Raw genomic sequence first — 64295 nt, forward strand, 5'->3', positions numbered from 1 at the left:
CGGGTCCTGCGTCCCAGCCCGTGCTGCCAGCGCACACGGCCGTCAGCTCACTGCTTCTGTCTCCCTCCCGAGGGTCTCTGCTCCTGGGGTTTCTCCCGGCCTTTCCCACTATGCCGGCACCTGTGTTTCTGTGGTCTTGTCCCACCCTTCAGCAAAGGTCCCTGGGCAATATGTCAGGTGCGGGTCCCCCAGCAGCACAGCCAAGGGGCACTGTGGGGGGCAGGAGACAGCACCATGAAACATGCAGAGTGGTCACGAAAATGCAAACGCAGACACCAGGCTGTTTGCGGGCACTTAGTCAGGGCGATTTCCTCCTAAACTCGGATTTTGTCCTGCTTCCTTGGGGCAAAGCCTGGGAGAAGGGAGAGGACAGTGGGCAAAAGCCGGTGCAACCCGAGTGGCTGCGGGCACAAGGGTGTGAGAGCACAGGTTGCATCCTCTGCCCTGCATCTCCGGCTGCGCAGGGCGGCAGCCGCTGCGGTGGCAGGGAGCGGGACGCTCATCTTTTCATCTGCCGGTGAGTCATTTGGCAGTGGAGGAAGCCGCTGACAGCATCGGGGGTGTGGAGGTGTTTGCTGCACCCCATGCCTCGTGCTCAAGGCGCCTTGACAACTGCGGTGTGTGAGGCACAGCCAGCTCCCTCCCCAGGGAGGGCTGTCAGAGGTGGTGCCCGGTGCTTGGCGTGCTCGGCACGGTGCCTGGCACGGTGCAGGTTTGTCGGCTGCGCACCCACCCCCCCGGGGCTCTGCCCCTGCCCAGCTCACGCCGCTGTGCGTCCTCCCCGGTGCTAATCCCCAGATTAGCTGCCTGCCCCGACTTCTTTGTGGGGGCCAGCCAGCGCGTCTGCATTGCCCAAATTCCCCAACCCCTGCTCTCAGATGGCTGTTTCAGCCCCCCCCCCCCGCCCCCGCCTCAGCCCTGCTGCCTGCACCCAGCCCGGCAGCATGGAGGAGTGGGACAGGGCCCTGAAACGTGCCATGTGCCCACGATGCGCCCAAGGCAGGCATGATGCCCGGGGACAGAGAGATGGCAGGGAGCACGAGGGGGACACTGCTGCTGCTGCTGCTGCCAGTGGACTTGAGGTGCCACAGGCCTCCGTTGGCCTGGGGAAGAGGAGAGTGATGATGGTGACGGGGGTTTGCCAGGACTGTGGCGGCTCAGGTACTGCCCGAGGGAGGCAGGGTGCAGGCAGAAAGCTGGGGTGCAAGCAGGGAGCCGGGGTGCAGGCAGGGAGCCGGGTGCGTCACCATCTTGGGGCAGAGCCCTGAGCCTGGGTGACTTTGTGGTGCTATGGCCGTGCCAAAGCCAGCCCAAGCCCTGGCAGGGCTGGCAGTTCCCCAGCAGGACAATTAGCTGATTAGCTAATTACCTGTGCTTTGGCAGGGCCCCACAGCCCAGGGGCTGCCAGGGTGCTGTGTGCCCGTGCAGGGTGGGCAGGAGGCGTGGGGCAGGCGTGGAGCAGGCGGGTGCCAGGGCCACCCACGGACCTCCACGGGGAGCCCTGCCTGGGGGTGTCCACAGCCCATCCCGCCGGCCCCACGGGCAGCGTCCCCGCTGCTGCGCTGCCGCCCCCTGCCCTTGGGACTCGCCCCACGGGGGACCTGCCCCACGGAGCCCACCCCAGCTGAGCTCCCCCGGGATCCGCTCCGCCCCTCTGCCCGGCCCCGCGGGTCCCGGTCCCCGCACGGCGGCCCCAGCCGTGCCCGGGCGCCCCGCTCCCCCCTCCCGGTGCCGGGCGGGTTCCCGCGCGGGTGCCCGCGGCTCGGGGCGGCGCGTGACCGGCTGCCGCCGCCGCCGCCGCCGCCCGCTCCGGCGCAGAGCCCGGCGCGCCCGCACCGGCACCGGCACCGCCACCGGCAGGTCAGCGGGGGGGCTGCGGCCGGCTCCGGCACCGGGGCCTCCCGGGCTGCGGCGGGCGGCGGGAGGGGGCTGTGGCTGCACCGCGGCCCGGGCACCGGGCGCCGAGCGCCGAGCCCCGAGCGGCGGGGCCGGCCCGGCGCACTCCAGGCGGGGTCGGCGGGATGCGGCGGCCGCATCGAGCTCCGCTCTGGTCCCGCATCGGCCGCGGCTCGGCCCCGCAGTGCCGCCCCGCCGGGTCCCGCACACGCAGCAGCGCAGGGCCGCCGCCGCAGTCGGGCGGTCCCGGCCCCGTTCCCGTTCCCGGCCCCGGCGGGAGCCGCGCGTGTGGCGGCGGCGGGGCGCAGCGGGCCGGGCATCCCCGCCGGGATGCAGCCGGGGACGCGCCAAGGTGAACAGAGCGCGCCAGAGCAGGACCGGCGGCAGCGGGGACACCGGGGAGGGGACACCGGGGATGGAGCACCGGGGAGGGGACACTGGGGAAGCTGGGGATAGGGACCGCCAGCACCGGGGGCACTGGGATGGGGACTGACAGCACTGGGCACAGCAGGAAGGGGAAGACGGAGAGCGGGGCCACTGGCAGCGGGGACTCCAGGGATAGGAACAGCCCGGCCATGGGTCTCTGGTTGCCCTGGGCACAGCAGCCCCATGGCCGGTGGTTTGAGACACCCTCCTCCCCGGGAGGCCACCACGGGTCCTGGTTCACGGAGATCCCTGTTCCCGCAGGGCCGGCAAGGTGCTCACCATGGCTGTGGCACGGCTCGTCACCTGGGGGCTGCTCCTGGCTACCGGGGTCCCCACCGGGGCCCAGGGGACGCTGCCGGTCAGGCTGTCCCCAGGTGGGACTCTGCAGCAGGGCCGGGACCCCTTGCACAGACCTGCCTGGGGACAGCAGTGGCTGGACCTGTCCCCCACCTGGGAAGCGTCGGGGGAGCCAAGTGGTGCTGGGCCCCCTGGGAGTGAGTCCTGGGAGGACAGCAGCCCCGTGCTCTGGTCCCCACCGCTGCAGGCAGGAGATGCCACTGGGGCAGCCCTGAAGACAGAAACCACCATGGCGGGCACTGGCACTGGGGCCTGGCGGGACAACGGCGCAGCCCTGGCAGTGGTGAAGGAGCCAATCATCACCTGGCAAGGACATAAGGCTGAAGACCAGAACAGCCCCTGGGGAGGGACCTGGCTGCCCCATGGCTCTGCTCTGGGGACGCCAGGCCCCAGGGTGCCCACGGACACAAGGCCGGGCTCCCCAGGGCTGCCCTGGGTAGGGCAGAGTGCTGCCAGGCCAGCCAGCACCCCTGCCCCACAGCCGACTGTGTCCACCATCGCCCTGACACCCACGCCAGCAGCTGGAACTGGGATGGGGACAACAGATGCCCACGCAGAGGAACATCCAGTGGCAGGGGAACCCACGGTGGCCCCGGATCTCCCTCGGGGTGCACAGATCACCAGCAAACAGCCGGTCCTGCTAGACACTGTCCCTGTTCCCCATCCCATGGGTACGGCACCAGCCAAGGGTCCCCACGCCAGCCCTGGGTCCACACAGCAAGTTGGCAGACAGGGGGATCTGGGGGGGCCCCACAGCCCCTCCCCATCTGGGTCCAGTACTGCCCCACGGCTGCCCCCTGCAGCCCCTTCCTGGGGGCTGGCTGAGCCCTGGACCCAAGTGCTCCCAGCCCACCAGCGCAGCACCCGGAGGGCCCCGCTCAGCCACACCACCACCAGCCTCGGGGACGCAGCCCCTCGCACAGACCACAGGCCGACGGGGCAGCGGGGACCCCAGCCTGCCACAGAGGTTGCCCTCAGCACTGGCCCAGCACTGCCACCTGCCTCCAGCACGGCTCCCCCCGGGACCCCCAGCACAGGTAGGAGCTGGCACAGTGTGGATGACCCCCTCGGCGATAACTGAGCACCTGCTGGTGCCAGCACCTGGCTCTGCCCTTTCTCACAGGGTTGCTGCCTGAGGAGGATGTCGGCTCCCCGCAGCGGGTCCGCGGCGCTGTGGGCCCTGCAAGCACCCCGAATGCCACCGAGGCCACCCCACAGCCAACAGCACATCCCACCGCAGGGACACCCGAGACCAGGCGCTCAGGTGATACGGGGCTGCAGCCAAGCCTGTCTGTTCTGCAGATGCTGTGGGAGCCCATCCACAGGGTGTCTGGGCTGGCAGCTATCTTGGGCCATCCAGCTGGGGCACAGTGACACCTTCAATCAGGATTGCGCCTGGCGACGGCCCTAATCTACTGCTGCCCACAGGGATTAGCGCTAAGTGCCCGGCGGGGCGGGGGCTTCCCCAGGGGGTCGGGGATGTGACCAGGGCTGTGTCTCCCCACACACACATTGCGGGTCATGCTGGAGACCCCTGGAGAGCCCCCAGCATGTGCCAGTGGGTGCAGCCCCGGCCAGTACAGGAGGTACTTCCCTGCCACAGGTGATGTGTCCCAGTGGAGGGTGCGGGGTCGGGGGGCAGGTGCTGCTGGGCCCCCTGCTCCCTACTGACCATCTGTCTCTTTCCACCCCACAGACACCCCAGGGACGCAGCCCCCCACCCACGGCACCACAACCCCCTCAGCCACGTGGCGGCGGGCAGGGGTGACGCCACATCCAGCACCCCGGCATCCATCCACACTGCAGCCTCAGCCACAGCCCAGCCAACCACCCCTGGCACCGGGACCCAATGGGACGGGGCTGCGCTGGGCTGAGCTGCGGCGCCGACTGGGCTTCGCCTGGGAGGCCCACGTCTACGGAGTGGCTGCCATCTTCCTGCTGCTGGCACTGGGCTGCCTTGCCGGGCTGCTGGGGGCGGCCACTCTGCGTCCTACCCACCTGCCCCATGTTTTGGGGGCCCATGGGATTCTGCTGGCTGCCTGCCTGCTGCGGGCCACCTTCCTGCTGCTGGATCCTTATGGGGCACGGGGCCGCCTGCCCCCCCGGGCGCTGCTGCTGCTTAGCACAGCCCCCTTCCCTCTGCTGCTCTGCACCTTTGCCCTGCTGCTCCAGCGGCTCCAGCGCCTGGCCCAGCTCCGGCTACTGCCAGCCCAGCTGCGGGGGCTGCCAGCACTCGGGGTTGCTGCCATCTTGCAGAGCGTGGTGCTGGGAGCTGCCGACCTGCTCCCACCCCGGCTGGGCCCCACTGCCGGGCTGGGGCTGCAGGCGGTCGGCTGCGGGGCTGGGGCTCTGCTGCTGCTGGGGGGGCTCTGGGGGTGCTGGCGGGTGCTGCGGGTGCCCCAGGAGGGGCTGGGACCACGGCGGGGTGCCTGGGCGTTGCTGGCGGCAGCAACAGTGGGGCTGCCGGTCTGCGGGCTGCAGCTCTACAGTGCCCTGTGGCTGCGGGGGGTCCTGGGTCCCCCTGGGCGCTTCTCCAGGCCTGGCTGGGTGGCACAGCTCTGGCTGCGGGTCAGCGAGCTGGGCATGGTGCTGGCACTGCTGGTGGCTGCCACCGAGCCACTGTGCCGCCAGTGCCACCGCCGGAGCCCCAACGGCCACTCCTGCTGGGCCAAGGCCCTGCGCTACTTCTGTGCCGGCCACAAAGCTGAGGCACCCGAGTACCCCAACAACTGCTACGACTGGGCCAGCGGCAGCACTGGCAGCACCGGCGGCACCGGCCTGGAGCGGGCACCTGCCAGCGACATCTCCAAGAGCCTCATTCGCAACCCGGCCGAGCAGCTGCCCCTGCGGGCGCTCAAGGACAGCAACGAGGCCTGGGCAGCCGCTGCTGGCACCGCTGCGATGCCAGGGCTCAGCCCCAAGTGCCCCAACATTGTGGCCGCCCGCTCCTGCGCCGCCTTCGAGCAGGGCTCGTCGTCCTCACTGGGGGAGCTGGCTTTCCGCCCGCCGTCCCCCATCGACCTGCGCCGCAGCATCGACCAGGCGCTCTGCCGCCGGCACCTCCTGCGCGACGGCCTCTTCGGTTGGCCCCGGCGCGGCTCCGGCGCCTCGCTGCATGGTTCCCTGGCACCCGCCGAGACCCCCGCCTTGGGGCGCATGGTGCGGTGCAGCTCGCTGACAGAGCTGCCGGGACCCCGCCAGCCCCCCGGTACCGTCACGGTCACCGTCACCGCCTCGGCCAGTTCCCTGGAGAGCAGCTCGCTGAAGATCAGCTGGAATCCCTGGCGTCACGGGCTGTCCTCACCTGACAGCCTGCCTCTGGATGAGGCGCCCAGCCGGGCCCCCCTCCTGGTGCCCGCCGCGCCCCCGCCGTGGGAGCACGAGAGCCCCCGCAGCTTCCCAGCCCTCAAAGCGGTGGATGCCCGTAGCCTCTCCAGCGACACCATCGAGCTCTGAGCTGGGGAGACTGACACACGGATGAGCAGAGACTGGGGTGGGGGGAAAGGGTGCAGGGGGGTGAACCCAGCGTGGGGGTCTGGGGGTTTGATCCTGCACCCCTGCAGGGCCAGATTGGGGGGGGAAAGGGGAGGGTGGGGGGTTGGGCTGGGCTGGGCCAGCTCCCTTTGTGCCAAACCAGAAAAATAAAAGGTTTCTGTTGGGAGGAGGTGGCCCTGTTGGCGTACGGAGGCGATGGTGGGCAGCAGCACCCCCAGTACCCCTGGTACCCACCCCCTCCCCAAAGCAGCCGAGCTGGGTGTGCAGAGCTTTATTTCCTGAGATATGGACACACGGACAGATGGGCACACCTGGAAGGACAAACCACGGACAAATGCAATGGCCACGCTCATGCATCTGGCAGGGCCCCCCCACTGGCACAGCACCCCCTTGGAGCCCCCCAGCCTGGGAGGGGAAGAGATGGGCTCTGCCCAGGGATGTGGGGAGGGGTTGGGGGGCCCCCGCTGCCCCATGGGGAATGGTCTTATGGGGGACACACACACAACACAAGGTCCCGTGGGGCTGGCAGCCCACAGGCCGAGGAACACTCACTGGGAAGGCAGTGGGGCCGACCCTGACCGCATCGCCAGTGCCAGAGCACCCACCAACCTGCCCCCACAGCCTGCCACGGTGCCAGGCCTCTCCTCCAGAGCATGAGGGGCTGGGGGCAGCATGCTGTGCCCCCCCCCGTCTCAGTGCTGCACTGCCTGGCATCACCACTGCAGCCGGAGGCAACTCTTTGGGAGCCCCTGGAGATCAGGTACCCCCATCTCATTTTGCGGGGAAGGGGTGAGACCCTACACTAACGGGGGCTGAGGAACACATGCAGGGCACAGCACCGTGCACAGGACCCAGCCTCAGAGGCCAGCTCCTGCAGGGAGGGGGTACCCCGCACCCCAGGCTAAGCCTGCCCCCCTGGCCTGCACCCGGCAGCCCCCGAGCTATCTGCCCTTCATGAAGCCATCAAGGACGCGGTCGCTGCGATCAGAGAGCCAGTAGCCGGCCATGGCAGCCACAGCACCGATGAAGATGGCGGTGAAGACCATGTCGCCTTTGGCAGCCAGCGTGGCGAGGGCACAGATCATCACGCCGAAGAACATCTGCTGCAGCACCACCACCTCATCGTCCGTCACGTCGTCAAAGAAGCCCTTCTCTGGAGCGTCTGCAAGGACAGGGCTTGTGGGGGGCCCTGATGAGCAGGCAGAGCCCCGCCACTGGCCCCCCCCACCCCTTCACAGACGGCCCACATCCCCGTCACCGCATCAGGCTGTACCAGGGGGCTTGTCCTCCACACAGTGCCCGTCCCGGCGGACGTAGCCACGGGCGCACACGCAGCGGTAGCTGCCCTCTGTGTTCTCACAGACCTCCTGCACCCCCGTGCACACTGGCTCCTCGGTGTTGGCACACTCATCTACGTCTGGGGGGCAGAAGGAGAGCTTGGGCAGGGCTCAGGCGGCATGGAGGGGGCAGAGGTGCCCCCAGCGCGCAGCAGGCACTCACCCAGGCACTTGGCTCCATCCCGCCAGTAGCCCTTGTTGCATTTCTTGCAGCGAGCTGGCCCGGCGCCCATGCAGCCGATGCACGCCGTGGAGCAGTCTGCCGCAGGGAGAAGAGCCAGGGTCTCCACCAGAGCCCTCTCCCAGCCCAGCCAGCAGCAGCCAGGGCCAGGGAGAGTGGCTCTGAGCAGGCCACGGGGGCCACCCACAGGGAAACTCCCTGCGCCTGACCTCGGCACTCGTAGGAGCCCTCCGTGTTGACACAGAACTGGTTGGCTCGGCAGTGCGCCATCTCCGTGCCGCACTCATCAATATCTATGGGAAAGCAGGGGGGGGGCACATGACCTCGCTGAGCCCTGGCTCCCTGGACACGGCCCCAGGGTGCCCACTCCCCCCACTGAGACCCTCACCGATGCAGCGGTGCTCGTGCAGCACCCAGCCCCTCTTGCAGCGAAGGCAGCTGGAGTCCTCCGGCCCCGTGCAGCGCCCGCACGCCCGGTAGCACTCTGTGGGCATGGAGGAGGGGGTATGGGTGTGGGGAGGGGAGAGCTGCCCACTCCCAGTGGCCAGGGCAGCAGCCCCCCCAGGCACACGGCCCCTCTCCCCACCAGGCCAGACCCCTACCTACCGGCACATACCAGGTGGCTCTTGTTCCGCGAGGCCTCGTAGTAGCCGTCACCACACTCAGCGCAGAAGGGGCCACCATAGCCCGGGCTGCAGACACACAGGCCAGTGCCACGGCGGGTGCCGTCACCATCACATCGCCCGTTGCCACTGCAGGGCTGCTGGGGCCCTCCAGCACAGGCTGCAAGGAGAGAGACCAGACTGCTGGCAGCCAGGGTAGGGGGTGGTATGCTGGGGGGGCCCCTCCAGCCTGGGTGGCATGGCCAGCAACCCACTGGCACCCCGTTCATGGCACAGCTACTCACGCCGGCAATCAGGGCCATAGGTGCCAGGCAGGCAGCAGAGCGCCAGCCGGTCCACGCACAGCCATCGGAAGAAGTCAGGGTGCTGCTGCTGCCTGAGGGAAGTGGGGACACGTGGTGCTCAGCCCCTTGCAGGGATTCCCCTGTCCCCCGTGTCCCCATCCCCAGACTCACTCGTGGAACCACCACTGCTCCACGTGCTCCTCACTCTGCTCCAGCAGCTGGTGGCAGGCAAAGTCCGAGGGGGCGCAGACGCCCTCCAGCACCTCCAGCAGACGGGTCTCACTGCAGGGACAGGGGTGTCAGTGTGGGGGTGCATCCCCCCATGGAAGCTGGGCCCCCCCAGACACCCCCTGCTGAGGGGCACCCACCTGTGCCGGTACTTAGCCAGCTTCTCTTCCTCCCATGCCGTGTTGCCCCCACCGAACCCCTCGTGCTCTGTTCGCTCCAGGCCCTGGGTGCATGACAGGGGGACAGTGCAGGTGTGGGGGCCCCAAGAACCCCCTTCCTTCCCCCAGGGACGAGTCAGCCCAGGGATGCACCACCCTCCGCCCTCCCTTGACCTCAGATGCCTTACCCCGCCCTCAGACCCTCTACACTCCTTAGGGATGCCCCCCACCTCACCAATGTGTCCCCCCCTCCCTGGGACCCTGTCACCTCCTCATCCCACCCCTGCCCAGCCCACGTTCCCCCTGGGACCCGGTCCATGTCCCCCCCAATCCACACCCTGCCTTGTCCCTTCTCTCCCGCATCACCCCCTCCCCGGCCCCGCAAGCCGTGTCCCCACGTCTGTCACCCGCGGGCCCCCCACGTCACTGCCCTCCTCCCCACCGCTCCCCCCGCAGCATGGGCCGTGTCACCCCCTCCCCATCCCCCCCGCCCCATCACCCCCGTGCCGCGTGCCCCCTCCCGCTCGGCCCCGCACCCTGCTGAAGCTGTCGGCGAGGCCGCGGCACGCTCGGCAGGGCTCGGCCCCGGTCCCGTCCCCGTCCCGGTCCGGGTGGGCGCGGGCGGCCCCCAGCAGGACCCCCCCGAGGAGGGCGGCCCCCAGCAGGGCCCCCCCCAGCCCTGCGCCCCCTCCCCGGGCCGGCAGCGAGTCCGCCCGGCGCCGCCGCGGCCCCATCCTCCGCCCCGCCCGCCCCGCGTGGGCCGCACCCGCTGACTCAGCGCCCGCCACCCCCGCCAATGGCTGCGCGGCCGCTGCCGCCGGACCCCCGCTCGCAGCCAACCCGCGCCGCCCGCCGGGCACCGCCTCCCCGCGCCTTAAAGGGGCCGCGCCCAAAAACAGCCGCCCCGGGGGAGCACGGCCGGGCCCGGCTGGGCCGGGCAGTGCAGGGCCGCTGACCCCGAGCGGCAACCCGTCCGGCCTGGCCGAGCCCTTCACGCCCCATCACCCAAACCGATCCGGTTCCCCCTCGTACCCCAAACTGGCCCAGCCTCCCCCTCAGCATCCCTGAACTGGTCCAGTTCTCCTTACCCCTCCTGCATTGGTCCTGTCCCGCCTCATCCCCTCGAACTGGTCCTGTTCCTCGTTCCTCATCCTCCCTCCAACCAAACCAGCACAGTGCCCGTTCGCTCCCCCAACCAGCCCAGATCCCCCCTCCTGCCCCACCACCCCCATCACCCCTCACCCATCCATCTCAGTCCCTACTCCCCCCTGACCCAACCTCCCCCCGAATCCAACCTCCCCCCCGCACACCACAGCAGCCAGACACAGGACACGTGGGTGGCAACGCCGCCATCGCTGCTTTATTCCCCCACTGCCCGCCGCAGCCCCTCAGCCACCGCAGTTGCATACGGCTCCAGCCGCTGGCAGTGCTGCCGCCCACCCGGCCCCGCCAGTGCCCGTAGGAAACCCCCCATCTCGCTGGGCAGCGCGAAGGCCGGGGCTGCCCGCAGGGCTGGTGGCACCGCCGGCACCAAGGCCTCAAGCCGGGCCACCACGTAGCGCCCGTTGCCTGCTGCCAGCGCCGGCACGGCACAGGACAGAGCTGCTGCGAACACCTCGCAGGGGGGTACAGCGGGGACGTCATTGGGGCAGGGGCTGTGCTGGGCGCCAGGACTGCTTTTGGGAGCCCCAGTGCCTGGCATGGCCCCGGCGTCCCATTGACGTGCGGCAGCCACAGCCGCCGGGGAGAGGAGGAAGATGACGGTGTCACCGTCACAGAGTGCCCGCCGGTGCTGGGCGTGCAGCCAGGGCAGTGGCCCCCACGCCGCTACCCCGCTGCCGCCTCCCGGCGCTGCCGTCACCACCAGCCCCAGTGAGCGCAGGGCTGCCATCAAGGCGCACGCTACCCGTTCTGCTGCCGGCTCCGACGCGTGCACCAGCAGTGCCCGACGACCTCGCAGCGGGCCTGGGTGGGGACACACACAATCAGTGCCTGCACACCCCCACCCCATGCACCCCATAACCACCCTGTGGGAAAGGCACGGTGGGAAGCAGGTGGGGACTACCACTGATGGGGTGGGACCCATGTGGGAAGGGGATGGGCATCCCTCTCCACACCACCCTCCCCAAACCCCAGGCTCACCCCACACTCACCCTTGGAGCCACAGTCAGCCCTCAGAGACTTCAGCCAGCCTGTGGAGAGGAGAGGGGGTGAGGCAGGGCCCTGGGGGGGTGTCCCCGAGCTGGGTGCAGGACTCAGGGGGGTTGCTCACCTTTCACATCCTCCTTCTTCAGCAGGAGCAGGAGCAGGAGGCAGGCGGCCCCCAGCAGCACCCCCATCCATGCCAGCGCCCAGCGGGCACGCAGGTCTGCAGGCAGGAGATCAGTGCCAGCCAAGGGCCCCCAGCACCCACTGAGAGCCCCTGGCACCCACCTGGTGCCCCCACAGGATGGGAGCCCACCCTCAGCCTCACACCAGACCCCACCCTCTGCCGTGGTGCAGCCAGGGACACTCACATTTGTGCAGGGGACAGGCCCAGAGCGTGACCCCGGTGCCGTTCTCAGAGTGCCAGACCTGCAGGGATGGGGACACGTCACACGCTGCCGGATCCGTGCCCACCGCCTGCCGCCTGCCCACACTGACCTGCCTGCACTGCCCCGACACCACATCCTGCCGCAGCTCCTGCTCCAGCAGCCCGGGCTGCCCGGCTCCCTGCAACGGCACCAAGGGGTGAGTGGGCTGCACCGCCAGTACCGCGGCTGCGGGACATGGGGGTCCCTGCCCTTACTGTGCTGGTGAAGCTGGCGAGGGGGGTGCAGGCTCCCCGCTCCAGGGCACACAGTGAGGCGTTCCCCCAGTGCTCCAGCAGCAGCAGGTCACTGGTGCGGCCCGGCAGCACTCCTAGGGATGTGCCAGAGGCTGAAGGGGGGGCAGCAAGGGGAGGTCGGGGTGGGGGGGTGTCACTCCCCAGCCTGACCCCCCCACATTGCCCCTACCCTCCCACCCTGACAGTACTCACGGCCCTGTAGGCACTGGGTCAGCCGGACCTGCCCACCACTCCACACCTGCCCCAGAGAGAAGGTTAGCAAGGCCTGGGGTTGCCCGTGGGGCAGCCATGGGGCAGCTGTGGGGCAGAAGAGTGACCTACCTGCACACAGAGGTTGGGGTGTGGCTGCAGCCCCCCAAACTCCTGGGGTCCCTGTGGGCAGAAGGGATGCTCCATCAGTGCCTCCCACATCCCCACCGTGCCCCTGGCACCTCGCAGAGCCCCACTCACCTGCCCCACAGCGGGCTGCTGCAGGCCGGGCAGGGCTTGGCAGGGCCCGGTGGGTGCCGACTGCCAGCAGGGCACCAGCTCGGCCAGGACATCGCAGGGGGTTGACAAGGACCAGCTCAGCGCCCTCTCTGTGGCATGCAGGACCAGCCGGCTGCGCGCCCACAGCCGCTCCCAGGCCTCGGTGTCTGCAGGGGCATCAGGAGAGGGGTGTCACCCTGTGTGGGATGACACCTCCTTGGGTCCCTCTGTGTCCCAGCCCCTGCCTGCCCCAGCCCATCCCAGCCCCGTGGCACAGGTACCGTGGGAGAAGGGGCACAGGGTGGCCCGCGGTGGGTCCTGGGTCTCTGGCCAGACCTGGAGTGAGGATGGAAAAGAAGAAATAAAATATTTGGGGTTCCCAGGCTGTGAGCGTGACTTGTCTGAACCCCTTGGGATGCCAGAGGGGGTTACAAGGTGCCTGGAGCCCCTCTGTTTTGGCAGTAACCCTGCCACCCCGGTGCCTGTCAGGCACCCACCTGCAGGCAGAGGCAGGGCAGGACCTCATCGGCTGGCAAGCTGTAGTTCATGGGGCCGCTCTGTTGCCGGGAAGCAGACGTGGGTCACCTCGTGGCAAATTTTACTCCCCAGCAGGGTCACCCCACCAAGGGGGACCCACTCCCGGGGGACCCGCTCCCAGCACCCTGCCTGTAACACAGATACAGCTTCCCGGAGGGGCGAAAGGGGGGCAGCAGCAGCCAGAGCCTGGCCAAGACAGGGGGTCAGGGAAAGGGTTTGTACTCACCGCGGTCAACGCGTGCCCCGACCCACTGCTGCCGTGGCTCTGGTTGTGGTAGAGCCGGAGGGTGTAGCTGTGCCCCGCCGCAGCCCCTTGCACCTCCACGACCACCTCCTTCGGCCCCGGGGAGACCTGCAGCCTGGGCACTGTGCCAGAGGTGGCTCAGGGCAGCTGGCACTGCCCACCCGGCACCGCACGCCCGGCACCGCAGCATGGGACATGGCACCCTGGGGGTCACCTTCTCCCCCAGGAGAGGTGGTCACCCACCACCCAGAGCTCCCCAGGGAACGTGTGCCAAGGTGGGGAGGGAGTGTCCCAGCACTGGCACAACTATGGGATGTCAGCACCTACCTTGGCATTGGGGGACAGCAGTCTGTGCCATGGGCCATGAGCAGTCTGTGGGGACAGGGAGTCAGTGACCAGGGGGACCAGGGTCTGTGGCAGCAGGGCATGCTGTGGGGGGCTCACCTGGCACCCTCTGACGCCGGCTCAGCTTCCGGCGACCGTGTAAATCCGTGTACGCCGTGACGTGGAGCTCGGATCCCAGCGGCGCCTCAAAGCACCGGAAGGTCACCCAGCCCTGGGCAGGAAAACCATCACCACGCTGTGGTGAGGCAACAGCACCCCCGGCACCCACCTCCCCGGGGCACAGGGAACACGACCACTGTGCCCCAGACAGACGCCGGTACCAGCATCCACATCACCAAGCACCACGGTGCCTGGGGACTGCCAGCAGCGGGGACGCTCATCCCTGGCACCCCACAGCTACGTACCAGGGGTCGGCCGGGCAGCGCAGAGGCCAGGGGTGCCCGGACCTCCACAGCCACGCAGCGGGAAGAGGCGTAGGCGTGCCCGGAGAGCAGCAGCAGCGCCGTGATATTGGGCTGCGATGAGGAAGCTTCACCCACCAGTGACCCCTCATCACCATCTTCCGCCCCAGAGATGCCCGACGGTGCCGGGCAGCCGGTGCCAGACGGCAGGGCCAGGCGCAGGCGTGCCTGCAGGCAGGGCGAGCAGGCCGCAGTCCCGGTGCAGCGCAGTGCCGGATCCAGCCGCAGACGAGCCAGGGCCAGCCCGCAGCCAGACCCCAGCAGCTCCATCCCGCACAGCACGTCGGTGTCTGGAGGGGGGGGGGAGGAGAGGAGATAGAGGGCGACCGTGCGTGCGGGGTCCCACGCCCCGGGTGGGTCGAGGGGCGCTGGCAATGGTGGTGGCACTTACCCAGGAGGCGGCAGGCGAGGCCCTGGGGGAAAGGGGCAGGGGTGAAGCCGGTGCCAGGGTGCCCGGAGACCCGCGTATTGGCGACTCCGACCCACCTGGGAGCAGGCCAGGGTGTCGCCCGGGACCCCGCGCCCGCCCGCAGCCCCCGTGGCCAGCAGCAGGAGCAGCAGCAGCAGCAGCCCCCGCGCAGGCATGGCGGGGCCGGGGCCGGGGCCGGTGGGAGCCCCGGCCCCACGCGGTTCACTCCCTACGGCCCCGATCCCGGTTCCACGGGCCCCGCCGCCGCCGGCTCCCGCTTCCTGATCCGATCCCGGACACCCGGGTCCTAGCGCGGCGCTGGTGACCGCCCCGGGGTGGGGCCTTCCCGCTCCCGCAACCGACCCGACGACGGGTTCCGCGTCCCGGCACCGCGGGGAAGGGCGCGGGGCCCCACGGAGACCGGGACGGCCCCACGGCTCGGGCACGGGACCTGCCCCACACGCGTAGGCACGGTGCCCAGGCTGGCCCGAGGGAGCCGGCAGCGGCTGCGGGACGCGGTCCGGCGGCCGTGCCCGGACGGGCTGCGCCCTGCCCGCTTGCCCCCGCCGTGCTGGGCGGGGAGCGGCGGCGGGGCGGCCCCCGCCTCCCCCCCGCGGGACACCGGCCGAGCCCCCAGCGCACCAGACGGACGGCAGGGCAGGGTGAAACGGCGCCTTTATTGCTTCCAGCCTGGACGAGATCCCGCTGACAGCGCGGGAGCGAGGAGCAGGGCCGGGCTGCGCCCCCAGCCCCGCCGGATCCCCGCGCCCCGGGCAGGGCAGGGACGGGACCCCCGCCGCGCCCGCCCGGGGCGCCCGGCTTCCTTCAGCGCCACCCCGGCTTCCAGAGGGGCGTCCCCGGAGCGCCGGGTCTCCTCCGGAGTAGGTTCCTGTGTGGAAATAAAGCTGCCCTTGCCCGGGACAGCACCCCTCCTTCCGGCCCCAAGGGAGCCCCAGCTCCCATGCCCGGGGCCAGCCTTGCGCAGGGCTCCGCAGCACCCACGGGCACCCCTCCTACCGCCGCAGCAGGCAGGCTCAGCCGAGCCCCGCACCGCCGTGGCAGGACCCCTGCCCTCACGGAGAGGGGGGGATGGCAGGGAGGCCGCTTGCAGCCCGGGCCCGCTGGCCCTGCAGCAACGCCCAGCTCAGCCCCAGCACTGGGCACTCAGGTGCCAGCGGCTGCTCCAGGGGGCCGGGGCGGGGGGCTGCCCTCCCCGGCTCCCACTTCCAGCAGCCGGTGCAGGAGCCCCCGCACCCTGCCCCGGCAGCGGCGGGGTGGCGGAGGGCTGCCCCGCAGGGCACCCAGCAGCCTGGGCAGCTGCCGGGGCAGGCGGTAGGTGGGCAGGGGCCGGAGGGGCCGGGGGACGTCGCGGGGGCTACAGAGCCGGCTGAAGTAGGCCAGCACCCACCCGCCACCACGGCCCGCAGCTCCCAGCTCCCCGTGTAGGCAGGTCATGGCCGCCCCAAAGATGTCGTGGGCATCCCCAGGGACACCATCAGCTGCCCCAACCCGCCACCGACGGAAGAGCCGGGCGCTGCCCCGGCTCCAGAGGAGGAGGACGGTGCCACGCTGGCGGCCCACGCAGCCCCGCTGCGCGTAGAGCCAGGGCAGTGTGCCTGCCTGCCCCACACTGCCTGCTTCCCACAGGTCCAGGCGCACGTCGCAGCCCAGCCCCGCACGCAGACGCTCAGCCAGGGCGCACACCAGCCCCAGGTGCTCCTCTGAGTCTGGCGAGTACAGCAGCAGAACAGGGCGCCCACCCGGAGCACCTGCGGGATGGAGGGGACAGCAGTGACAGTCCAGTCCTGAGCCCCCCAGGCATCCCCTGGGGATACCCCAACCTCCAAGCACCCACCATTGTGCACCACTGCCCGCAACCCTGTGACTCTCTGCAGCTCGGGGAGCTGCCACCCCCCAGCACCCCAGCCCCATGGCCCCTGTGCACCCCCATCCCACAGCCCCCCACGGTGTCCCTCACCAGTGGCTGGCCTCCAGGTTCCACGGCAGTTGAGGAGCAGCACAGTCACCACTAGCCCCAGTGCCAGCGCCAGGCCCAGCAGCCCAAAGTGCCTGCGGGAGACTGGAAGAGGGGCAGTGAAGGTGAGTGAGGGGTGTCCACCTGCCCTCACAGCCCCCCACGGCCCCCCAGCACCTCAGCTCACCGTCAGGGCAGAGCAGCTGCTTCCGGGCGAAGCGCACATCCGAACGCCAGACCTGGGGAAGGGGCTGGTTGAGGGGGGTCCAGGTTGGGTGTGTCCCCCACTGTGGTATGGGTGCCAAGAAGGGGGTCACCTTACCAGCACACAGCTGCCCAGGACCTGCACTGGCAGCAGCATTGCCAGGTCCCCTGGAACAGAGCCCTCGGTCTGCAAAGCACAAGGGCAGGCTCAGCTCGCGTCAGTGCCACCCACCCCATGTGCCCCCCAGCCCCGTGCTGCTCACCTGAGTGACGGTGTAGAGGGGGGCCTCGGGCTCACATTGCCCACCCCGGCGCTGGCAGAGGGCTGCGCTGAAGGCTGCAGGGATGCTGGAGGTGAGGTGCAGGCGCAGCTGCATCCCCCGAGCACTCACTGAGACGTTCCAGGCAGTCTCTGCAGTTGTCAGAGAGGGGGGGCAGTTCATGGGATGCCCGAAGTAATGAGAGGTGCAAGGCACCCCGAGGCAGGGCTGTGCTCAGTCCTGGGGTGTCCTGACTCGTGGGGCTCACCTGTCCGGTGGGGACACTCCACATGGCTGCTGTTCCTGTAGGAGAACTGGGGGAGTGGGGGTCAGCAGAAGGGTGAGGTGCCATTGTCCACTGCTGCCCCCAGCCCCCTCCCAGGTGGTGCCCACCCACCCTCAGGGCCTTACCCGGAAGCAGAGCTGGGGGTGCACATCCACCTTGTCTAGTGTGTACGCCTGGTACGGGCAGAGAGCGTGTCATGGTCCCCAATCTACAGAGCCCGTGGTCACCCCAGCACTGGCCCACCCCCCTTGGGGGACCCTGGGATCCAGCAGGTGCCCCAGACAGAGGTACAGCTTTGCACCCCTCTGGGCTGGTGCACCAGGCACCTCAAAGACAGGACCCCTCACCTGGTCCTCCTCACTGGCTGTGGAGTTGGGGATGTCATGGCAGGGCGCAGACTCAGCTGCAACCTCCCTCCAGCACAGGGTGGCCCGTAGGCGCAGGGGGCAGCTGGCGCTCAGCACCATCGCCATCTGGTCCTTGCTGCTGGCACTGTAGTCATGGAAGCGCACCGAGGACCAGAGCTCGGGGCCATCTGCAGGACACCACGTCAATGGGCTGGGGGGACAGTGGGGGGACCCCTGGGACCCGTCTCCTGCCCCCACAGGCACTCACAGGCGGCTGGCTGGTTGTGGAAGGGGCAGTGCTTGCTGCGCAGGCTGTCGTGGTGGGGGTAGGAGGCCTGGGGGGGCAGAGAGGGGCAGTCAGGGCAGGACATGCCCCCACCCCTCCTGCCCACCCTCCATGAGCGGGCAGAGACAGGCACAGAGAGGGGCCCCACGGCCACGGGGAAGGGTAATGCACCTCAATGCACAGGCAGGGCACCAGGAACTCGTACGGTAGCGAGACATGGTCACCCCCCGACACCAACACCTGTGGGCACAGGGGCAGCATCAGCAGGCGAGGGCCCCTGCGCTGGGGGCTGCCAGGAGGGGACCGGGGCCGTTACCTGCCGGTGGAAGGGCCGCGGTAGCTCCTCGCACTCCAGGGCCAGCTGGTGGCACAGCCGCACCTTCAGGGCAGGACCCTCGGGCACCCACACCTCCACGGCCCGCGCCTCGGGCACCCAGGTGTGGGTGAAGACGGGCCCTGCGGAGCAGGCGGGGGGGTCAGCCGGGGCCGGCATCCACCCGGGACACCCCCTATCCCCCTCCCGGGGTCCCTCCCAGCCTCACCGGGCTGCTCGGCGGCGACCAAGTGGCTGCGGCTGATGGCCAAGCCCCGGTCAGGGATGGTGTGGAGGGAGACGAGGACCTGCCGCCCGCTCTCTGCCGGGAAGCAGTCGAACTGCACCTGCCACTGCGGGGAGCGGGGGTGGGGGGAGGTTGTCAGCGGGACACCCCCAGATCCAGCATCCGGCCCCGGCTCCTCAGTGCGCCCCGGACTCACCGGCGAGCTGCCCTGTACCCGGTGCCGCCGCCACACCTGCAGCCAGCCGGGCCGGTTGGAGCCCAGCTCCAGGAAGTTGAGCTGCAGCCCACGGATACCACCGAGCTCTGCGAGAAACCAGCGCGGGGGATGCTGACGCGGGTGGGAGGACGAGCCTTTCCCCAGCCGGGAGCGCGCATCCCCGCCGGCCCTCCCCGTACCTGCGGCGGGAAGGGCCAGGCGCACCCGCAGGCAGGGCTGGCAGGGCTGCGAGGGCGGGCACAGGCGGGCTGTGCTCAGCTCCAGCGCGGGCGGCTTCAGCGGGAGCCCGGGCCGGGCCGGCCGGCGGCAGCGGGGGCGGCTCAGCGTGCTGTCGGCTGCAGGGGGAGAGCAGAGAGGGGGGGGGACGGCCGTGCGCCGGGGGTCCCGCCTACTGCCGGCACTGGGAGCCCACCCCGCACCGGGAGTCCTCGGAAAGGGGAGCCCCGGGCGGGGGGAGATCTGCACGCCGGAGCCTCGAGGTTGGGGGCGGGGGGCGGGTGTGAGACTCGGGCCCCGGGAGTCGCGGGCAGGAGGAGCTCTGCACACCGGAACCCCGTGCACCGGGAGTTCTCGGAAGAGGGAGTCCCGCGCCCTGGGAGTCCCGGGAAGAAGGACCTCCCCCCCCCCCCAACTCCCCACACTCCAGGACCCGGCAGGCGCGGGGTGGGGTAGGCGGGGGGGACGACCCCGTCATCCCACCGCACGCACCCGGGAGCCCCGGGCAGGGGGAGCCCCGCTCCGCCCCGCTGCTACTCACCGGTGGCGCGACACTCCTGCAAGCAAAGAGACGCGTGTGAGCGCGGCGCCGCCCGCCCCATCTCCTCTCCCTTCCCCCCCCCCCCCCCCCCCCCCCCCCCCGCCGCTTCCCCGGACGCTCACGAAGTTGGCGGAGACCCGGAGGCGGGTGACGGCGGCCTCAGCCCCGGGGGGCGGCAGCAGCAGCTGCATCAGCAGCGCGGCGGCAGCGGCGAGCAGCACCGGGCGCCCCATGGCCGAACCGCCGCTCCCCGCCCCGCCCCGGGCCGGCCCCGCCGCATTCCTCCGCCGGCACGTGCGGCCCCCCCCCACCCCCCGCCCCCCCGCCCCGCTGGCAGGCGGCGCTTCCTGCGGCGCAGACACGCGTGGGAGCGCAAAGGCCGGTTTTATTTCCATACAACAACAACACGCAAAGAAGGGGGCAGCTGCACTCTGGGGCGGGGAGGGGGTGGGGGCAGCAGCCGGGACCCTCCATGAGGCGGGAGCCAGCTCCCACCCCCTCCACGCGAGTACAGAGCTGCAGCATGGCTCAGACACGCACCCTGGTCCCTGGGGACTCTCACCCACGGGAGCTGCACCAGTGCTGCCCCAGAGGGCCTGGCGGCAGAGCTCCAACCCTCACGGAGCACACCCCTCCCCAACTCATTTCTTCTTCTTCTCCTGCGTGCTGGTGAACCAGGAGTCCAGCAGCTTCTTGCTGTAGTAGAGCTGCCAGCCATGCACCTGGGCAGCCACCAACACCACCAGGTACATGACGGAGACTGCTGAGAAGCCGAAGATGAAGCGGTAAGCCTTGCCGTGACGGTAGAGCTGCTGTGCCATGGGGAACATTTCCATTGCTCCATAGATGAGGGGAGCCACGGAGAAGAGCCCGGTGCTGATCATGGAGAGCACGAGGTAGCTGATGTTGTTGCGCGGGAAGGAGAGGAGACCCAGGAGCGAGGGCAGGATGCTGAGCAGGTAGGGGTATTCCCATTGGTAGGGCATGGCAACTTGGTCGTGGGGCAGCAACTTGAGGTGCCCCACACACATCTGGGCCATCAGCAACAGCCAGATGCCCACATGTGTGTAGATCAGCTTCTTGATTTCCGACTTGAGAGCGACACTGAGGGGACAGAGCACAGGGACATCAGGGCCCGCTGCTGTGGGGACATGCCCCCCGCCCCGGAGCTTTTTTTGGGGGGGAAGGGGGAGCCGCCGTGTCCCCGCAGCGGCATGGCACGGCCCGTACCTCATCTGGTAGTGCGAGGCTACACGCTCCCGGTGCTGGAAGTCGCTGCCATCGGTGCCGGCGGCGCGGGGACCCCCGCGGGAGGCCATGACGCTGTCGTGGGCAGGCAGGGCCTGAGGCGGGAGCACGGCCACGCCGCCCGCAGCCGCTAGATCCAGACCCCCTCCCCCGGCCCCCCTTCTCCCCCGGTGACGGGCTGTCCCCTTACAGCCCCGGGACCCCCTCCCTGAGGCGGCCCCGCCCCCGCCCGGCCACCCGGCGTAGCCCCCGGGTAACCCCACGGGTGACACCCCCGGGGCACCCTCCTGCCCGCCGCACCCCACCTGCCAGCAGGACGCTCTACCCACACTTCCGCCTATCTATGGCCGCGGCCGGGGACTCTGCCTACCTGGGCGGGGTGCCTCGCTACGCGCCCGGAGGCCTAACTCTATGGCCGCGGAGGGGGGGGAAGGAGGGGGGGGGCCGTCCCTCCGCCGCGCAGGCGCAGTGCCGCCATGGCGGGCGGGGGTACCGCCGCGCGCGCTCTGGCGCGCGTGGGGAACGGGGCGCGGGCTGCGAGGTCAGGAGGCTCCGGGGAAGGGGGGGGGGGGGGGGGCACATGGGGGTCAGGGCGGGGGTGCGGGCTCAGGTTTGGGGCACATGAGAGTCAGGGCGGGGGTGCGGGCTCAGGTTTGGGGCACACCGGGGGAGTGGGGGCACAGGGCGGTGTGAGGGGAAAGGGGGGGATGATCACTGGGGGGTCCCACTCGTAGCCCCCCCCACCCACTCCACCTCCCACAGGCGGGTGCTGGGCCCCGAGGAGACGCTGGGGCTGCTGGAGGCCGCCGTGGTGCACCGGGAAGGTACGGGGTTGGGTACGGGAGGGGGTGAATAGGGGGGGGGGGGTCTGCACGGGGCTCCATCCTGACCAGGCATCCCCTCGGCAGGAGCCCTGCTGGCGCTGAACAAGCCCCCCGGCCTGCCCGTCCTGGGTGAGTGTGGGACTGGGGTGCTATGGGGTGGGGTGGCGCTTGGGGTAAGGGTCCCAGGGGGTACTGATCCACCTCCCCAATTCCCCGCCCGCAGGCCGACCCGGGGAGCTGAGCCTGGTGACCCTGCTGCCAGCGCTGAGACGGCGCCTGGGCTTCACCTCTGAGCTCCACGTTGTGAAGGGTCCTGCCAGGTACAGCTGGGGGCTCCCAAGGAGGAGGGGTTGGGGGATGGTCTGACGCCCCTAATCCCTCCTCACCTTCCCCATGGGGCTTACGGCTTCCGCACGCTGCAGAGAGTGTTCTGGCCTTGTCCTTCTGTCCAGCTGCCACCGCAGCTCTGAGCGGCTCCAGCAGTTCTTCACTGATGCTCGGCAGCGTGGACAGTATCTGGTGACGTACCGGTAAGTCCCCAGCGCTGCTGTCCTGGCGCAGGGCTGGGAGCCGCTCTTGCCTCCTCATCCTCTCCTCTCCCTTCAGCGCTGTCACTGTGGGGGTCCCAGCAGAGGCAGAGGGTGAGATTCGCACGGGACTACGCTGGCAGCAGCATGGTGACACCGCCTTGGTGAGCGGGGGTGACTCTGGGATGGGGGCTGAGGGCGGTGAGGGCTCCCCTGGGGGATGCTGAGGGCTGTGCTCCCACAGGTGGTACCCGTGCCAGCCCCAGGGCGCCGCAGCCTGGCCCGGAAGGAGGTGAAGAACACCCTGACACGCTACCGGGTGCTGGGTGCGGCAGGAGGCTGTGCCCTGCTCCAGCTCCAGCCCCGCACAGGTGAGTAGACCCTCCCCCAACATACCCCTGTGCCCCCCACATGTCTTAACCCCTCCCCATGCCTCCCCAGCCTTCCCGGAGCAGCTCCTGGTGCACTTGACGCTGCTGCTGTGCCCGGCCCTGGGCGACCACGCGCACGCATCCCGTGTGGGGAAGGTGCTGGGGGTGCCTTTCCTCCTGCCCCCTGAGGCTGCCCCAACCCGCACACAGGTACGTGGCCAGTGTGGGGTGCTTGAGGGGGGAAGGCTCAGCACAGCCCCCAGGGATGCTGCTGAGTTCTGCCTTTCCCCGTGCAGGTGCTGGATGAGGAGCTGGTGGCCCGGCTGGGGCTGTCCCCGCAGCAGCTCCGCCACCTCCCGCTCCACCTCCACCTGCAGCAGCTGGTGCTGCCCCAGGGCCCCCTCTGTACCCCCCCACCTCCCCATTTCCTGCGCACCCTGCGCTGCCTCGGGCTGCCTGAGGACCAGGAGACGTAGCACCCCCACCCCAACCTGCTTCCCTCTGCCCTCCCATTAAATTCCCATCTGCCATCACACCGGCTCAGTGCCTGTTTCTTTTCCAGGCATGTGCAGGCTGCACACCCCCCCCCACACACCCACATTTCAACCCCCCAACCTCACCCCTGTCCCCGTGGCCTGACCTTGTTCATGGTGCTGGAGCACAGCGATGTCAAGAGTGCCACGGCTCTGTTGGGCAGGTGTGATCACAGGAGCAGAGGGGTCTTTCCTGTCTGCTTTGCCACCAGCCAAGGAGCTGCTGCAGCGACGTCCATTCTTGGAGCCCTGGCGCAGCCCCTGCGTGTCTCTGGCTGTGCCTGTTCTGTCCTTTGTCACCAATGTGTTCTGCAGCCCCCGCAGTGGGGGGAGCTGGGTACCACCACCCAGTGATCTGGTCTGTCTGGGATAGACACAGACTGGGTGCTGCCCTGCTGCCCTGGCTGGGGCAGGCAGGCTGCTGTCATCTCTTGTGTGTCCTTCAGGGTCACAGTTCTGCATCCCCCTGAGAGCTGCTATGCGCTGCCTCCTCACGCTGGGGCTCGGCTGCCCTGGGGGGGGGCGTGGGGTCCAGGCACCAGGTGCCCACCCAGGTGGATGTGGCACCCTGGCAGGACTGAATTGGGAGGTGAGACCTGCAGGTCGCTGAGGATTGCCAGGGGTTTCCCGGGGTGGTGGGATGGGTGTCCTGGCCCGGGTAGAGGCATTGGGCTGGGGGAGCCGGGGCAGAGAAGCCTGGGGCTGCCTGAGTGGGTGACGGAGCTGTGGCAGCCCCTGGCTCCCATCACGGCAGGCTGAGGGGGCCAGTGGAAATGGGGGGGCTGATTTGGGTGGGCAGCGGCGGCTGCATTGCCCCAGATGAGCTGGCTTCCCCTGTGCTGCTCCTGGCTGGAGTCCCTGGGTTGCTCTGCCCCATGGGCTGGAGCGCACAGGAAGCTCAGGGAGACAGAGGTTAATAGTGGAGACCCTGAGCTGGTGTTGATCCTGTGGCAGCTGGGACTTCTTCAGGGAGTGGCCTTGCACCACTAGCTTCAGCCCCTTGGACATAGGCCTGGGCACAACTGCCTGCAGGGAGACAAGGTGGGGAATGGAGGCTCAGGGTGCCCGAGGGGGTGCCTGCCCTGCGGCCTCTTCCCCTCCCCCAAAACTCACCTCCTTGTAGAGGAGTTCAAAGGCACCAGTAGAGCAGGTAGGGTCGTCCTTGTGGTTGAGCACCACACGCAGCATGTCCCGCTGGACATTGGCACAGAGCCGGGCGGTCACCACCGCGGAGGGGGCCATGGTGGGGTTGGAATTGATCTCCAGCAGCCAGGGTTGGCAGTCCTCCCCGAGGATAAAGTCGGCCCCGTAGAGCTCAAAGCTGCCCTTGCGGGACAGCACCATGTCTTTAGCACTGCGCAGGGCGCCCAGCACAGCCGCCTTCATGCCAGGCACAGTCACCTGGGCCCAGACATCGGGACGTCCCATTTGTGCCAGGTACTCCTGGAACTGCTGGGAGGACCAGATCTGGTCGGAAGGCAGCTGGGGGGGCCAGTCCTCTGCCAGCTTGTACCACTTCTGGATGGAGACGTTGCAAAGGTGCCGGGCACTGGGGCAGGGAGAGAGGGGCTGGGTCAGGGAGCTGCTGGGTGCCAGGGTGGGGGGCATTCCATTTGGGGGGGGGGGGGGGGGGGGGGCACTCACGAGTCCAGTTCATGCAGGGAGAAGTGCTGGGAGCAGAAGCGCAGGTAGCAGTCACGGTAGAACCAGACAGTCAGCGGATTCCAGTCGGTCACCAGGAACCATTGTCGGATGTCGAATTTGATGTTGAAGATGAGCAGCGGCCGCTCCACGTACTTCTGCACCACCCACTCACCCGACAAGCAGCCCCTTGACAGCCGCAGCACTTCCTCCAGCTGTCCTGTGCAGACGATGCCTGGGGAACACAGGGACAGTGGGACACGCATACCCCATCTCTTCCCCCCCCCCCCCCCACCCCAGGGCAGGGAGCCTGTGCCTGGCTTCCCCCCAGCCTTACCTATGCCCCGGGATTTGGCACCGGGCTTAAGGATCCAGATGTTGTGGTCTCCTTCCACACCAAACTGGGGCAGCTGCTGCGCCAGGAGCTGCAGCAGGTCCTGGCACCACTTCTGCTGAGCCTCACTCGGTGCCAGCTTGGCCCCTCTGCTGCAGGGGATGCAGGTGGGGGTTCGGCACCAGCCCTGCTGTGGTGTCCATGTCCCCCCACCCCACCCCAATCCCACTTGGCACTCACTGTACCACATTGTAGTAATCGTGCAGGAAGCGGTCCCACTCAGCATCCGTCATGCCGGGGGTTGCAGGGTCCACATCAATGTCCTGGTGCTGCAAGCTGCCCAGGTGCTGCTCACAGACCTGCAGGGCTTTCTCCACCAGCTGGGAGGCCAGGGGGGGTTTTGGTGTCCCTGTAGGTGGCATGGAGTGATGGACATGGCTCCTGGGGACCCACTGGGTCACCCTCAGAGCCTCCTGGTGGGATGAGGGGCTTTGGGTGTGTGTGGGCAGGCTGGTGGGAGGGATTGGGGTGTCTCAAGTAGAGGTTCAGGCCCCCAGACATGCCTGTGACCCCAAGCTTCACATATCGCTCCTCCTCCCCTTGCCCAGCTCCACAGGCTCACCTGGCTCTTCACTGGCTTTTGGGGGCTGCTCCATCCTCTTCAGAGCCATTTTGAGCAGGCTGCGTGCTGCCGTCAGGCGAAAATCCTCTGCAAGTGGGGCATTGTCCCTGCCCAGTCCCAAGCAGGACACTGGGCAGGAGGGGAGGGGGAAAGGGGTGGGAGGGCCAGCGGCTCCACCACGGGGACACCCCAGCCCCAAGCTCACCAATGAAGGCTTGCCGATCGTCTGCAGGCCCCAGCAGGTAGCAGCGGGGGAAGAAGGTGTCAGGGTCAGCTTGCTCAAACCAGGGCAGGTTTCGTATGTTGCGGCACAGCCCCTCCTGTTCAGGGAAGGGTGTCAGCGCCTGACAGACCCCTACACCCATGTCCTGTCCCTCCCCAAGGACCCCAGGGTCTCACCTTGGTAGTGAAGGCGCCCACTTGGGCATAGTGGTTCACCACCTGGTTCTGCTGCAGCAACTGGCTGTTGACAGTACTGAGTTGGCAAGTCCAGATCAAATATGGCACCTCTTTTTGCACCATGCGGGACTGCGGGGTGAGACATGGACACTCTTAACCCACCCTGGCCTCCTGCCTTGGGTGGGCCCTGCTCTTGGGGGTCCTGGGGAAGGGACTTGGGGGGCTGTGGCCCTCCCAGCTAACCATGACTTCATGGATGCCATCGGGGTCCTCATGCCACCACTCCTTTTCTTCCTCAGGTAGACATGGGAAGTGCAGAGACTCCTCAGTCTCCAGGGAAGGGCATGCTTCATCCTCCTCCTCCTCCTCCAGCTGTTTCTCCTGGTGGCCATGATGCTGCTCCAGCCGGTTACATGCCCTGCCTGCATAGTGGACCTTCTTCTCCACCCAGCCCCGGGCCCGCAGCTGGCTACGGATGATGGGGTAGGAGCCCAGCAGTGTGAAGATCTTCTTCTCCTAGGGGAGGGACCCAAGAGCTCAGCCTGCCCCCACCCTGATCCCTCTAGCTCGGGTCTCAGCCCTGAGCTGTAAGCACAATCAGTGCAGGCACAGGGCACAGGGCCCTCTGGCCCCTCACCTTGATGGCCCTCTCCACATGCCGCTTGGCTTTCCTGTGCTGCTCAGGGGTGAGCAGGGGGTACTGGAAGCCAGAGCGTCTGGCAAGTGCGGCTTGGCCTGAGAAGAAAGCCCCATCTGACCCCATATCTCCAGTCCCGTGGGGTGGGCAGACACAGGAGGGGACAAGGCACCTACCTGCCTGCCTCTGCCTGAGCAGTTTGTGGGTCCCTGCTGCAGCAGTTACTGACCCACCACGCCTCGTGCCAGCACCAGCTGGGATGTTCCGCTTGCCCGCTGTGTGCGCACGCACAGCCGGGCAGGGCAAAGCACAGCCGGGGTGTGTCCTGTTCCAACAGCGTCCCCCCTCCAGCTGGGCACCGCCCCTAGCTGGAGGGGGGCCGTAAACCCGCATCGTCGCTCTCTGTGGGGCACGGTCCTGTGGTAGTGTGAGGACGAGGTGAGCTGTAGATGGCTCTGCCCTCCCTGGGTGCCAAGCAGGTCCCCGTTCCCTTGCCCCACTGGGGACTGAGACGGTGCTCAGTGTGTGATGCAGCCCCCAGACCCACACTGGGTCCACTGCCCCCACCGGGGACAACCACCAACCGCCCCGGAGCCAGACACACTGGCCCCAGCGCCCGCCCACACCCCACACTGGCTCCTCCCTCAAACCTCAGCCACCCCCAGCCGCCCCAGACCTGCCGGTACCACTGGACAGCCGCAGACCACCCCCGACCTTGACAGCAGCGTCGGGGGCGCGCCCACTGTTTGCAGTTGCCATGGCGCCGCAGACCCCGCCCCCGGCGCAGGGAAGAGACACACCCATCACAGCCAACAAACCAACGACACCGTTTAAAAAAAAACCGGGACGAGACAACGGCAGAGCCCGGGGGCTGCGCTGCCGCAAGCGGGGGCTGCTCCCAGCACGGCCGCCCGGCCAGGGGCCCGGCCCGGCCCGGCTCGGCTGTCTGCACGCCGGGGCAGCGGGAGCAGGCACGATCATCATCATCATCATCATCATCATCCAGGGGAAAGCGTCGGGGAGCCACGGGGTCCTGCGCCACGGCCTAAAACTGAAAGGAGAGAGGAGAGATGCAGCATCAGTCCCTGTCCCCGGGTGCTCCCCTGGGTGTCACTCAGCCTTTCGGCGTGCCCGCTGCCCTCCTTGGCCCCGGGGAGCGCGGCCAGCACACAGATCCACACACAGCTTCTCCCTCTGCCTCACCCAGGCACCTCATGTCCCGTCACAGTAGCCACTGAAAGGGATACAGCCCCCTGGCTCCTGCCCATACCTGGGTGTACTCTGTGGTGTGTGTGTGTGTCAAATGTGGCACTTGACAAGCAAAAGGAGTGCAAGTATTCCCCGGGCATCCTCCCTCCACCCCTGAGAGGTTCCCTGCACAGAGCATCCCAACTGTCCCCACCCTCCACCCCTGAGAAGTTTCCTGGGCAGAATGCCCCAACTGTCCCCAAGTACAGGATGGGGGCTCTGGGCACAAGGGCCATGTGGGCTTTGTGCCCCAGTCCCAACGTAATGGGGCCATCTCCTCCTGGTTCAGAGGCTCACATTCTTGAGGAACTCCTCTGCCACGATGCGGGCCCTGGCGTTGACAGAGAGCTTCATTTCACTGATCTCCTTGTCGATCTCCTCCATAAAGTGGATGACAAAATCCACCAGCTTGTGTTTGTACATCTGCTCCGTGTGGAAGTTTGTGATCAAGAAGCTGATGTCGTAGCCCTGGGGAAGGGAGAAGCACCCTGGGGATAAGCACCTCATCTCTCAGTCCCGCACTGGAGACACATTCACCTCCCCAGTGCCAGGTGCAGAGCAAGGAGCTGCCCTGCCCCATGCCAGTCACCTCACCTCAACGGGCTTCCTACGCAGGATGAAGAAGTTTTCAGCCCTCATCATCATGAAGCGCATAAATTTGTGGCACAAGATCTTCTCGATCTCATCAGCCTGAGGAAAGGGAAGAGAAGTGAGGCTCCCCCTGTGCCAGGTGTGAGCTGCCAGCCCACTGCCAGCCCCCCCATCTCACCTGTTTCACTGCAATGCTGACACGCACAGAGTTAATGGAGCCCTCAATGAGGACCTTCTCCTTCTCGTTCCTGCTGATGATCACTGGCTGCAACAGCAGCTCTTTGCTGCTCCTGGGAGCACAGGAAGAACAGAACTGACTCAGGAGGAAGCACCTACCGGTCAGAAACGGGGAGTGCACAAGCAGAGAGCCGCAGGGATCAGAGAGAAGTTGCGGAGGGTTTGCTTCACGCCGCTACATGGTGCTTTCCGCCTCCTGAAGGCGCGTCCCACCCCCTCACCCCCCATCCCCCACCTCGAGGCAGATCCCAGGCGGATCCCCTCCTCCCTCCCTCCTCCCGGCAGTTCCTCAGCTCCCTACCCGCACCAGCGCCGTGAGGAACGGGCGGCAGCCGGTGGGTTGTGGAGGCCTGCCGGGCTGCACGGCCCCGGACCCCGGCTATACGGAAGTCCTTACCGCCGGCCGCCCAGCCACCCGGCAGCGGTCCCCAGGGCGGGCGCAGGGCCCCACCCCCGTACCTGACTTCCACCTCGGGCTTGTTGTGCCGCTCCACCACCTGCGAGGAGAAGTTCTCCAGGCACAGCGCGGCCTGCAGCGTGGCGCGCACCGCGTTCAGGTACGGGCGCAGGGTCGCGGTCTGGGGGGGAGACGACACGACGGCGGCGTCAAACATCCAGGTCCGGCCCCGGGACCCACCGCTCCCTCCCACCCCCGCTCACCGCCCGCCCGCCCGCCCGCTCCCGTCTGCCCCCCTCACACCCGGCTGCCCCCACCCGGCCCGGCGCGCCCCCCGCCCTACCATGGTGGCAGCTGAGGTCCGGTCCCGGCAGGCGGAAGTAGCCGGTCCCCTCTTCCGAGGTGCTCGGGAACTGCCACTGCGGCGGGAGGGGGGAGGCGGGAGGCTCCCAACCCGCATCCAGGGCGGGAATGGCGACGGGCTGGCCTCACTGCGGCACAGACCGGGGACTCAGCGTCACGTAACGGGGAGGCGGCAGCGCTGAAGAGCGGGGTCAGGGGCTACGCCGCGATCCCCCCACTGCTTTCCCCCCCCCACGTCCCACTGCATTTGGTACGCTCCTGTCATCGCTTCCATATTAGGGAAAAGAGATGGAGAGCGAGCCGGACCAATGAGCGGTGGTCTCTATCCGCAGTCGAGCCAATGGAAGAACGAGGGGGCGGGGCGACCGCCGTCTACGGGGGCCGGAAGGGGCCAGCGGCCTAGGCTTGGCTCGACCCGGCCCGGCGGCGCTCCCGCCGCCTCCGCCCCGCGGCGCCGCCCGCCTCGCGGCACCCGCTGCCCCACCGGCGCTCCTCACGCATCCTCCTCAGCGCAGGGCCCTTCGGTGCCCCTCCTCTTCCCGGTGCCGCCTCCTTGCCCTCAGCGCCCCGGTGACCTCCCCGGTTCCCCGTAACCCCCCCGCCCCGACCCCCTTCCTTTCGGCTTCCCCCATCCCCGGGTCCCCCGTAGCCCCCTCCCCCCCCCCCCCCCCCAGCCTCCCCCCGCACCTCCCGTAGCGCGCCCGGTGCCATGAGCGAGCTGAAGGACTGCCCGCTGCAGTTCCACGACTTCAAGTCGGTGGACCACGTGAAGGTGTGCCCCCGGTACACGGCCGTGCTGGCCCGCTCGGAGGACGATGGCATCGGCATCGAGGAGCTGGACACGCTGCAGCTGGAACTGGAGACGCTGCTGTCCTCTGCCAGCCGCCGGCTCCGTGTCCTGGAGGCTGAGACACAGGTGCTGGGATCAGAGCTGTTGCTCCCCCCCCGCCCCCCTCCCCGTGCCCCTTCCCGCCGAGGGGGCTGCCTCCCTGCTCAGCGCCGGGCGCAGGACCTGACCAGGCACTGCTGTCTTCCAGATCCTCACAGACTGGCAGGATAAGAAGGGTGACCGGCGGTTCCTGAAGCTGAGCAAGGACCACGATGTGGGCACCTCTGTCAAGCACGGGAAGCCCAAGAAACAGAAGCTGGAAGGCAAAGGGGGCCATGGGACAGGGCCTGGCCCTGGGCGGCCCAAGTCCAAGAACCTACAGCCCAAGATCCAGGAGTACGAGTTCCAGGACGATCCCATTGACGTGCCCCGCATTCCCAAAAACGATGCTCCAAACAGGTGTGTGGGTGTTGGGATCATCCGTCTCTTTCCTTGCAGCACCCAGCATGAGGGCTGCCTCCAGCTCAAGGGGAGAGATGTCCCTGGAGGGAAGGGGTGTGTGTCAGCTCCTGCGGGCTGCCCCATAGCTCTCCCTCACAGTTCATCCATCCCCGCAGGTTCTGGGCATCGGTGGAGCCGTACTGTGCAGATCTCACTAATGAGGAGGTCAGAGTCCTGGAGGAGCTGCTCAAGCCACCAGAGGATGAGGCAGAGCATTACAAGGTGAAAATCTCCTGGCGTTTCTCTTGCCCTGTCCCCGTCTCTCTCTCCCCAGTCCCTCCTGGCCTCTGGCCACTTCATCCTGTCCCATGCCTCAGCGTTCCTGCCTGGGGTTGATGCTGTGGTGCTGAGCGGGAGGTGGGAGGCAAGATGGGGGCATCCTGAGCTGTGCCAAGCCCTGCTCTCGCAGATCCCACCCCTGGGGAAGCATTACTCCCAGCGCTGGGCCCAGGAGGACCTGTTGGAGGAGCAGAAGGATGGGGCCCGGGCAGCAGCTGCTGCCGACAAGAAGAAAGGCGTCCTAGGGCCACTGACTGAGCTCGACACCAAAGGTGCCTCTGTCCCCACGTGCCTTTGCCCAGAAGGGCTGTGAGCACCCGTGCCCCCCAGAGCTGAGCCCTGGCCCCTCACCCCACGTGCCTGGGGCAGAGGCTGCCCTGTCCCGCTGCTTACCTCCGTGTTTTCGGGGTCGGTGTTTTCCCCTTCCCACTTCTTCCCAGATGTTGATGCCCTGCTGAAGAAGTCAGAGGCTCAGCATGAGCAGCCAGAGGATGGGTGTCCCTTCGGGCCCCTGACGCAGCGTCTCCTGCAGGCCCTTGTGGAGGTGAGTGGGTTCTGTGGGCCTCAGTGGTGGCTGAGCTCCGTGTGCCGGGCCATGACCTGACCCCCTGGGGCAGCTTCCCCACAGCCCAGCACAGTGACCCTTCCTTTGCACTCCCGTCGGTAGGAGAACATCATCTCCCCTGTGGAGGACTCTCCCATCCCTGAGATCGCCGGAAAGGACTCGGGAGCCGATGGCGCCGGTACGTCTCCCCGCAGCCAGAACAAGCCCTTCAGGTGAGCAGGGAGGTGGCCCCAGAGCTTGGCGCTGCCCCTGGGGACTCCAAACACGCTGGTGGCTGCCCTGCCCCAGCGAGTCTGGGAGAGCAAAGGGTGCGTGGTGGGCAGCGGCTGTTCTGCCCCGACAGTGTCCCGCACACCAAGTCACTGGAAGGGCGCATCAAGGAGGAGCTGGTGGCCCAGGGCCTGCTGGAATCGGAGGACCGGCCAGCTGAGGACTCAGAGGATGAGGTGCTGGCTGAGCTGCGCAAGAGGCAGGCGGAGCTGAAGGCCCTCAGCGCACACAACCGCGCCAAGAAGCATGAGCTGCTGCGGTGAGAGCAGGCAGCAATGGGCACTGGCAGGGAGCTGCTCGGTGGGGGCCTGACCACCCCCGTGTCGTCTCCCCTCAGGCTGGCCAAGGAGGAGCTGCACCGGCAGGAGCTGCGGCAGCGCGTCCGCATGGCTGACAACGAGGTGATGGACGCCTTCCGCAAGATCATGGCTGCCCGGCAGAAGAAGCGCACACCCACCAAGAAGGAGAAGGACCAGGCCTGGAAAACCCTGAAGGAGCGGGAGAGCATCCTCAAGCTGCTGGACGGGTAGCAGGGTCTGAGGAAACCCTCTGCCATGGACCTTGGCAGCCAGGGGTGGTGGCTGTAGTGTGGGACAGAGGGGTGCAGCCCCCGCACACCCTGGGCGTGTTTTGCCAACCCATCTGGGTGACAGTCCTGGCTGCTGTGCCCTTACTGTCCCCTGCCCATGCGGGGCGTCACCCACTCTGGCTGGGGACACTGCAGAGCTGCTGGGAGCCCTCCTGGGAACGGCCCTGCCTGCGGCTGGTGGCTTCCGCTTCGGCGTTGCCCCCCGCACTTCCCCTGTTATTCTGGGAGCGTGACATCAGCCGCGCCGCCGCAGGGGGTGGATGTGGTGGCTGCTGCGGTGGTGCGGCTCCCACGGTCCCCTGTCCCCCTCCCCACAGGGGGACTGGCGGCTCCCAGGGGCTGTGCTGAGGGGTGCGAGGAGGGGTCAGGGGCGGCCGGGCTCTCCATGTACCCGTGGTACCACTGCCACTCGTGCCAGCAATAAAGGCAGCGCGGTGCAGGCGGTGGTGATGTGTGGGATGGGGGATGCCGTGGGGTGCGGGATGGGGCAGGGGGGCAGTTGGAGGGGGGGTGGGTGGGTGTGTTGCCTGCTGCTGCCTGCTCAGGCTGGGGGGTGAGAGTGGGGCGCTGCTGCCCTGCAGCGTGGGGGGGCAGCCACACTCGTGTCCCCAGGCAGCCCACGTGTGTCACTCCAGCCCCCCCCCCAGTGTCACTCCAGGGCCCCCTTCCCCGCCGCCCCCCCGGCCGCATTCCCCTTTCCCATCCCCTCATCCCCCCACCCCCCCGTGGACACGCGCTCCGCGGTCACGCGTGTCCCTCTCCGCCGCCAGCCCCGCCCACCGCGCTCCCATTGGTGGGGACTAACCGTGGCCCCGCCCTTCCCCGTGACGTCAGGGCTGTCCGGCGGCGCCGCGCCGGGAGGAGTCGCCGCCGCTCCGCGCGGGGCCGGGGCCGCCGCAGCCGTCGGTAAGGGCGGGGCGGGGTGCCCACGCGCGGGGCGCGGTGCCCACGCGCGAGCCCCGCCGGTGTAACGGCCCCGCTGCTCCCACGCGCGCCCCGCCCGGCGCGGCTCTGCCCGCTGGCACGCGCGCGGGACCCGCGGGCGGGGGGGGGGGGAGGAGGCGGGATGGGCACCCCAATCCCCCCCTCCCACGCGCGTGCCTTCCACCCCCCCCCTCTCCCGTCACCCATCCCGTCCCGGGAGCGGCCCAGCGCCTGACCCCCGTGGGGCACCCCAAGCCGGGACTCGGGTGTGAGAGGGGGGGGAGTGCGGGGTGGGTGCGGGGGGGGGGGGGGGGTGCTGCCCCACGCGGGGCCTGAGCAAAGGCAGGACAGCGCTTGTTGCCATCACGCCGCGACGCTGCCGTGGATCGCTTCCCCCATCGCGTCACCCGCGTGTCCTGACATCCCCTCACACCACGGCATTCCTGGGATGGGACCCCCCTCCCCTCCCACACCCCCACACACCCCCGACAGAGCCCGCCGACAGCCTGTTCCCCACTCGTGTCCCAGGGGGAGCGGGTGGCCCCACAGGGCACCATGCCGCTGGGGCAGGATGGGCCCAGCTGGAAGAAGAGGACCGAGGACATTCGGCGCATCTACGACTTCCGCGAGGTCCTGGGCACGTGAGTCTCAGTCGGGAAGCGGGGACACACACACACATACCGGTGACACCCCACCCATGGCACCGACTGTGCCCCTGCCACACCAAACCCGCCGTGTGGACCCAGCTCAAATGCTGGCCCATGGCAGTGGCTGAGCTGGGCTGGCACGTGGGGCCCACGCCGCGGGATACAGGCAAGGGGTTGGCGGTGCTGGCTGTGCCTCCCGCCCGCGGTGCCGGACACCGGGCCGAGGGTGCCGGTTCCCTCGGGCGGCAGAGGGGTGCTCGGTGGTGCCCGAAGCACCGTAAGGCTCTTAGGGTGGATTAGCGGGTTAATTACAGCAAGGCTTAGGGCCTGGCCGCCCCAGCACGCTGCCTGACACCTGCCCCACCTGGGCACTGCCAACAGCTCTGCCCCCGGACCCTGGGTGCCGCAGCTTTTGGGTGGCCCCCGGGACCCCGTGGAGCCAGGCAGGGTGGCCCTGCTCACCCTGGGGGTTGCTGAAACCCACCCGTCCCCACCCCTGGCAGCGGCAGGATGTTATCCTGCCTGACAAGGGGCTGGTGCAGCTGTGCTGGGAGACGCTAGGCGCTCCGCGTCCGGCTGCGCCTGTGTCCGGCCGTCCCAGCGGGCGGCTCCGGCTCACTCTCTCCTATAAATAGCTGGACTTTCTCCCCGTCGCCATGGCAATCGCTGCGCGGTATCTGCAGCTCCGGCCAGCAGCACCCCTTGCCTGGCTCACCCCTTGCCTTTCCCCCCCTCCGAACCCAGGGGGGCCTTCTCCGAGGTGGTCCTGGCGGAGGAGAAGGCGACGCGGAAGCTGGTGGCCATCAAGTGCATCGCCAAGAAGGCGCTGGAGGGGAAGGAGACCAGCATCGAGAACGAGATCGCCGTCCTCCACAAGTAGGGGCTGTCCCAGCGACCAGGGCGGGGGTCCTGCCCTGCACCCCTCTTTCCCTGCACTCGGCACGGTTCCCCACTGCCAGCACCCATCACCAGGCGTTATCGGCAGCGCCCAAAATAGCTGGCAGCGCGTGACACCCCATGGGGCTGAGCCTGACCGCTCGCTGTCTGGTGGGGGCTGAGGTGGGGGGCTGGGAGCCTCCTCACCCCCCATGCCACTTCCCTCCCTCCACAGGATCAAGCACCCCAACATTGTGGCCTTGGATGACATCTATGAAAGCGGCACCCACCTCTACCTCATCATGCAACTGTGAGTGACATCAGAGGGTCTGGGGAGGCCTGAAGGGGTACGTGCTGACCAGCTCTGCCTGTCCCCGCAGGGTCTCGGGGGGGGAACTCTTCGACCGCATCGTGGAGAAGGGCTTCTACACCGAGCGGGACGCCAGCGCCCTGATCCGGCAGATCCTCGACGCCGTCAAATACCTGCACGACATGGGCATTGTGCACCGTGACCTGAAGGTGAGCGGTGGGGGGCACACGCACAGCACACACCTCACCCCCCCCCTCCCATGGTGGTGAGGAGGTGACCCTGGTATCACGCCTCCCTGACACCCCCGCTCCCCGCAGCCCGAGAACCTGCTCTATTACAGCCTGGACGAGGACTCCAAGATCATGATCAGCGACTTCGGGCTGTCCAAGATCGAGGGCTGCGGCAGCGTCATGTCCACGGCCTGCGGCACCCCCGGCTACGTGGGTGAGCATCTGCTGTGGGCTGCCACTGGCCTGGGGGCAGGCCTGGGGTCCCGCCCTGGGGTCGGGGTCCCCCCTCACTCCTGCTGTCCCCACCCCAGCCCCTGAGGTGCTGGCACAGAAGCCCTACAGCAAGGCAGTGGATTGCTGGTCCATCGGAGTCATCGCCTACATTCTGTATGTATCCCCCCACCTCCTGCCCCCCTCCCTTATGCAGGGGCCTGTCCCCCCCGGGGCTGCCAGGGGCCAGCATCCCCCTCCCCGGCACCCCCCCAGGCTCTGCGGTTACCCCCCTTTCTACGACGAGAACGATGCCAAGCTCTTCGAGCAGATCCTGCGGGCTGAGTACGAGTTTGACTCACCCTACTGGGATGACATCTCAGACTCGGGTGAGCTGAGACCACCAAAGGGTTGGGAGCTGTCATGGTGTCATGGTAGCTGGGTGGGGGGGCAGTGGGTGCAGGTGCTCATGGCTGCTCCGTGCCCTGTCCCAGCCAAGGATTTCATCCAGCACCTGATGGAGAAGGACCCCAGCAAGCGCTTCACTTGTGAGCAAGCCCTGCAGCATCCCTGGTAAGGATGGGACTGCTGTCACCTGGCTGTGCCACCTCACCCCCAGTTTACCCTCCACTAGGCGTGGGGCTGGGGGTGTTCTGCTGACCCCTGTCCCTCTCCAGGATTGCTGGGGACACGGCCCTGGACAAGAACATCCACCAGTCGGTGAGCGAGCAGATCAAGAAGAACTTTGCAAAGAGCAAGTGGAAGGTGAGCACAGGGTGCTGGGGAGGGAGGCTGTGGGGTGCCAGGGGCTGTGTGGGGCCCCCTCCTTGCCGGACACCCCATGCTGGGTAATGGACGCTGTGGGGTTGGCAGCAAGCCTTCAACGCCACGGCGGTGGTGAGACACATGAGGAAGCTGCAGCTGGGAACCAGCCAGGAGGGCCCCGGGCAGACGGCTCCCACCAGCCCCGGCGAGCGACTGCGGGGAGGGACCACCAGCAACGGTGAGTCCCCAGCCCCTGAACCCCATCTCGTACCCCTGGGGCTGTGGCCAGGCTCTCACCCCTCTGCTCCCCTCCCCACAGGGTCGGACTGCGGGCGCCCACCCGCGAGCAGAGCTCAGCGCCGGCTGCCAGACTGAGCACGGCCCTGCATGGCCACGTCCTGGGGCGGCCGGGGGATGCAGCCCTGCTACGGGCATGGTGCAGGCTGGGTGGGGGGGGGGCCCTGCAGAGTTGGTGCAGGGAGGGATGGTGTGGGGGGGGGGCTCCCTGCCTGGCTCGCCCCAGCTGTGCGGAGCTGCCCCTCTCTGCACATTGGCAGCAGAGCTCTGCACTGAGGCAGGGGCAGCCCCCTGGAGCGCTCCCCCCTCACTCCCCACCTCGGGGCTGCGTCCCGGGCTTCTTCCCTCACCCCCTCCCTCCCCCCACACCTGCCCTGGCACTGCCCCCCCGTCCCCCCAGCATGTTCAAGGAGAATTTTCCAAATGGATGTTTCTATTTTATTGCTTGTAATAAAGACAAGAGGCCAATGCTGCCTGGCTCGGCTCTGCCTGGGGAAGGGGTCAGACATGGCCCTGAGCCCCTCAACTTCACTGCCCAGGGCAGCAGCTCCACTCTCCTCCCTGCCCCGTACCAGGCAGGGGCCAGGCAGCTGCTCACTCCTCAGTGCATCCCAGGCTGGGAGCAGGCGCCATGATCCGTCCTCGGCTGCAGACCCAGGGGTCTGTCCCTCCTGGGGTGTCCCTAGGGGGACCCATCCCCACAGCTGTCCTGGCCCCCAGCTCCCTTGGCCCGATCCCGGGTGCTGGCTGGTTTCTGACTCCTGCGGAGGTCAGCGCAGAAGAGGACCTGGTGTGGGGAGAGGCAACAGGGTGGGCATGGCTGGGGTGGTGGCTGAGTCTGGGGTACCCGGGAGGGGGGTACTCACCGCCTGCGCCCAGCCAGCACGGGGACCCCACAGCCCCCGGAAGAAGTCGCCTACGGAGAGAGAGTCAGCACTGACCCCGGGGCACCATCCCCATCCTGGGGGGTCCCACATTAGGGTCCAGCCCTGCCCTCACCGATCTCCTGGTGGGCCCGGGGGGTCAGGCTCCTGCCACCCAGCGCCGCGCCGTATCGCTCCCGCGCAATGCGCCAGACGTGTGTGTCCACCGGCACCGCCTCCGCCTTGTCCAGGGCCATCAGGCAGACGCAGTCAGCAACCTGCAGCAGGGCAGTGCCATCAACCCTGAGCTGCCAGCCTCACTCCTTGCCCCCCAGCCCCTCCCCAGCACCCACCTTGGCGCCCACCCCAGGCAGGGTGCACAGCACCCGCCTGGCCTCGGCATAGGGCACAGAGCGCAGCTGGTGCAGCCCCTCGGCACCGAACCCCTCAGCGATGGCCTTTGCGGTCCCGCTGACGAACTTGGCTCGGTACCCAAAACCCAACGCCCGCAGCCGGGCCTCGGCGTCAGCGCCTGCAGGAGGGACAGTGGGGCGGCGTGGGCTGGGCGTGCAGGGCAAGAGGCCGTGGCGGGGTGGCAGGGACGGCGTCGAGGCGCCGGTGGACCTGCGAGCGCCGAAAGGGAGGGAAAGGCGTGGAAGGGCCGGTCGTCGAGGCAGCAGAGGTGCGGGCCGAAGGCGCGGCAGAGCCGCTCGATCATGGCGGTGATGCGGGAGATGTGGTTGTTGGAGGTGCAGATGAAGGAGAGGAGGCACTCGGCGGGGTCCTGCCGCAGCACCCGCACCCCTGCGGGAGGCACTCGGTGAGGACTTGCCGGGTGGGAGCAGCCCTCGGCCCCCCGAGGAGCCACCTCACCTGGGAAGTCACCGGCCACGCTGCGGAAGAGGGGGTCGGCCGCCCCCCAGGCGCGGTACAGGGCCGACAGCCCCACGTCCAGCTGGAAGTAGTCGCGCAGGATCCGATCCGTCTCGGCACCGTCCGGCCTCGCCGCCCCGACGGGCTGGAGCTCCCCGTCCCGCTCCTCCTCCTCCTCCTCCCCGTACACCGTGTACCACAGCCGCTCGCGGTCCTGCCGCAGCGTCCAGACGCGGCCCCCCAGCACGCCCGTCCAGGCCCCGGGGCTGCTCTCCCACCACCTGCCGTGACGCGGAGAGCGTCGGGACCGGCCCTGACCCGACCCCGCCGGGATCGGCCCCGGGATGCCGGGACCCCGGGACTCCCGCCCCCCTACCCCGGCTCACCGGAAGGTCTGTCCCGACGACAGCACCAGATCCAGGCGGAGCTCGGCCGCTGGGCAGGGCAGGGAGCGCCACAGCCACGGGAAGGGGGACGGGCCATCCCGCAGCTTCATGCTCCGCCGCCCCGCCCGTGCCCTCGGAGCTACCCCACCGGAGCGTTCCCCGCCGCGCCGGCAGGCACAGCGCCCGCCCCCTCCCTCAGACGCTCTGGCCCGACTTCCGGCGGTGCCCGCACATGGCCGCCCCGCTCCCGTTCCCTTTTCCGCCCCCCCTCCTCCCGCCCCGCTCCTGTTCCCTTTTCCGTCCCTACACCCACCCCCCCTCCCTCCCCGCTCCCCGCCCGCAGCGGCCGCGGCTCCGCAGCGGAGGTTTATTTTCTAAGAATCAATAGATTTTTTTTTCTTCCTTCAAAATAAATACAAACAACGTCCGAGCGCGAGGCCGGCCGGGGGCTGGGCCCGGGGGGGGGGCGTGGGGGGTGTGGGGGGGCAGCACGGGAAGGGGGAGGGATGCGGCGGCGGCCAGAACAGGATCCGGGGACCCGCGGGCTGGGGGGGAGCGGGCACCGGGAATGTGAGAGCGAGGGTGGGCACGGGGGGGCCGGCCCCCCCCCCGCCCCGGTTTCCCCTCCCCCCAGGTGGGTGCAGACCAGCTGCACGGTGTGGGGGGGGTCCCGAGCCCCGCTTGCCCTGAGATACGGCGGAGGGGGGTGGGGGGAGCGGCCGGCGGCGGGGGGGGGGCCGGCTCAGTCGCTCTCGCTGGAGTCGCTGCTCTGCTCGCCCTGCACCTTGTTGCGGTGCTGCATGGCGCGGTGGTAGGCGATCTGCACCGACTTGCGGATGTTGGACTTGCGGCCCTCCAGCATCTTCTCCTTGTCCAGGTCCTGGTTCACCCCCAGAGGCACCAGCTTCGTCCGGGGCAACCACTGCCTGCGGGGAGCAGGGGGCCACCTCGTTTGAGGGTTACAATCGTCTCTGGATGCCCTCCCCCCAAAGCCCCCGGCACCCCATCCTTACCAAGTGCGCTTGTTGTCGAAGAAGAGGACAAGGTAGAGGTGCTCACGTGCTTCCTGAGTCATCTGCTCCCCCAGCTTCAGCACCTCCAAGGGGGGCACGGGGATGGGGACGCCGTGGTGGAACATGCCCTCCCGCGGCATCTTGGGGTCGATGATCTGCCCGAAGAGCAGGGAGGGCTAAGGAGGGGGGAAACAGGGAACCCCCAGCACTGCCCCGTGGGAGGGGGACATGGATTTAGGGGGTGCTGACAGCAGGGGGGAGCGTGCTGCCCGCGGTACTCACCAGCGCTGGGTAGGAAGGGTACCCCCGGCACTTGGCCCACACCAGGTCCAGGGCATCCAGGGAGGAATCCTCGTCCTCAGACAGCCACCCAGCGCCGCGCCCCATGCCCTTGCGCACCACTGTGCCAAAGGAGAGGGGTGTCAGCTGTGTCCCCCCCAGGTGATGGCACCAGCCGGGCCCACAGCTGTGGTACTTACTGCCATGCCCCACGCTTCGCCCCGTGCCCACGGAGTAGGACTCATTCTCCGTCCCTGACGTGTCCTCGCTGCTGTCCTCTGGGAAGTTCACTCGGGAGAAGGAGGGTTTCCCTCTGCCCTGCTTGGAGGGCGTTGTGCTGTAGAGAGAGTAGAGCTGTCAGCAGGAGCCATCTTAGGCTTCCAGAAACTGCTTTGGAGAGGGGTGGCCTGGTGGGACACCGGGGCTCATGGGCTCCAACCGCTGGCCTCAGCCCCAGGAAGGACATGGCAGGGGGCCCAGGAAGAAAAATGGGAGGGTGATTCTGCTGGGCACCAGCTGTATGCCCACCCATGTTCACTTTCTGGAGGAACCCAGAAGACCCTCTCTCAGCTGAGTCAGAGGTGCAGGCAAGAACCTGCCGGAGCCACCAGCTGGAAGGGGCGTGCCAGAGCAGCCGCTGTTCCAGAAGACTCCCCGGTTCAGGCTCCTCGCTAGCTGTTGGCTGCACTCCCACCTTTAGGCTTTACACTTAAACCAGGCACAAACCCCACCGCTTCCTGGGGTCTAGCTCACAGCAGCTGGACCACAGGAGGGTGAACAAGATGGGTACCACCAACAGCCTCCTTGTCCAGCAACCCCAGGTGGCATCAGCACCATGAGAGCTGGGCTGGAGATGGTACCTGGTACGGTCTGAGGCAGCGCTGCTGCTGCTGCTGCTACTGGATTCCGAGTCGGAGCTACTCCGGGGAAGATTGCAGTCATTGCGGTACACCAGGAAGCTCTTCTTCACTGGCTGGTTCCCGCTGCTGAAACCGTTGGCTGGCAGGTCTGCAAAACACCCGCCAGAAGAGCGTTACGACTGCGCGGAGACCCTGCCACGTCCTCCCAGAGGGGCCGTGACTGTCTGACCACGCAGGGGGAGCTGCTGCACCCACCCATGGGAGCATCTTCGATGGACTTATCGCTGTCGCTGTCTGAGCTGGAGCTGGGGCGTGGGCTTCGCCCTCGCTTCCTCTGCCGCTGGGACGATCCCATTATCGGGAGCTGCGGGGGGCCGATGGGGCTGTTCCCGTGCCCGGGAGTGATCTGGCTGTCTCGGTTCTTCGGGGGACGTCCTGGACGTTTTGGAGGGCCTGCAGTTTTAGGATTCTTCTTGGAGAAGAGCACCGAGGTCCTCCTGCCAACTTCATGTGCTGGGGTGGAAGAAGAATTGGGGCCCAGACCTGGAAGAGAGGAGAAGGCGTCAGCTCCAGCCCACAGATCCTGGCAGGGACCAGAAGGCAGCAGCACCCAGGAGCTTCATTTCTCAGGAACTCCAGTCTCGCAAGATTTTCCATCCTGAGCTTTGCCACGTCTGTGCCCTCAGGGTCAAACTCTCTGGTCTGCTGAGAGCAAAAGCTAGAGGGGGACATGAAAGGACACTCTGCCAGCCAGAAATGTTTTTCACAGGCAGCAACCTCACACAAGGAGAAGTCAAGAGCAGCCAAGCAGGAATAAACCCTTCCCACGACACACTGCAGCTGGAAAGCTCCACTGTACTCTTGAAAGACAAAGGCCCTAAAACACTCCCTGCCTGCCAATGAGCCTGCTTTTCCCGGGGAGCAGGACCAGGACGCAGGGGTGGTGAACTCCCAGTCACACAGGGCAGCTCTGTGTGAGCTCCCCACGGAGCCCAGCTCGGTGTCTCTGTCCAGGAGCCCAAGGAGCTGGCAGCTGGCCTGTCTTTGGCTCACAGCCTGGGGAGGGGATTTGGAGCTCTGCAATTGGTGCTGCTGCAACTCCCTTCCGTGCTGCGAAGCAGGAAGGGATGCTGAAGGCAGCCTGCTTCGAGAAAGCGGGCAGCGTGGCTGACCTGGCAGAGCTGGCAGGAGGAAATGGTGTGTCTCACGCCTCATGTCACACAGCTGGGACTCTCGGTCTCTGTCTCTGGAATGACATCCAGTTCCTCACCCGCATGGGAGGCGAGCTCACAGCTGCAGCCAGCATTTGGCCAGGTGAACAGCAGGGATGTGCCAACCCTCCCCAGCAGCAAACATGCATCAGGCTGTGGCTGTGCCCGATACCAGAGGTGGCCTCCTTTGGCTGCCAAAGACAAACCTGGCTGGCAAGGATCACCACCAACCGTCCTCAGACGGGCACGCCGGGAGGGAGCCTGTGGAAGCGCAGATGTACTCTGCACCCAGCCCTATGGAAGGTGCTACAGGAAATGAGGAACTCCGTAGGGGAATAGGAGATAAGGGCCTGCCCACCCCTGAGAGGCCATCTGACATGCTCCTAAGGGAGCGGGGCGTGCGCGGGCAGCTGCCCACACAGCCCTCCTGCCTCGGGAGGTACCTGGCAGAGTGGTCTCTGCCTCTCCCCCTGCCACGTGGGTGCGGAGGTGGTTCTCCACCGCTCCCCAGAACCAGCAGCATTCTGGAGGGACTGGTACCTTTGCCAGTCTCCTGGCTGCTGCTCTCTTCTGCAGCGCTGTCTGTCTGCAGGTCCTTCTCACAGGGGTTGTGTGACTGCAGGACTCCCCGGGCAGAGGAGCCGTGCCGCTCCAGCCCGTCTCGGCCCAGGTCCCGTGGGTGAGCAAGTTTCCGCCGCAGGACTGTGATCTCCTTCTTGATCATCTTGGCCCGGCGGGACCGTCCTATGCTCTGTTTGCCAGCGTTGACCTCATCCAGCCGCTCCAGCAGAATCTTTAGCTGCTCCTCCAAGGGCAGGTGCTTCTGATTCTCCGAGAGCAGCAGCCGCACATCTTCTGGAGGAACAAAGAGGAGCGGATGGATGAAAGAAGTCGGGAACTCTTTGGAGCTTCTCTACCTGAAAGGGCGTGGGGCAATCCAGGCTCCTGCAGAAGGGAGATAGCTGACACGGTACCAAACACCTGTGAACATGGGGAGTTATCCTAAAAGACCTGGAGAAGTTGCTGGTTGGGACTGCTGGGGAAAGCAGGCTGATCAGCAGCTTGGAGAATCCCAGAGTTCTCATTGGCCAGGGAAAGGGCAGAGCAGGAAAAGGAAAAGGGGTTGTAACAGGTAAAACAAGAGTCAAAGGGTCCCGAAGCATTACAGAGCAGGGAAATCCCCCTGACTGAGCCTGTCCTGTGCTCAACATGGAGGTCCCTAAAAGGATCCTTCTCAGCCAAGCAATTCCTGGTGGGGCTCCCCATTGCCCAGCAGCGACAAGCAGAACGATGACCATGAAGCCAGTGAGATCTGGCTGGGGACTATTGAGAACCGTGTGGGAAGGGGGAGTTGATCCTTCTAGACGGGCAGCATGGCGGAGGCTCCCCTGAGCTGCTCATGGACAGTGCTGGGGATGTGGCAAGTGACAGTGCCCTGATGCTGGCCAGGGAGGCCACATCCCAGGCAGCCCCCTGCTCTGGAGGACGAGGGACCAAGGGGCTGGCAGGACACACAGACAAGCCGCTGCCCAGAACCAACCTAATGGGGCCAATAGATACCTGGCTAGCCAAGCCCTCACCTCTCTGGGGAGCAGGCACACACAACCAAGGTGTTCAACTGAACCTCCCATGGGACGAGGCAGCTCAAAGAGATCCCCAGGTGCCCCAACTCTGCCCCAGCTTTACCTCCAAGTAGATCCCCAGGACAGGGGATGAGTACCCACCGTCCTCGATGTCTTGGACCTGAGCTTCTTCCACCGTTACACAGTGGGGGAAGTGCATGCCTGTCTCAAAGTCAATGCCCATCTTCTCTGCCTGCCGGCGAGCCTGCCGGAGAACGGCGCCTCCCTGCTCCCGCAGACGGATGGCTGCCCGGTAGAAGATTGTGTCTTTGGCATTGTATTTCAAACAGTTGTTGATAATCAGGTTGAAATCCTCCTCAAAGTCATCGAAGTTCAGATAGCGATAGGCTTCCAGGTTTTGTTTCATTGTCTGAAAATCCATTGGCTTCTTGATGTGATCCAGGTAGTCTGGGACCTGCATGGAGAAAAAGCCAGAGCTAAGAGCCCAGGAGGCCTCAGTTAGCATTACCTGCTCCAAGAAAACAGTCGTTAGAGGAATCAGGTACCGCTCCCTGTGTTCTGCCCAAATGCACATCAGGGAATGCTGTCTGTTTTTGCAGCTTGAGGAACAGCAACAGCTCCTGACTCAGGAGCCCATGTGCTGCGCTCAACCTGTTAGAGCAGATACGTACTCCCAAGTGTTTTTAAGGCTCCAGCACACACAGCAGCATCTCTCCTCCGTCTGCAGGCACCTGGGATCCAGCTACATGGCATTTCCCCAAGGGAGAAAGCTGCAAGTGCAGCTCCTGGGGGTGAGGATGAATGCAGACAGATAGAACCGTCCAGGTGGCAGCAGCAGCTGCAGGTGGGACTGTGCAGTGTTCCTCCCCAGTGCTACTGAAACACCTCAGTGCCAGAGCTGTGCAGGGCCGGCACAGCCTTTCCCCACTCTCCTGGGCAGGCACTGAGTGACGGTCTCAGGAATCCCTTCCCTTGCTGCCAGCAGTGACAGTCTGGTGGAGACAATCCTGTTCCTGTGCTGTGCTCAGCTCGCTGCCTAGCCGAGGCCTTTATGAGAGGGTAGGTGAGAGTGTGCTGCCTGCTAAGGGCCAGCATTCTGCCTTTCCCAGTGGGAATCCTCAACCGCTCACACACACTGGGGAGTCACCAGCCATGTTTACAGAGGGAGAGCGGGCACCAGCTCAGCTGTTGTGCACTCGGCTCACCCAGGAGTGGCATTGCTGGGTGAGTGGTGCTGGGATGCACGAGCCAGCACCCGGTTACCCTGGGGAGCTTCCAGATCAGAGAGCACCCTGGGCAGCCCTTGGCACGAGCATGGGACAAGTTTGAGTGAAGTAGAAATCTGGGGGAGGGGGTTCTTACTTCGTAGATTTCTGTTACCTCAGACAGAGGGACCGGCTCGCTGAAGATGTTGCCCGTGTCTTTCTCCTGCAGCTGCTCAAGCGTCTTGCGAAGGAGGATGAGGAAGGGGGTGAGCTGCATTTCCAGTGCTACCTGCTGCACCTTGATCTGAAACAGAGGAAAGGAGCGGGGCTGAGCCTCCTGCCTGGCAGCCAGGCAGTGGGACTGTCCCCAGGGAGCAGCAGCACAGTCCTGCAGGCAGGGACACCTCTTCTCACACAAGGGGCAGGGACTGCACCTCACCCCCATCTCTGGGGAGTGGAGGTGTAACACCAGCTCCAGCACCTGCGCGTCCCACCTCAGCCTTGCAGAGCAGCCACCTTTCCTCAGAGCACGGCCGAGGGGAGCCCGGCACATGCCCTACAGCACTCTGAAGAGCCCATGCTCATGCCCACCCCAGCAGCTCCCCAAAGAGGGGCAAACAATTGTTACCGTCTCTCTCTTGAGCTTCTCCCGCTTGCGTATCAGCTCCACCAGCAAGCGTGCACGCTCTAGGTCATGGCGGAGGCGCTGCCATGATTTCAGCTGCTCCTTCAGCGCCCAGTTCTTATCCTCAGTGTCTCTCTGCGGGAACATCAGAGACCGTGAGCTGACAGGAGATGTGTTCCCATCTCCACCTTCCTGACCATGTGCTGGGGCTCCTTCCTGTCAAAGGGAATGGGCATGCCTGACCCACTGGTTCCGTGAAGGTACCCACACCCTGGTGGGCAACTCAGAAACAGTCCAACCTCTGGTCAATACCGAGTACCCGCTCCTTAGTTACAAAGCTCATAGGATGCCAGGAGGTGGATATCCCAAACCTCTGGAAATACCCTTCCTAACACAACTGGCTGCCCAAAAGCACAGATCAACAATACCAGGGGCTGTGCTGCTGCTCAGAGCTCTTTCAAAGGGCAACAGGGAGCACGGCTCTTTTTCCTTTTGCTTCTCGACACCATAGCTGAAGATAAGCAGAAGCAGTCTCAGCTCTTCTCCAGTAAATAAAAACAAGCCAGGGCAAAGGCAGGAGAACCCCCTGCCTGGTCAGGGCCCTCCAAGGGCTCAGAAAGAAAGATTCAGAGCTCAGACGGGGAGCCAGAAGAGAAATCTTTCACTCTGGCACCAGAGATTTCACATCTGTGAAGCTCTGACTAAGGGCTGAGGCAGACAGTGGGCTGGAAGCAGCACCCACAGGGAGCGCTCCTGGAGCAGTTTCAGAAACTGAGAACAGGGCCTTGGTTCCTTCCAGTCTGTTTCTGGAGATCTCTGGCCACCTCTCTCAACACTTGCTGACACAGCAGCCTCAGCCCAGAGCCATTTCTGATGGGTTCACTACCGGCTAAATGCGGAAACGAGGAAGGAGCTAACAACTTCTGCGCAGCAGCCTGAGAGGGCAGGATTCCCTTCCCAGGGCAGGCTGCCAAAAACGTTGCTGCCTGGCCAAATCTCCAAAGACTGAGAACAGAGAGGAGAAGCAGCAAAAGCAGCTGGAGCCACCCTTTCCTCATCCGAGAGCTCATACCCCTGGCCCTGCTTCTGCGCCCGCAGGCCCCGCATGCAGCAAAGGCTTTGAGCCCACAGCTCCGAAGGCGCAGGAAGCAGGCGCGCGCAGCCAGGATTCCCCGCGGCACCGCAAGGAGCAGCCCTTACCTGGTCGCAGTTCCTTTGTGACTGCAGGTGTGTCTGGAGGCGGCGGAGCAGAGGGACACCGTTGCGGGACTGCCTCTTCAGAGTCCAGTAGCTGTGCAGCCTCTGCATGAACTGGCTCTTCCTCTGGATGGTTAAACGGTTTGTAATCTTACTGAGCCTGAAGAAGGGAGAAGGAACCACAGACTCTATCAGCAAGATAAGCCTGGCTGCTGCAGGAGCAGCAAGTCCTGGCTGCGGGGGATGTAGCAGCAAGGTCACCTGAGAGCAGCCAAGAAGCTCCTCGGGCAGGGAACACCCTTTAGCTGAGGCTGGAAGGTCTGTAACATCAAGTCATGCAGGGCAAAGCTGGCCCCAAGTCATCTGCAATGGAGGATGCCAGGAAACACCCGGCCTTGCCTCTCCAAAACATTTGCCTTTCTACCTCCTGCCAACTTTTGGGCAAAAACCTGAGGCAGCTCATGCCAGGTTGGGGTACAACACAGCCGCATCAAGGGCCAGACCTTTAACAGCTCCCACAGTCCCCAAGACCACAAGTGTTATGGCACTGCTATCCCAAACCCCTTATTTACCTGGCTGAGGGCCAGCCACAGCAACAAGGGCCTATGCCAAACACTACCGGACAAACTTGAGCCATAAACAGCTCAAGCAACTTGACCAAACCTGGCAAGGTGTGATAAGGAGACAGGAGACATGAGTGCAACAGAGCTTCTATCCGAGCTAATGAAGGACTAAAAAGGGTTTTCCAACTCTCTGCAACAGCAGAATGCTTGGAGGGGCCACGACAGCTTTGTCTGTCTATCAAAGGCTGGCCAGAGATTCCCTGCTAGCAGGGAGATGAAGGGACAAAGTCCCTGCATCCCAGACGGACAGCTCTTCACAGAGGATGACCCAACCTGCAAAGAGGCTGGGGAAAGCAGCCTTGTGTGCCATCGCAGGCCAAGCTTAGCTTCCACAGAAAGACATTTGGCATCCTGGCAACAGCCCCTGAAGAATAATTAATCCCAACAGGAAGGCCTGGGGAGAGGTTAACAGCTTCTAGCTCAGTGTGAGTTTCACTGCAAGCACAACAGTAGCAGCAAGAGCCTTCAAGCCGCCTGCCAATGCATCCACACAGGAGAAAAGAGTCTCTGGCTACAGAGCGAGCCCCAAGCGAGCAGTAACATAAGGTTGGGACGCACACAGACCGTGGCAAAACACCAGCAACCACGTAGCAGAGACCTGCCTCCACAAGTCACCAGAGAGCAAAACCCATGGCTTCTGCGTGCTCCCCTCTGTCTGCACAGCTCCCGCGCTGCCCTCGTGCTGCCAAGCCAACCTCCCGACAGTCGCGCCCCCACAGCAGGCACAAGTCATGCTCCCCTCTAATCACCCCTTGCAGGTGGCTGTGCAGGGGCTTGTTGTGCCCCGCTGCACCTGGCACAAAGCACTGAGGAAGCCCAGCCAGGAGGAAGGAGCTGCTGGGGTGGATGAGCTGTGCTCTGCAGGGCACAGGGATCCCGATACGAGACCTCTCTGCTCCAGAGAAAAACCAACCCCTGGGGTTAGCCCACTTCCCAGGCCTGAATCGCTCCCACACTTCCCTCTTTCCCCCAGCAGAGCACTGTGAGAAACAAAACCTCAGTGGAAAGGAGAGCAGCCTCCTCCTCCCTCCCTGGTTTACTTCAGCGCCTGAGGTCAGCACAACAGCAAAGGAGCGCTGGGAACCCCCAGCTGCTTCCTGATGCGTCCAGCCAAGTTTGTTCTCTGCTGTTAAGCTAACAGCAGCTATTTCCTGCCCTGTCGAGGCCCCAGACACCTCTGCAGGACAGTGTATCACTCTGCCCCTCTACAGGACTCCCAGAGGAAGCCACCAGAGAGAGAACAAAGGTGAAAGTACCCGTGTGAAAAGCTAAGGAGATCAACAAGGTAATGCCCATGTGGAAAGCGGGATGCAAGGCATGGAGAAAGAGAGAAACATCTCCCCAGTCAAGGGAGGACAGTGGGTCGTACCTGTGTGGGGGAATGCAGGGCACAGAAACCACGGGTGCTGCGGCTCGTTTCTCCGCTAGGATCTTCCGTGCCTTCTTCATCTTGATCCTAGACTTGGCTTTTGCTTTTTTGACTTTCTCTGAGCTCCAGCTCTTCCCCTCCTCCTCCTCCTCCTCGTCCTCCTCTTCGCCCTCACTGTGGGAGAGGGCGGGAAGCCTGCGCACAGAGCCTGGCGGCGTGTGGATGTCGCAGTAGGCAGTTTTGCGCACGCTGAAGGAGGTACCATTGGCCCCCGTCTCCCGGACGGGCTCCATCTTCATGTACAGCCCGGCCTGCTGGGCGCAGGTGACGTGGAAGGCCGTGTAGCAGTTGGCTTTGTGACACTGGATGCAAGCCCCGGAGCCGCGCTGCTTGCAAATGTAACAGGTCAGCTTCCAGCGCGCAGGCGGGATGTGCTCGATGCTGTCGATGGGCTCCAGGAAGACGGTGTTGGCAAAGCACACCTCCGGGATCCAGAGGGCACAGACCACATGTGCCCAGCGCCCGTCATCTGTCTGCTTGAAGGCCCCCCCTTTGTTCGGGCAGAGGGCGCAGTCCACAGCTCGTGAGGGTGACTGCAGGCACCGTCTGCAGAGCCACTGTCCCTCCGGGATGTAGGGCACCCCGTAGCACTCCTGGTGCACGGCCAGGTTGCACATGTCGCAGAAAAGGATGACGTTGCTGTTCTGACACTCCCCGTCGTTGCAGATGCAACAGACGGCATCCTCATCCACCAAGGCGTTTGGATCCCCCTTGTTGTGGCTCTCAAAGTAGGACTCCTTCTCCAGACGGTCCATCAGGTACTCAAAGATCTCCTGGGGAATGGGACTCACGCCTTCAGTCTTCCGTCGCTCGTTCATGATGTCCAGCCAGATGTAATCTTCCTCGTCCATGTCGTACTCCACCTCCTCATCCAGCTCCTCTGCTGACTTCTCAATGTACCTGGAAGGACAGCATGGGAAGGTGAGGGCAGAGCTGGTGGGGCCTCAGAGCCGCTGAACCCCAACTCCCACAGGCCCTGGCTGAGGGAACGTTTAAACGCTACAGCTAAGCCCTAAGTTAAAATTGAAAAATCCCAAGAAAAGCTTTTGGTTCTCAACAAGGGGAGAAGGTGCAGAAGCAGGAGGTACTGCCGCACCCTCAGCTGCACAGCTGCACACTGGGCACAAAATAACACCCGTCTAATGGGCGAGGTACGGGCCTTGGAGACTCATCACTGCGAGATGGGAGCCTGTGTGAGCCACTGAGCAGGTGACAGATGCTCTGGAGACAGTGGCCTCATGCTCAAAACACAACAGTGGCCAGGCATGCGGGCGCCACGTTTTGTTAATTCTAGCAGGGGTAGATGCACCCTCTTCCCTTTCACTGTGGGTGAGGGGATGTTATTTGGAGAGGAAAGGGCCAGAACCCGAGGCTGCCCCTTGGGCCACCACCCCCCACCATCGCAGTGAGTGGCACTGGGCACATGTCAGGGGAAGGTTTCTTTTCTAACACCCTGACACAAAATAATGTCATCATCCCATCCCTGGAATGCATGTCCGGTTTCTCAGGGAGCGTGGTGACTAAGATGGCAGGGCTGGCCACACAGGCCTTGCTTTGGTTCAGTGCTAACTGCCTGCTTGAGGTATTATTTTGGGCCACTGCATGCGCCCAACCACCCATAGAAAACACTTAGGACAATGACAAGTTAAGAAGCCCACAACCACACACACATCTTATGCGTAAACCTTGGTGCTGGGAGGCTCTAGGGCTACCCCAAAATACCTCAAAAGAGCCGTGGCGAAGGCAGGAAGACACTTTTGGTTTTTGTTATAACTATACCTGCTGTCCCAGCAAGAGAAGAGCTCAGCAATCCAACTGACAGCAAGGACCTAAGCAGTGATGGAGCGCTCTGCAAGTGCACAAACCCCTCAAAACTGGGGTGCAATGCCCGACAGAGCTGGGCCAATTCTGCCTCCAGACTCCAGGTATGAGCTAGAGCTGCCCGGGAGCCTTCTCATGCCACGGACAATACCTGTAGTAAGAGGTGGGGCGAGGTGGGGCGTCGGGGGTGTCCTGCTCCAGCTCCCGGTACACCACTTCAGGCAGCTTGGGGGTGGTGCCGGCTGAGGCATTGTGGTGATGGTGGTTGGAGTCCTTGCGCTTCTCCTTGTTCTTGTGCTTGCCGGACTTGGGCGGGACGCTCTGGGTCTCCGTGTTCTCCTTATTGCTCCCGTTCTCAGGTACCTCCTCAGGAGCCTCCTCATCCTCCGACACCACGTCGAGGTTATCGAAGATGCTGATGCGATGGACGCGGCCGTGCAGGTCCACCTCCACCATCCGTTGGGCCTGAGCGTAGGTCATCACCTCACGGCCCGGCGACTGGGAGGTCTCGGAGGGGCTGGGCGACTGCTTGTTGGCGGCACGGGCCTGGCGCCCTTTCTTCTTGTGCTTGCGCAGGGGGGTGTGCTGGGGCGGAGGGGGGTTGTCGTGGTCATAGTGGTAGAGGTGGTACTCGATCCCGCTGTAGCTCTTGTAGATCTTACGGCAGGTGCCCACCGGACACTCGTAGGGGGGCTTGGTGGCGCGGAGGTTGTGGCAGAAGGTCTTCACGTCGAAGTCTACGCCCATGGCGTCGCCCACCCGAGCGGGGGGACGAGGGGTTGAGGGGGGGCTGAGGCCAGGCCAGGCCAGGCCGGGCCCCCCGCCCCGCCGCCCCCTCCCTGGGTCCCGGCGGCGCTCCCCTCCCTCCCCTCCCTCCCGCCGCTCTCACCGGCCCCGGGGCCGCACTCAACGGGCGGGCGCGGGCGGCGGCTCCATGGGCGGCGGCGGCGGCGGGCCCGGGCCGGGCCGCAACAATGGAGGCTGCGGCGGCGCCTGGCGCGGGGCGGCCGCTGGGTAAAGCGCCGCGCCGCCCTTAGCAACCGCACTTTCGGCACGGCCGAGCCGAGCGGGGGGTGTGAGTGGGGGAATGGCGGAGAAGACGATGGGCGGCAACGGGAGGCGGCGGGGAGGATGCAGGGGAGGGATCGAAACGAGAAGGCCCCGGGAAAGGCGGAAGGGACCGGACCGCGTCGCGCTAGCTGGAGCGAATCTGCCGCTCCGAATCACAGCCGCCGCCGCCCGCGAGCCCCGCCCCAGCCCGGCCCCCGTTTCCTGCGGCCCGGCCCAGCCCCTGCTGCCACTGGCTCGGCAGGGCACGGATCGGCCCTCCCTGCCTCCGTTGTCCCCGGTTAGGCCCGTCCTGGCCCCACGGCCCACGCTGCCCCCGGCCAGGCCCGGGTCGGCCCCACTGCCCCAGCTCTGCACGGATCCGGCCCCTGGCCCGCCCCCGCCCCGGCACGGCCGGACTCGGCCCAGTACCCAAATCCGGCCCTCGCTGCCCGAGGCCCAGAAGAGCCCGGCAAGGCACAGCACGGCGGCCGACCCGCCCCCGCTTCCCCTGGGCCGGCCGGGCCGGACTCTCGGCCCGGCCCCCGACCGCCCCCGCTGACCCCGGCCCGGCCCGGCCCGGCACAGCCCGCCCCCGCTGCCCGAAGCCCGGCCTGGTCCGGCCCGTCTTGGCACGGCACGGCTTAGCCCGCCCCACCCGCCCCCCACTGCTGCCCCCGGCCCGGCCCTGCAGCCCGGCCCCTAGACTCGACCCCGTGCCCCCGGCTTGGCACAGCTCCTCCTGGTACCCGGCCCCCCAGGCCAAGCTCGGCAGGACATGGCATGTCCCGCCCTCACTGACCGAAGCCCGGCACGGCCCAGCTTGGCTCTGAACGGCCCGGCCTGTCCCGGCAACCTGGCTCGGTCCCTGGATCCCCGCCATGCACCTGGTCCGGCGCTGCATGGTCTGCCCTGGCTCCCCCTTGGCCCCCGCTGACACCTGCCCGGCCCGGTCTGTCCGGCCAGACTTGGCACGGGGCGCTCTGTTTGGCCCGGCTCAGCCCGGCTCAGCCAGGCACAGAATGGCATGTTCAGGCCCCCCAGCTCAGCAAGGCGACCGGTCAGGCAGGCGCCTGGTCTGAAAGGCGGCCGGTCAGACGGGTGGCCGGTCTGAAAGGTGGCCGGTGAGGTGGGCGGCTGGTCAGCAAGGGGGCCAGTCTGCAAGGCTGCTGGTCAGGCGGGTGGCTGTTCAGGAACTTGGCTGGTCTGGAAGGCAGACGGTTTGCAAGGCGGTGGGTCAGCAAGGCAGTTTGCAAGGCTGCCTTGAGAGGCATTCTCCCTGTCTGCTCTTGTGAGAGGTCCAAGTCTGGGGCCCTCAGTACAAGACAGACATAGACCTGTTAGAATCCAGAGGCCATCAAGATGTTCAGACAGCCTGAGAGAGTTGGGGTTGTTCAGCCTGGAGAAGAGAAGGCTCTGAGGAGACTTAATTACAGCCTTCCAGTATCTAAAGGGGCCTACAGGAAAGCTGGAGAGAGGCTGTTTTCAAGGGCAGGTAGAGATAGGACAAGGGCTAATGGCCTTAAGCTGGAGGAGGGGAGATTTAGATTAGGTATTAGGAAGAAATTCTTCCCTGTGTGGGTGGTGAGGCACTGGAACAGGTTACCCAGGTGTCCTTGGATCCCTGGCAGTATTCAAGGCCTAGTTGGATGGGGCTTTGGGCAACATGGGCTAGTGGAGGGTGTCCCTGCAGAGATTTTGTCCCACAGCCTAATCCAGTTCTAGTGAACACCTGTACTGTCTCCAGCTGTAGCTCTTGTGAGACTTGATGAATATTTATACACTCAGAGTTTATGTATGTTTCTTGATTATGTTAATCATTTTAATATAGTCAGTACTCCTATTGCTAAATTGTTAAATATTGCTAAAGAACAAAGATTAAACTCACCTAATTGTTTCTTCCTGTATGCTCAAGCTACATGTCATCCTAAAAATTCATGCAACAGGAATGTAGACAGTGGTGTTACCTGCTGAATATGCATGGGTTGCCATCTACACCAATTGAGTAAGCAGGAATGTTTCTTCTTGAGGCAGATTTGCTTTGTTATACGTTTGGAGTTTTGTTGTTGCATTTGGAGTCTTGTAGCAGGCACTTGAACATACTGCTGTTGTGAAGGGATCGGATTCTGTCCTGATGAACCAAGGATGAGATTGTGCAGCAGCTGGCGCACTCCTGCTGTTGGGGAAGAGAGTTATTAGTGCCCTGTTCAGATGCTGTTAACACCGAGGACCAGCAGGTGGCATGAGCTGTGCTGCTGCTAAAGATGTAACGTGGATATGCAGTCCTGGCATCAAACCAGATTTCAGCAGATGAAGCCTTGGTTTTGCTCTCTTTGCAGCATCATGGGCAGCAAGGTAGACTGGTAAATGGAATTGTATATGGCAAGATTAACATAAATTTTGAGGGTGTCGATTACTGCATTAGAAAGGGTAAGCAAGTGAGGTGACAGATTAAAAAAGTCTCTATTGCTAATTATCTCTTGATACTTGAACTACAGCTTTGGCTGTTGAACTTTCTTGTAACTGTTTCACACATAACAGCCAAGCTAAAAATAAGAGCTAAGGTACTTGTCAGCAGTAGGTGGAAGAAGCCAATTCCACGATCTATTTCCTGAATAAAACAGTGATGTGATAATTGACACATTGTTCTGAAGAGCTCTTATGGTTGTGCTTTTCTCTTCTGAAAAGTTATTACTTTAATGGAATGTGTTAAAGCAGTTAAAAAACCTTTCAATGGGTGCAAGCAATGTAGATATTTAAAAAGCAAGTAATTCTGATTTGTTAAGGGGTCTTTGGGGAAGGGGGGGTGCTGTGAAGCCTGGAGTGGGTGCTGACCCCATGATTCTGTGGAGATTTAAAAAGCACATTGTGTTGAGATTGCAGCATTCTTATTGCTTGTGATTTTGATGTTTCTCTGTACACAACATTGCCATTCTTGGTTTCACTGAACATAAAAGGGAAGCTACAGTTACCACGAAAATTCATGGCAAAACCCAGTTTGCCTCCTCTGAAAGATGTATTTAAACCAGTGGTCTTCTGGTAGAACCCCTTCCCTACAAGCTACAGAAGTAATCTGGGACAGCACACCCCCAGAAAAATTCCATGTTTTGCAGGAGGCTGACATGCCATGCTGTACAGTGTTTCATGGGTTGAAAAAATGGCTTTGAGTTGCCAGATTAAATCAAGTATCAAAGTATATGTGAGACTTTACATAGCAGAGTTAATCAAAGAAGTATTACATAACATCTGATTGGGGAAGATACACTTCAACCCCAGTTAGCTTTTATGCAAATATCACATTTGGTTCTGTCACTATCACATGATAGAGGACCTAAAAGAATCTGAGTTTAAAATACAGCTGAAATTGTATTTTATCCTATTTATTGTGTTCCCCATTTTATTCTCATTTAGTATACTCCACTGAGTTATACCTCATAATCTAGAACATAACATAGACTGGCTCAGTGCTATTGGAAACAGAACTAGCCCTCAGTAAGAAATAATTGCATATAAACATATGAAATATTTTTGCCCACTCCCATCAGACTGGGTGATAAAACCGTGTTTTCAGTTCTCTGTTATTATTGTCATGACTTTAAAATGTCTCCCTCTTCTGCCTGACTTAAGTAGGTTTTAAACTTGGAAGGAAAAAAATTAAGGACATTGAGAAGAATCTTCAGTAACTTTTTTATGTTGACAATTAATTGCAATTGAATTCTCATGTGTTTCATTCTCAAGGAATAATAAAAAACCCCAAACCCTAGCTTGTAAAGAAATCCCAAGTACTGATTTCATTCAACAAAAACTATGGTAAAAATTGAGGTTCTCCAGTGATTCAGTCAGCATGAAGCTCAGCTTTGATGGTAGAGAAAAAGGATGCAAGTCAGACTATGTAATGAGATGATAAAATTTCTAGTTAAGTTCTTCTATGGAGCAGTATGTTGAGTTCTAATTACTGCATTAAAAAAGGCATCAGTACAGAGGATGGTAGTAAAAGCTGATTTCATTTAGAAGCAAAGTCAGGCACAAACCCAGATATGTAGTAATACCAAAGTATCTGGGAAGATAAATAGTAAGAGAGTCGAAATATATAAAAATGTGTGTGGGTAAGTAGTGCAAAGTTTGGCATTTTCCTTGGTAACAATATTTGATGCTAATGAAAATTGGGGGATAACAGATATCAGGAAGCCTTTTATACTGTCTTGACAGTGAAGACATTTCCATGTAGAAGGAAGTTGTCTTTCTTTAAACAAAAACTCCTCCAAAACTTGTGTTGTAAGACTTTATTTCTTTAAAAAGAATATGGTAATCAAGCATTTTAGATTTTATGCTTTCATAGTAGGATATTCATATTCTAGGCTACTGTCAAATTTCTTTTGGGGGAAGTAGAGATGAGTTTAAAGACAGACATTTTTCCCTTAGGCATTGGATTCCTTCATTCTTGTTGCCCTGGGACAAAAGAAAAAGAATTCTTAAGAATCAAAAGGATTTTGAGTAAGAAAAGAGTTTTAATTTATGCCTTAAAGAAAGTTGGGGATATAAACAATCATGCCTGATTCTCCAAGCAGTTAGAATTAAGCTGAGACATTTGATTGAAGTAGCTCATTCCCATATTTATCTCATATGGTATCTCTTGTACTTTTCTGTTGAACCATTTTTACCTCGGGTACTAGAAAGAGCTATAGGAAAGCGTTTGATGCTGGGAATTCCTTCCAGAGATTTCCCAGTTATCCTTGCAGCCTCCTGCTTACCTTGTTGCTGCAGAGCTGCAGCCTTTCTTAGTGGCATTAGCAGCAGTGGTTAGGCTTGTGGAATATTTGCTTCTCTCATTCTCTTTGTGTTGCAGTTCAGTTTTCTCAGCGTTAACAGAAGTTTCCCCACCCTGGCTTGGCAGTGTCTGTCCAACCTGTTTGTGAGGCGAAGTGAGAACCTTCTGCAGGGTCCCACTCTGGTCCTGCTGAGAACTGGTGAGTGTCAGCTTGGCTTAGTGTTAGAGAGAAGTCAGACACCACTGTGAAAATGCAAGTGCTTTAAACAAAAGGGTCCCAAGGCTAGCTTTCTTACTAAGCATATACCTCAGTTGAACTTTGAGTGCTGCCAAAGCAGCAAGGCTACATTATCTATTCAATTTCTCTCAGTGGTGTTGGGTATAGTTTGTATAACGTTTTAGGCAGATGGGACTCACTGAGAAGGTGCTCCCAAATGTACCCCACCTACAGTGTGACCCTGTAGGCTCACCCCTACTATTGACCCAACACACCAGACATGTTCCCTTAGATGTAATGAAGTAGAGGAGATCACTGTCCCTTCATATAGCTGCCAGAGAACAAAAAAGGAGAAGGATGCCAGGGTTGAGACAGCTACTTTTGTTCACTGTGCAGAAGGTCTCCAGGTGTGTTGCAGCAGAGGACAATTGGTAATGAAGTTCTTGGGTATTTCCTTGAAGATCCTTTCTGCACCCTTTAAACCTTTCATAAGAAGGAGAGAGAAAGGGTAAAGAGATTTGATTCCTCTGGGCTTATACTTATACCTTGAACATTTTGGCTCTCTGTTCTGCCTATTACTCAGTTTCAAAAAAGACTCATTCACAAAGTCTTCTCTGTCCTTTATGTTACATCATTTTCTTCCAGGCTGTTAGCCAAGTACATGAGTTATTGTAGTAACAGAGAAATGAGAACTAAAATGGTATGAGGGAACCTTCCAAATAGTGGAATTCACAATAGATTACAATGCTTTATTAAGCTAATAGACTTTAGAAAGTGCTTGTTTACAGATTCTTCTCTTGAAGCTGTTCAAAACATGCTCCTGAGAGCAAGTTTAAAAAAAAAAAATCAATAGAGAGAGTAGGTTTTACCATCACTTGCTCATCTGCTGCAATGTGACTGGTCCCATCAGAATTTACTTGTTTAATGCTGAGAGGCAGAATCTAAGCTCTGGAACCAGTGAGCTGTATTTTGTCAGGTTGCTTGCTTTTGTCAATTACAGCTGGTCTGAAGAGACAGGAACTTCTAATAGCTTCTTAAAGTTCCTTCTGTTACTTCGGGTTACTAACTTTCCATGCAGAGAAAGTGACACTGTTGCCTTCAGATTTCAGTTGTGTTTCATTGCTGACAGCACCTTGTATGGATTTTGTGTGGGTTTTTTGCCTATGGCTTATTTTGTGAAGCTGTTTTTCAGATGACACACGACTCTACTAATATTTTTTTTAAAATAAAAATGTAATAGTAGTTTATGCAATCTACCTTTCTGTGTGGAAATTGCATAATTTGATAGTACTACCTAATTTGCATAGCCAATAGTAGATTATACTAATGTGTCCTTTGGAGATGCAAATGTAGATGTCTCTTCTGAGTGTTTTCTAACCAACTATATAAAATCTGAGAGTGTCTTTCATTTGGTATATTGCTCAGATGGTTCCATATCTTCCTTGAACCTTAGCTTCAGCAGATTCTGATACATTTACAAATACTACAGGAGAATATATTCAGTGTCTGAGTATATCCAGTGTTTGGGTATCCACAAAGTAATGTTTCTGCAAAGACTTGATGAAGCACAGGAGATAAATTTATTGTTAGAAAAACTGGAAACGAGCTTGTTCCCATCACTCTCAAGCCATTAATAGAATTTCTTAATGTTGAATATACCTTTTTCTAGCCATTCTTCCTTTTTGATGATCTTGAGGCAACTCCACATTTTTACAGAGAGAAGCAGTGACAGTGTATGAATTATCAGCATGTAAAGATCTGAGTTTCTGGTCACAGCATCCTTCCCTCTCTATTAATTTTCTATTTAAGTTACAATTGCATTTTTTTTGCTATTTCTGTCATTGAAATACTTACATTCACTCAAGCAATCTATAAATTAAAGAGAGGATATTTAGCTCTGCTGCATGTTTGATTTTAGGAATGGAACTGAATGAACTTCTGGCAAAACCATTTTCCTTAATAAGAATAATCAATTACATTTTCCTCTCTGCCACATGGCCAGACATGCAGAGCACATCTTTCCACCTGGGTTCCTCATGTCACTTGAAAAGTCAGAATTAAAAGGGACAGAGCAGGGATTGCAGTCCTCTCCTTTTCATCACATAAACTTTCCCTCTCTGCAGCTGGTACACTGAAGACACAACTGCTTCACCACAGACTAGGAGTTCACTGTGAGAACAAAAGAACTTCAGTTCTATGGAACTTTGTCCTAGAGAATTTGTATCAATGATACTGTGAGCATCCATAATAATCTCAGTCCTTCACATAAAATGAGGTTCCTCATGTCTTCCTGTAAGTTTGCAGTGTACCCCCTCCTGGTCTTGCTGGCCTTCCTAAAACTTCTGTCCCCTGACAGTGGAGTGCAGATCTCCTTTGCATCATGTTGTCTTTAGTAACAGATACCCTGCATATTATGCACTTCTCACCTCAGCAGTTAATTCCTTCTGTGTTTTGTGGCACCTGTGTATAGTGGCAAGCACAAAACACTTGGGATTAGCAGAAACTAGAGGTAGCAAATAAGTAAAATCTAGAAACAAGGGGAGAGAAAAGTATTTTCTGTGCAAGTGGTTGTTTATGCATGTGCTTAGGCCTCCTTGCTGCTGTGGATGGTGCTGAAAATTCAGGTCATCTTCAGAATTTACCCTCTGAGACCTGCACACCCTCCCTTTGAAGTAAATGCCTTTGTGCCTCTTGAAGCCTCCAGCAGTAAGTGAATTTGTGTCTATAAGGCTGTGTTGTAGCTTCTGCTGGTGACTGCAAGGCAAAAGTGTGTCTGTCTTGGTATAGAAGTTACTATGCATGTTATATTACAGGCAGTTTTCATAACCTGTATTTTAAAGTCAGTTTAATTTTTGTAATTCATAATTCTTCAGGTAGGGTACTCACAGAGTTCTTAAGCTTGATCACTGCTTCATCAGAATGTGTTACTCTTTGAAATCACAAGAGTCTTTGATCTCCTAAGCCTGCTGTGACTCTGCAGAACTCCTATAGATGGTTGCTAATATGTTTGCAGGATCTTTCCTACTCTGCATATTGGGCTCATCTCGTATAACTAGTGCAGCACTTTGTTGTAAAATGTTGTTGTAAATCATTTTTATGTTTTCAAGTGCCTTTGCAAGGTGGTGGAATGACTTAGAAGAAAATACTGTAGTTGCTGATGACAGAGTCTTTCCCTTAAGAGATAATGCTTGCAAAAAGAAAATGTAATATGATAGTGTAAGCAGGAAAAAAATCTGGAAGGCTTGTTGCCCACTTCAGTTCTGTGACCTTAGATGTAATTAAAATAATTCCTATCTTTGTTGCTAAAACAATGTGTGGATAGTCCTATACATAAACTTGACTGCTTCTATGAAGAAAGAGGAAAAATAGATTAGTCTAGGAACTTGACTTGAAAGGTTTATTTTTTCTAAGAAATCTTTATTTAAAATTGTGTTTTGTGACATCTGAGCAAATACAGATATTTTGCCCTACTTTTTGCTGTCCATTAGTTCTATCTAATGCAGCAAAGGGAAAAAAGAAAATAAGTTTCTGGTTTTGTTTTCTATGCTAACCTTTTTAATTAAAAAGTATTTATTCTACAAAGTTGTGTGATTAATTACATTATTTCACTAGTGAGTACATACCCTTGGACCCTCTTAAAGGAAAATAGGACATTTTAACCTGACCAAGTTAATTTCCCAGTGAGAACTCCTATTCCAATTATTTCCTCTTTTCCTTTTGTCAGTGTCAATATTTGAAGTATCTGATGGCTGTGACAGGAGTCAGGTTATGTGAAGTCTGATTCATAGTCTCCTAGTACATATACTGTTCACATGGGGTTTTTTCTTGGTAATCTAATCAGATCTAAGTGTCATGATGTGTTTTTGGTTTTTTGACTTAACTAAGTGATACCATATTTGTTTTTTTCTTTTTTTTCCTCCTGTGATTGCACAAAGGTTTGCTAGTCAGTGCTATTTATGTATTTTTTTTCTTTAGTTTACTCATTCTTCCTTTCTGGGCCTCAGGAGGGATTGTGGGAACTCTCATGCATTGCTTGAACTCCCAGGAGAGCTAGATAGTTTTGGGAGAGGAATGTCTGAGGGGCCATTAATTTATTGATATGCTTAGCTTGAGGCTGTAGGAAAAAACCCAAAAAACCTTCCTCTCCACCCAAAACCAAATGAGCACAGGTTTTTCAGATGGCTACAGGCAGCATGAGACTGCAGTGGTACTCAGTGATAGGCTGCCCTGGGACCACAGTGCAACCGCCTTGAAACTTTACATTCAAGAAGACTGTGTAAACTTCCCAGATTGCCTTGACCATGGTGGAGCTGTGCTATGTCTGGTTACTTGGGGTTGGGGGGGAGGAATAGCTGCTGGTGCTTTCTGACAAAACTGGTTCCTTCATGATGATTTTTTTTTAAAAAAAAAAGGGAAGAGTACATATATTTTAAGCTGAGTGCCAGCCATCTCAGAGCAGTAGCACTGAATGATATATATCTCTCCCTCCCTCTCCTGTTCTTACCATCTTATCCCAAAAATCAGTAGCAGTCTTTGACCAGTATTGCTGTGGCTGAGACAGATTGCCATGGTAAAGGTACTTCACAGAGTATGAAAAGAATAATTAAGGAGTGCTTGGAGTAATAATTCATAGTTAGCTGATGTAGCAGGACAAACAAAATAGACTCAAAAGTTCCAGTTACCTGCAGATCATGAATGTCACTGCATCCTTAAGATAATGGACAAGATGCTGCTTCAGGACTTTCAGGGACAATGTATTCACTGTTCTTCACTTTGTCCAATCTAGCAATTAACGTGATTAAGCTAGCGCCAAATCCCTTTTAAATACTATTGCACCGGGTCGTTAACTTTAACACTGTCATCATGTTCTCCCTACTGCATTTACCTTATTTAGGGAAGATACTAATGCTCAGCATTCACTTGGATGAAGAATATATTAATGATTCTCTAGTTCTCAAGGTATTACACAAACGGTTCATGTATTTGATTGTACCAAAAGGTGAAAAAGTCCAGCCCTATATCCCTTACCCACTTGGAACTCCCACTGAAATAATAGCAAGCAACTTTAGAGCCATAATTTGCAAATATGTTTGTGTTTAGCCAGTTGTGTGTGTGTATGTGTGTGGTTTTCATCTTGAGGGATGCTCTTTTAGGTTACTTTCAAGGTTACGTAGACAAAAAGAAAAGAAGGGCAGAGCTGTTCATAGGTCTTTTAGAAATAGCTTAAATAGTGGCAAAACCCACATAGAAAATTGGTTGTTTTTTGAAAATTGAGTCTTAGTCAAACTGTCTTGATGATCCATGTTCATTAAATTGGAGTTAATTCTACTTGGGGAAAGGTTTTCATGTCAGTTACACAGCCATGTATCTACAGAAATATTTATTTAGGTAGCAGTTGATGCAGGTGGCTTCTAGTCTTTATCAAATATATCTCATGTCCTTGAAACAAGAAAGTGAATTACTAACATGTAAAAATATATGTGTGCTTGAAACTCACTGTAAGAAAAGAAGAAAAACAAATGCACTGATTTTCATTATTACAAATGCCAGTCTGGTTCCACTCTCATTTTTCACATGAAGGAATAAGAATAAGAAAAATATCTAAAATAAATTCTTAGTTTAGAATTTGCATATATTAGATCTTAGGGGAGTAAGTCCTTGGACTTGCACTTAAAATGAAGAAGAAATATGCTCATGTGGCTCCATATCTGAAGAAATTCCTAGAATAACATTGAACAAGCACATATATTTGCTAGTAGATTTCAGACCTGTTCTTCAAATGTTCCTGTTACTTGAGAAAGTTTTAAAAAAAAAGACAGATACTAAAATCTCAAGGATGTTGGGTCTTTTAGGAGCTACATGGAAATTAAATCTGTGAACTCATTCCCACTGAGATTAGAATACATTCAGGACTCTGGGAGTAGCAGGTGGGAGTTCTTGACCAAATGATGCAAGAGTGCAAGCTCAAAAAGAAAGAGATAGAGACATTAAGCATAGTGTTGGGAAGATAGGCAGAAGGTTATAATGCAGATTTTTAGGGTGCCCTTGTAGTGTGAAGAGGAGAGAAAGAGAGAGTAGTAGCAATCAACAGGAATACAGGTAAGGACACACAAAGCACATATGGGGCACACACTGTTTCCAGTCTAGGGAAGTTGTGCATGAAGTTTTAGTCGACTGACTTTCCATTAAAACCTTGTAAATACTCTTACAGATATCAGACTGGGCTGTTTGGTGCATAGAGAATGGCAAAAGAATGTCCAAAAAGGGGGTTAGGATGGACTGATGAGTGTACTGCGAAGTTCTCCATAGCTTGTAGTGTTCTGCTCAATGTGCAGAAGAGAGCGTAGGTGTCTGAGGGCTTGTGTGTGTATCAACAGTCATCGTAGTTCAGGTGGCTTTACTGACCAAAGCTAAGACCTCAGTAAGGGAGATGTGTACTGTGTTAAAGACAGAGAGGGGTGCTGGTGGAAGTGTCAAGTGATTGTGAAAACATTTATTTTTTTAGTCTTTGTTACTTGTTTTTAAAAATGTGTCATGTTCTATGAAGTGCATAAAGCAATTAGACTTTCTGGAAGAGGCAGTGTTAGGGTTTTATGTACTGCTCTGTGTGAAATCTACATGTCAGTAACTATACTTGCTTTCAACCTCTTGTGTTTTTTGGGGGGGGGGGGTGTTTGTGGTTTTTTTTTTTTTTTTTTCTCCTCCAAGTTTTCATAGTTCCAAAAATTTTTCCCTAAGTTTTCCAATTTAACCTGGAGGGTGAGAATGAGATGTCTACAAAACTTCCTGTAGAGCCGGTGGAGAATATAGTGGATTTTGTCTCCCTGGTGTAGACCTGGAGACATATTGTGTTAATTAACTTTCTTCATGGCTGCATCATTCCTTGAAATACATTCTGGAGAAATGGTTGTAGCTCTGGTTAGAGGTTAGCTTTTTCCCTTTCAGCCCTGCTGCATGCCATAAACTGAATTACCTCTAATAGCCCTTCTGTTCTAAAATTCTTGAGTTTTTTGTCTAGGCGGCCTTTGAAAGCATATGTCTGCTGTACTTTCTATCTTGAAATAAACTGAGAGAACTTTCACAGTTCTGTAGAATCATCTGACTTGATAAGTACCAAAGAAAATGGAGTTTTTCTTATGCACTAGCCAGATGGATTCCACAGATTCCATATTGCACAGTCTGATCTATAGTCTTGGCAATAGTTAGTTGCTAATGTACAGCTTAGCTTCAGTTTTTAATTTATGGTGACCTTCACTTCATTAGTGGTTCTGAAGTGTGCAATCCATCAGTGATTTGTTTGATCCAGTAGTCGTAGAGTTCTAGAAATTTCTTCCTAATAGATTCTCTTAGTCTTTTATTGGGAAGGAGGGTGGCAGACAGAATTTCTTCCTTCTTGGACATTTCCAAACATTTATCAAATTAGGATCTCTTGGGACCCTGAAACTTGATTTTTATGGCATGTGCCATAAAGTAAAGCAGAGGGCAGGTGGGAAGTGAAGAATACTTCCCTAAATAAGGGATCCTCACCTGAGACAAGAAGGGAGAGAAAGACTTGCCTGAAGATAACATGGCCTTCCTGTATGGATAAAAGAAGAGAGGAATAGTTTTATGATGCACTCCTCCAAGATAAAATGATAGCAGTCTGTTTTAGCTTCATACCAAAGGATCTATGGCATGTGCAATAAATTCAGGGAGAAAAGTATTATTCAGTGATCTTAAGACCTTTAGATGTTATTTTCTGTAGGTTCAGGTAAAAATTGTCCAAACTTTGTATATATTTTTTTTTTTCATGTATGATGAACTCATTAATTCCATGGAGAACACAAAGCTCTCTGAGGTCTCAGGCTAGTGAAAAATAATCTC

General features: G+C 61.5%; 12 protein-coding genes across 16 annotated transcripts; 4 read left to right on the forward strand and 8 right to left on the reverse strand.

Annotated features, from left to right (window-relative positions):
• Nucleotides 1-2602: 2602 nt before the first annotated feature.
• PRRT3 (proline rich transmembrane protein 3) lies at nt 2603-6135 on the forward strand (the record flags this gene model as incomplete). The annotated part of the gene is made up of 3 exons (XM_084269501.1): nt 2603-3716; nt 3803-3943; nt 4376-6135. 3 exons carry the CDS (start codon nt 2603-2605, stop codon nt 6133-6135), a joined length of 3015 nt encoding a protein of 1004 aa, XP_084125627.1.
• A 295-nt stretch (nt 6136-6430) lies between these two features.
• On the reverse strand, nt 6431-9719 carry CRELD1 (cysteine rich with EGF like domains 1; the record flags this gene model as incomplete). Its single annotated transcript, XM_084269525.1, has 10 exons — nt 6431-7336; nt 7448-7591; nt 7675-7770; nt 7902-7985; nt 8081-8176; nt 8299-8475; nt 8600-8691; nt 8771-8881; nt 8968-9050; nt 9522-9719. The coding sequence occupies 10 exons, from the start codon at nt 9717-9719 to the stop codon at nt 7116-7118; spliced, it is 1302 nt and encodes a 433-aa protein (XP_084125651.1). The 3' UTR covers nt 6431-7115.
• A 600-nt stretch (nt 9720-10319) lies between these two features.
• IL17RC (interleukin 17 receptor C) lies at nt 10320-14538 on the reverse strand. Its single transcript, XM_084269827.1, has 17 exons — nt 14354-14538; nt 14259-14280; nt 13811-14157; nt 13506-13617; nt 13389-13433; nt 13044-13183; nt 12778-12837; nt 12562-12616; nt 12263-12447; nt 12134-12184; nt 12005-12050; nt 11774-11886; nt 11629-11697; nt 11502-11559; nt 11258-11353; nt 11139-11177; nt 10320-10950 (listed from the first exon to the last, which is right to left on the reverse strand). Exons 1-17 carry the CDS (start codon nt 14450-14452, stop codon nt 10346-10348), a joined length of 2142 nt encoding a protein of 713 aa, XP_084125953.1. The 5' UTR covers nt 14453-14538; the 3' UTR covers nt 10320-10345.
• Nucleotides 14539-14934: 396 nt separating this feature from the next.
• IL17RE (interleukin 17 receptor E) lies at nt 14935-19401 on the reverse strand (the record flags this gene model as incomplete). Its single annotated transcript, XM_084269550.1, has 15 exons — nt 14935-16045; nt 16255-16356; nt 16439-16490; nt 16574-16642; nt 16719-16867; nt 16984-17029; nt 17127-17174; nt 17349-17536; nt 17617-17683; nt 17806-17874; nt 17951-18090; nt 18177-18300; nt 18391-18746; nt 19169-19184; nt 19291-19401. The coding sequence occupies 15 exons, from the start codon at nt 19399-19401 to the stop codon at nt 15441-15443; spliced, it is 2142 nt and encodes a 713-aa protein (XP_084125676.1). The 3' UTR covers nt 14935-15440.
• Nucleotides 19402-19533: 132 nt separating this feature from the next.
• Nucleotides 19534-20738, reverse strand: JAGN1 (jagunal homolog 1). 2 transcript variants are annotated; one of them, XM_084269596.1, is made up of 3 exons: nt 20722-20730; nt 20399-20491; nt 19534-20272 (listed from the first exon to the last, which is right to left on the reverse strand). In XM_084269596.1, the coding sequence occupies exons 2-3, from the start codon at nt 20485-20487 to the stop codon at nt 19810-19812; spliced, it is 552 nt and encodes a 183-aa protein (XP_084125722.1). In that variant the 5' UTR covers nt 20488-20491; nt 20722-20730; the 3' UTR covers nt 19534-19809. The 2 variants fall into 2 exon arrangements, with proteins under 2 accessions (XP_084125722.1, XP_084125723.1); XM_084269597.1 differs by lacking the exon at nt 20399-20491 and having other exon boundaries at nt 20722-20738.
• A 154-nt stretch (nt 20739-20892) lies between these two features.
• On the forward strand, nt 20893-22661 carry RPUSD3 (RNA pseudouridine synthase D3; the record flags this gene model as incomplete). Of its 2 annotated transcripts, none has more annotated exons than XM_084269749.1 (9): nt 20893-20957; nt 21179-21240; nt 21325-21369; nt 21464-21560; nt 21663-21770; nt 21847-21931; nt 22012-22138; nt 22209-22348; nt 22435-22661. In XM_084269749.1, 9 exons carry the CDS (start codon nt 20893-20895, stop codon nt 22612-22614), a joined length of 909 nt encoding a protein of 302 aa, XP_084125875.1. In that variant the 3' UTR covers nt 22615-22661. The 2 variants fall into 2 exon arrangements, with proteins under 2 accessions (XP_084125875.1, XP_084125876.1); XM_084269750.1 differs by having other exon boundaries at nt 21693-21770.
• Nucleotides 22662-23162: 501 nt separating this feature from the next.
• Nucleotides 23163-27063, reverse strand: LOC311196056 (tubulin monoglycylase TTLL3-like; the record flags this gene model as incomplete). The annotated part of the gene is given in 13 exon segments (XM_084269551.1): nt 23163-23183; nt 23326-23676; nt 23679-23735; nt 23737-24220; nt 24316-24547; nt 24650-24798; nt 24887-25055; nt 25269-25355; nt 25474-25588; nt 25668-25796; nt 25911-26183; nt 26305-26402; nt 26991-27063. Coding segments are annotated over 13 exon segments (2238 nt in total).
• A 49-nt stretch (nt 27064-27112) lies between these two features.
• ARPC4 (actin related protein 2/3 complex subunit 4) lies at nt 27113-29180 on the reverse strand. The gene is made up of 6 exons (XM_084269472.1): nt 29121-29180; nt 28840-28958; nt 28322-28433; nt 28147-28242; nt 27850-28020; nt 27113-27355 (listed from the first exon to the last, which is right to left on the reverse strand). The coding sequence occupies exons 1-6, from the start codon at nt 29121-29123 to the stop codon at nt 27350-27352; spliced, it is 507 nt and encodes a 168-aa protein (XP_084125598.1). The 5' UTR covers nt 29124-29180; the 3' UTR covers nt 27113-27349.
• A 669-nt stretch (nt 29181-29849) lies between these two features.
• Nucleotides 29850-32595, forward strand: TADA3 (transcriptional adaptor 3; the record flags this gene model as incomplete). Its single annotated transcript, XM_084269436.1, has 8 exons — nt 29850-30056; nt 30178-30428; nt 30587-30692; nt 30880-31021; nt 31190-31293; nt 31417-31526; nt 31658-31843; nt 31922-32595. 8 exons carry the CDS (start codon nt 29850-29852, stop codon nt 32112-32114), a joined length of 1299 nt encoding a protein of 432 aa, XP_084125562.1. The 3' UTR covers nt 32115-32595.
• A 434-nt stretch (nt 32596-33029) lies between these two features.
• On the forward strand, nt 33030-36578 carry CAMK1 (calcium/calmodulin dependent protein kinase I). The gene is made up of 12 exons (XM_084269416.1): nt 33030-33079; nt 33626-33738; nt 34489-34620; nt 34856-34930; nt 35001-35139; nt 35248-35374; nt 35472-35547; nt 35647-35759; nt 35865-35943; nt 36048-36135; nt 36244-36373; nt 36455-36578. Exons 2-12 carry the CDS (start codon nt 33653-33655, stop codon nt 36508-36510), a joined length of 1101 nt encoding a protein of 366 aa, XP_084125542.1. The 5' UTR covers nt 33030-33079; nt 33626-33652; the 3' UTR covers nt 36511-36578.
• A 505-nt stretch (nt 36579-37083) lies between these two features.
• Nucleotides 37084-38687, reverse strand: OGG1 (8-oxoguanine DNA glycosylase). The gene is made up of 7 exons (XM_084269417.1): nt 38555-38687; nt 38169-38449; nt 37920-38099; nt 37649-37827; nt 37432-37573; nt 37299-37348; nt 37084-37219 (listed from the first exon to the last, which is right to left on the reverse strand). Exons 1-7 carry the CDS (start codon nt 38662-38664, stop codon nt 37115-37117), a joined length of 1047 nt encoding a protein of 348 aa, XP_084125543.1. The 5' UTR covers nt 38665-38687; the 3' UTR covers nt 37084-37114.
• Nucleotides 38688-38931: 244 nt separating this feature from the next.
• Nucleotides 38932-51147, reverse strand: BRPF1 (bromodomain and PHD finger containing 1; the record flags this gene model as incomplete). 3 transcript variants are annotated; one of them, XM_084269505.1, is made up of 13 exons in its annotated part: nt 38932-39480; nt 39568-39722; nt 39850-39968; nt 40047-40183; nt 40707-40854; nt 40962-41249; nt 42458-42769; nt 43642-43954; nt 44881-45009; nt 45334-45465; nt 46531-46687; nt 48520-49479; nt 50552-51147. In XM_084269505.1, 13 exons carry the CDS (start codon nt 51145-51147, stop codon nt 39297-39299), a joined length of 3630 nt encoding a protein of 1209 aa, XP_084125631.1. In that variant the 3' UTR covers nt 38932-39296. The 3 variants fall into 3 exon arrangements, with proteins under 3 accessions (XP_084125631.1, XP_084125630.1, XP_084125629.1); XM_084269504.1 differs by having other exon boundaries at nt 42458-42772; XM_084269503.1 differs by having other exon boundaries at nt 39850-40183; nt 42458-42772.
• Nucleotides 51148-64295: the final 13148 nt, after the last annotated feature.

Source organism: Gallinula chloropus (genome assembly GCF_964237585.1).
Source record: "Gallinula chloropus genome assembly, chromosome: 12".
Lineage (NCBI taxonomy): Eukaryota > Metazoa > Chordata > Aves > Gruiformes > Rallidae > Gallinula > Gallinula chloropus.

Excerpts from the sequence above, each read along its gene's own strand:
- CAMK1 (XM_084269416.1), top strand. The coding sequence starts at position 33,653 with ATGCCGCTGGGGCAGGATGGGCCCAGCTGGAAGAAGAGGACCGAGGAC. Across the intron at positions 34,621-34,855 it reads GAGATCGCCGTCCTCCACAA|GATCAAGCACCCCAACATTG; the intron begins GTAGGGGCTGTC and ends CTCCCTCCACAG. Across the intron at positions 34,931-35,000 it reads CTCTACCTCATCATGCAACT|GGTCTCGGGGGGGGAACTCT; the intron begins GTGAGTGACATC and ends CTGTCCCCGCAG.
- OGG1 (XM_084269417.1), bottom strand. The coding sequence starts at position 38,664 with ATGAAGCTGCGGGATGGCCCGTCCCCCTTCCCGTGGCTGTGGCGCTCC. Across the intron at positions 38,100-38,168 it reads CGTGGCCGGTGACTTCCCAG|GGGTGCGGGTGCTGCGGCAG; the intron begins GTGAGGTGGCTC and ends TGCCTCCCGCAG. Across the intron at positions 37,349-37,431 it reads CCGGGCCCACCAGGAGATCG|GCGACTTCTTCCGGGGGCTG; the intron begins GTGAGGGCAGGG and ends CTCTCTCCGTAG.
- JAGN1 (XM_084269596.1), bottom strand. The coding sequence starts at position 20,487 with ATGGCCTCCCGCGGGGGTCCCCGCGCCGCCGGCACCGATGGCAGCGAC. Across the intron at positions 20,273-20,398 it reads GCCTCGCACTACCAGATGAG|TGTCGCTCTCAAGTCGGAAA; the intron begins GTACGGGCCGTG and ends CTGTCCCCTCAG.
- ARPC4 (XM_084269472.1), bottom strand. Across the intron at positions 28,434-28,839 it reads AAGCCCGAGGTGGAAGTCAG|GAGCAGCAAAGAGCTGCTGT; the intron begins GTACGGGGGTGG and ends CTGTGCTCCCAG. Across the intron at positions 28,021-28,146 it reads TGCGTAGGAAGCCCGTTGAG|GGCTACGACATCAGCTTCTT; the intron begins GTGAGGTGACTG and ends TCCCTTCCCCAG.
- IL17RC (XM_084269827.1), bottom strand. The coding sequence starts at position 14,452 with ATGCCTGCGCGGGGGCTGCTGCTGCTGCTGCTCCTGCTGCTGGCCACG. Across the intron at positions 13,434-13,505 it reads CCGGCGTCAGAGGGTGCCAG|ACTGCTCATGGCCCATGGCA; the intron begins GTGAGCCCCCCA and ends CTGTCCCCACAG. Across the intron at positions 11,354-11,501 it reads GGCCTGTCCCCTGCACAAAT|ACCTGCGTGCCCGCTGGGCG; the intron begins GTGAGTGTCCCT and ends TCCTGCCTGCAG.